Raw genomic sequence first — 72,089 nt, forward strand, 5'->3', positions numbered from 1 at the left:
AGTACTCAGCCAAGAGTTCAATCCCAAGTAATCGAAAATACATGCATGTATACATACATACATAAGAAATGCCTGAAAGCAATGACTACGCAGTAGCAAGAAATGTCCCTTGATTCCAGCCTATAGTTTCTTTACTTTTTCTCCCAGGCATGGTTTCTGTTTTGGCCCTTCAGTTGATTCCATATCTAGGACTGGAAGTGTCATTATCACTTCAGATTTCTGGGTTCTACCTTCACAGATTCAACAAACCATTAAACAAAAATAATTTTAATACTCTTTTTATTATAATTAAGAGAAGGGTTACATTCGCAAGATAGAAGGTGCATTACTTCACAAACATTGATACCCTTTCTCATGTTTTGGTCCCCATTTCCCTCCCCCCATCCCCTCCCCTCATCTTGTTTTCCCCCTTCATTATCCTACTTCAAATAAACAAATAAACATATATACAATATACCAGATAACAAGGTGAAATACTGTAATAGATGAAAGCTAACATAGTACATTTAGGACAACAATCACTCATTAAATGGCTTTTGTTTCTATATCCTGGAGGCCCTTTCATTTAGCCTCATTCTATATGGCCTTATATATCTAGGTTTTGCCCTATTGTAAGCCTCTTCTAGGAGAGTCCAAGGTTTATACTAATTCTGACAAATGAGGGAAGCCATTGAGCCTATGTTCTTTGAGTCCAGCTTACTTCACTTAGTATGATTTAAGAAAAATAGTTTATGAATGAGTCTATAATGAACATATGCAAACATTTTGTCTTATCTTCTTTTCCTCAATAATAGAATATAGCGACTATTTACATAGCACTCACATTGTACTAGATATTATAAATAATGTAGATGGATCACCTAGGTTACATGTATATTTTGCACTCTCTTAACATAAAAACTTGGGCATCTGTGGATGTGAGCATCTGTAGACAATCCTGGCAGCTACTTTCCCACAAATATTAAAAGAGTGTTGTAACAAGGGGGGGGTTGCATCCAGTTTCACTGCCAGAAAAATAAAAAGCTATCCAAGATTAATAGTGTCAATATCTAAGGAATCAGGAGTTAGCACCCCCAAAAACTCTTCTACCTTTAAAACACAACAAATTAACTATCAAAAACAATATTGGGGCCGGGAGTTTGGCCTAGTGGTAGAGTGCTTGCCTAGCATGCACGAAGACCCGGGTTCAATTTCTCGGTACCCCACATACATAGCAAAAAGCTGGAAGTGGTGATGAGGCTCAAGTGGTAGAATGCTAGCCTTGAGAAAGTACAAGGACAGAGCTCAAGCCCTGAGCCCAAGCCCAGGACTGGCCAAAAAAAAATTATAAAAAAAAAAACAATATTGATGACAGTGAGTTAAAACACATCATATATAAAAGGAAAATTCCATTAATAAAATAAAATAAGAGCAAGCTGAAGAGATAGAAGACAAGCTCAGGGGTAAAACATTTGTCTCACGTGTGTGAAGCACTAAATGCAATCCCTACTATACCAAAACACTGCAACAAAACCAAGAAAGATACCTTAAACGAATGACTCATCTTGAATATCAGATTTTTAAAGTTGTGGATTTCGTTGAAGTGGAGAGTACCTGTCAAGCAAGCACCCTGATTATGATCAAAAAGCATTCTATAAGTAAATGGAAATGTAAAAATGAAATCCCCTTGTACAATTAATTGTTGTCAATTTTTTAAATTTTCCATATAAGTCTGTAAACTAAAGTTTTATATCCTTAAATGTATATTAGAAGTGGAAGAAAGACATATTCCCTTTGAGCCTGGGGAGAGGGAAATACAGAAAAATATTCAGAAAAAGTATTTTAGGGCTTAGTATGTGTTGCCCAAATATTGAATTTCCTATGGCTTCACTAGAAACAAGATCTTTCTTTTTCAGTTTTTAGTTTTTGATGATTCTGCCTTCTTTACCTTATACATACCTTATGTGTAGTGTATTCACATGTATGTCTTTGGAGGGTAGGCACTAAGACTCAAGGGAAAACCTGAATGAGAGGTCACATGCCTATAATCCTAGCTACATGGGCAGTAAACAATGGGTGCACTGTCATTTGGTGGTAACCCAGGCCAAAAAGTAATTAATGCCTTTGCAGGAAAAAAAATTTAAAAAGGCGGGGAGGAAAAGGCCATATAGAATAGGAACAAATTAATGGACCTCCGAGGACACGAAAACTTAATTATAAGTGACGGTTAGTCTTTATGTATTAAGTTTTTCTCCCTTCTCTTGTGTTGCCCTTTGGTTAATCTCATATTGTTATTGTATCCCACTTTGTTACCTGGTACATTATATAGGTGTTTCCCTGTTTATTTGAAATAGGAGGGGAAAAAATGAGGGAAGGGGTGGAGGAAGGGAAATGGGGACAAAATCATAAGAAGGGATATCAAGGTGTGAGCAGTAATGCACCTTCAATCTGGCGTATATAACTATAACCCCTCTATACACTGAAATAAAAAAAATAAAAACATCGACATCTCTGTCCATAAAAGAAATGCAAATCAAAACAACTCTGAGATTCCACCTCACTCCAGTTAGAATGGCCAGGATCAAAAAATCTAATAACAAATACTGGAGGGGATGTGACCAGGAGGGATCACTACTACACTGTTGATGGAAGTGTAAACTCATTCAACCACTCTGGAAAGCAGCATGGTGGTTCCCCAAAAGACTAAACATAGAGCTCCCCTATGACCCAGCAATTCCATTTCTTGGCATTTACCCAATCGTCCAGAAACAAGGACATACTAAATCCACTAGCACAACGATGTTCATTGCAGCACTATTTACCATATCTAAGATATGGAACCAACCCAGATGACCATCAGTTGATGAGTGGATCAACAAGATGTGGTATTTATACACAATGGAATCCTATGCTGCTGTCGGAATGACATCACCCCATTTGTAAGGAAATGGAAAGACTTAGAAAAAAATCATATTATGTGAAATAAGCCAGACTCAAAGGAACATAGGCTCAATGGTTTCCCTCATTTATCATAATCAGTAGAAACCTTGGGCTCTCCTAGCAGAGATTTACAGTTAGATACATAAGGCCTTATAGGATGAGGCTAAATGAAAGAACCTCCAGGATATAGAAACAAAAGCCATATAATGATATAATGAGTGACTGCTGTCCTTAAGGTACTCTGTTATCTCTCATCTCTTTTTTTTTTTTTTTTTTTTTGCCAGTCCTGGGCTTGAGCTCAGAGCCTGAGCACTGTCCTTGGACTTTGTCAAATCTAGAGCTCTACCACTTGAGCCTCAGCACCATTTCTGGCTTTTTTTTTTCTATGTATGTGGTACCAAGGAATCGAACCCGGGTCTTCATGCATGCTAGGCAAGCACTCTACCACTAGGCCAAACTCCCGGCCCATCTCTCATCTCTTTTGCTGTCCCTTGGTTATCTTATATTGTCACAGTATTTCACCTTGTTATCTGATATATTGTATATATGCATATTTGGTTATTTGTAGTTGGATAGGAAAGGGAGGAAAACAAGATGAGGAGCTGGGGTGGGGGGAGGGAATTGGGGACCAAGACATGAGAAAGGGTATCAATGTATGTGAAGTAATGCACCTTCTAACTGGTGAATATAAATATAACCCTTCTATTAATTACAATTAAAAATATATGGGAAAAAAGGCAGTTTGGGTGTCTGCACTCTCAATTATTTAAGAAGCAAAGTGAAGAAGATCATCGTCCAAGACCACCTCTGGATAAAGCAGGAGATCCTATCTGAAAAATAATTAAAACACAAAGGGCATGGCTGAGGTGCAGGGCTCTTGTCTAGCTAGCAAAGACCTTGTGTTCAAATCTCATTATAATACCTGCCTCCCCAAAAAGTCAATAAACCAAAACTTCATTGAGAATCAGTTAAGCAAATTGATTTTACTCCAATTACAAAAAAAAATTCACAATGTTACTTGGAGAACATTTTCTATATGGTAAACTCCCAATAACTTTTTTAAATAACTAAAAAAGTATAAAAACAATAGTCTGAAAGCACGTCATAACCCATTCATATTTTTTAATCATTTTTATTGCAGTTAATAGAAGGGTTACATTATATTCACCAGATAGAAGGTGTATTACTTCACAAACATTGATACCCTTTCTCATGTTTTTGTCCCCATTTTCCTCCCCTACGCTCTCCCCTCATCTTGTTTCCCCACCTTCCCTATCCAATTTCAAATAAACAAAAAAGCATATATACAATATATCAGATAACAAGGTGAAATACTGTAATAATATGAGAAAACCAAGGGACAACAAAAGAGATGAGCGATAACATAGTACATTAAGGAAAACAATCACTCATTACATGACTTTTGTTTCTATATCCTGGAGGTCCTTTCATTTAGCCTCATCCTATATAGCCTTATGTATCTAGGTTTTGCCCTATTGTAAACCTTTGCTGGAAGAGCCCAAGGTTTCTACTGATTATGACAAATGAGGGAATCCATGGAGCCTATGTTCCTTTGGGTCTGGCTTACTTCACTTAATATGATTTTTTCCAGGTTTTTCCATTTCCTTACACCCATTCATATTTTCTATATAAAGCAGCTACACAAAAAAATCCTTGAACCTTTTCACCAGCAATGAACAGGGATCAGGATGTCTAATCTAGGCAGCCAAATCTGCAAACGAAAGGGTTTAATGAAGTTTACCCCAAACCACACAACTATGATAGAGGAAGAGTACAATGAAGGCTTCAAAATAAAAGTCCCAGCAGCCCTCCTGTTAGTTTCTATTGCCAACTCTCATTGTCCTCCTTAAGTTTCTATTTCTTTTTATTTCCTTTTTTCTCTTAAATGTCTATGTAGGGGAATAAAAGTAATCTTTGGAGTTGAGGTAGATGGACGGTGCAATTCAAAGCAAGTATATAGTGGATTGAGCTTCCTGCAGAGAAAGACATATTACTGAGCTATCGCTGTGCATGAAATGAATCTTCTGGGCTCACTATTTTGTGTTAACTTTTTTTTTCTGCTGGAATTCATTTTAGAAATCTCAAGCTAAAACATTCTCTTTGGATCTAGTTATATCCTTTACCTTTGTCCTCAATAGGAGTTCTACAGATATGGAAGTAGAAATTGACTTTTTATAGTAGGTCAATAAAAGCTCTCTAGGAGTGAGCAGTATGACTCCAAAAACATTTCTGTCTTTACATCTCATAAAATGACTTCAACATCTGAAAAAAATATTCCCTCTATTCTTCCATCCACATCCATTCCCTCTTGTAAGTGCAAATACATCATGACAGCTAGGAGAAGGTTTTATTACATTGGGGAACAGCTCATTCGAGACAGGCTTTCTACTATTCCATTTCACTTGCATTCATAAGGAATAGAGTAATGGTCTCAACTCTTCAATAAAACTGAATGTTTCGACAAATCAGTAAGAATGTCCATAGTCCTATTTTTCCTACATCTTGCCTTTCTCAATTTCCAGCTCTCTCACATACATGTACAAAATTAAATGCACAGATTCCTTACTCAGTACTACTATATTGTACTACTATATTGTTTCAGAATTATGTTAAGTACTTACTACTGATACTTCTAATTATAAATGAAATCTACATCTCTTTCAGAAAAATGACACAACCTTCAAACAAATTATACCCAGAAAAGAGAAAGAATTTTAGTTTCTAGTTTCACATCTACCAGTTTTATAGAAAATAATCAATGTAAAAGAAAGTTGAGAGTTAGCACATAATAGCATTTTCTAAAATAAACAACTATAACTTCATCCGGGCACAGTGACTCATGCCTGTAATCCTAGCTACTTGGGAGGCTGAGATTTGAGGATCAAAGTTCAAACCCGGGCACTAAAGACTGTGAGACCCTTATCTCCAATTAATCACTAGAAAATGGGAAGTGGGGCTGTGGCTCAAGGGGTAGAGCAGTAGTCTTGAGCTGAAGAGCTCAGAGACAGTACCCACGCTCAGAATTCAAGCCCCATGACCAACAAAAAAATTTATAAATAAATAACTTTAAGAAAAATCCTGTGATTATAATGTATATACTTTAGCAAACACTATCTCAGATTTTTATTTTTGAATTTCCATTATTTTTATTAAAGAGGTTATATAGAGAGAGGTGACATTTACTTGGATCAGGTAATGAGTATATTTCCTTTTGTTCAATGTCTTCTGTTGCCAGTGTCTCTCTCCTGTCTCTACCCAGGAGCTGTGTAGTTCACTTTCATCAGTGTCCAGTACGTTCCACTTTTTCACCCTTTTAACCTCAAGTTCTGTGTCCTCCCTTCCATATATATTAAGTGGACAGAATCTTCAAAAGCTAAAAACTAAAAAAAAAAAAAAAAAAGACAAAGTCTTTTGTTTCTGGCAAAGCAATAGGGAATCACCATAGCTCTCTAACGTTTCGATTTTTACAAAGCAAATTATTTGTGTTAAAAATAAGAGAAAACACAGACTTTAGTTTAAAAAAGAAAAACAAAACTAATTTGCTCCCTCTGGTTTTTTTCAATGTCTTTAACAAACTTTCATTTCAAGGTTGTGTGTGTGTGTGTGTTTATGTGTATTTGTGTGTGTTACACCTGAACCAGTACTTTGACAAGTCTAATGCACGGGTACTGTTTTCTTTCTTTTTTTTCTTTTTCTTTTTTTTTTTTTTTAGCAGTCGTGGGACTTCAATTCTGGGCCTGGGCTCAGCAGTCCCTGAGCTCCTCAGTTCAAGTCTACCACCCCACCCTTTGAGCCATAGCGCCACTTCCTTCTGGTTCTCTGAAATATGAGCCTCACAGACTTTAGTGTCAGGGCTGGCTTTGAACCACAATCCTCAAATCTCAGACCCCTGAGTAACTACGATTACAGGCATGAGCCACCACACCTGGCAGGACTCAACTTCTTGAACCATGCCTCCAGCCCCATTTGCAGATACTTTTTATATTAATGAACAATTAGGGAAAGTAACATCCCTACATACTATATGTTAAGTTGCAGATTGAGCTCTTTCCATGAAACAGAACATTTAGTCATTAAAAGTAAGGTAAGCTAGTTATAGTAAATTAGGTACTGTAAAGGTATTGTTTTAAAAAAAAGTGAGAAAATGATTTATATAACTACTGTCATGTGACTATCTCAAAAGCATTCAAGCTTTCTAGCCTAGTTGTGACCCACAAGTCTTAGAGATCCCTCTCATTTGGGGTTTCACCACACCCCTAAGATGTATTTTCATCTATATAATTGAAGCTGAATCACAGGCACATTATATTCTTGATCACAAGCAGGAGAAAAGAGAAGACATTTGGAATCTTTAAATTTTTTAGCAAATAAGGTATTAAGTATCCAATTTCCCTTTCCACAGGTAATAACTTAGACCAGACTCCTTAGACCTGAGATTCCGGCAAATATCTTCACTATCATGATAGCTACGATCCCAGAGAAAGAGAAATTGAAATGATTAGAAAGAAAGGGAGACAATAAACAGGCTTCCAGACATATTACTTCAGCTCTGCTACCTGGATAACCTGGTGCCCTAGGAAATTATTTCTTTTATACTACAGGAATTGTGATTCTAAACATGTGCCTGCTGAAGAAAGTACTATCACATTCTGTTCAAAATATGTATTGTCATTTGCCAAATATTTACATATGCCCAGGAACAAGGCTGATCAAAGGAATGGTTATCAGTTGACATTAGATAATCATGCACGTTGCCAAATCATTCACTGTATATCACAATTTTGTTAAATATATATGACATATGGAACTACCTCAAAGAACAGAAGACTTCAAAGAGACAAGCAAGTGCAGTATACTTAGAATTTTAAGTACAAAATGCATTAAGCAACAGAGTGGATGAAATTGCAAAAGAGACAGTATATTTTCTCTCTATTTTCTCTATGTTTGAGTGCTCAATATCATTCCTGAAAAAATATGAACTCTCTTTAAAGGATCCTCTCCCTTTATAAAAATCATTATATCTGGAATTTCCTACTACTGCAGGATAAATTTTATCCAAGTAATGTTCTCCCGAGGAATATTTACTAATATTTTAACAGACTTTATTAGAATTTCAGGGTTCAGACCCCCATATGAAGGAAATACTTAAAGGAATCTGATATTTGTTTGATCTTCAAAGTCATATAGGAATCATCTATCTGGTTATGAGCCCAGACATACCTACATTAACATTACTTGACTGACATTGCTTTTATTTTGTATTTCTTGCTCAGCTACAAATGTGCTATTTTCCCTAAACACAGAGCTTCCTCATCAACTATTATTGGGCATTGCCATCAAAAATAAATGATTAAATCTGTCATTTCCTTTGATGCTCTTAGAGTTTTAATTTATGATAATTACTAAAAAAAACCTATGAAGATGTTTCATATTCCTAACCTTTAAACACATATTCCATTGAATTCTATTATTGACATTTCTCAGATATAAATATTAATCACTCATTTGTCCACCTAAGGTAACTTGGTTGAAGCTAAAAAGCATAGATACATACATACATACATGCATGCATGCATGCATGCATACAAACACATATAGAAATCAAGATATACTTAGGATATTCTATAATAACTTATAATGAGCTTAAGATGAAAATTTTATGTAACAAGGAGTGTGGCCTAGTGGTAGAATGCTTGCCTTGTGTGCAAGAAGCCCTGGGTTCAACTCCTTGGTACCACATTCTCAGAAAAAGCCAGAGAGGTGCTGTGGCTCAAGTAGTAGAACTCTAGCCTTGGGAAAGCTAAGAACAGTGCCCAGGCCCTAAATTCAAGCTGTAGGACTGGCAAAAAAAAAATTTATACAGTTGTATATACAACAAAAATGTAAAACAGAAATGGAATTCATATTCATTACTCTAAATCCCTAGAATATCCAAAGGCTGGTAAAACACATTCAAAGTTTTGTAAAAATAAATAAATAAATAAATAAAAAGAATAGTGTTGCCAGGATTCAAACTAAAATCCTAACAAATAAAACTATGGTGCTCCAGGATTTTACTATTACATTTTTGGTGTGACTGTGATAGCCAGACAATTTTACTTAAATAACCCTTCTGCTTACTCTCTTTGAAAAGGAACTGGTGCCAAAATCACTGAAAGATTCTCTTGGATTGATGCTGAAGATGGAACATCAAGCGGATGCTCAAATGGATGACAACAGATACTGCCCACAGGATAGGATCTCCCTGGAGTATTCTCCGAGGCTTTTGTGCATGTCTTGTACACATGACTTTACACTTTACACACCAACACGTCTTTTCCTAGAGGCCAGACATGGACATGGCCATTCTTGTAAGCTATGAGCCTGCAAACAGCATCATTTCTCAGTGCTGTACTGTCAAAACAATTGCCAAGCTCACCCAAAAGAGGAGCTATACAAAACCTAGATACATAAGGCCATATCGGATGAGGCTAAATAAGGATCTCCAGGATATGGAAACAAGAGCTTTATCTTGAGTGATTGTTGTTCTTAATGTACTATATCTCTTCTCTTTTGTTGCCCTTCAGTTAATCTCATATTGTTACAGAATCTGACTTTGTTACCTTGTATATTGTATATGTGTTTATTTAGTTATTTGAAATAGGAAAGGGAAGGGGGGAAACAAGATGATTGGGAGGGATGGGGGGAAGGCAATGGGGACAAAAACATGAGAAGGGGTATCTATGTGTGAGAAGTAATGCACCTACTACCTAACAAATGTAACTGTAACCCCTCTATACATTACAATTAAAAAAAGAGCTATAGCCTCCACTTACCAATGGAAAAGTGTCAAAAAATTTATTGACACATTTAAATGATCACATATGGCTATGTAATCTCTCCAGATAGATACAGAGAGACAAACTGGCAGATACAAAGACAGAGAAAAAGAGAGAGGGATAATGAGAGGGTGGGAGGGAGGGAAGGAGAAAGGAAGGAAGGAAAGAATGAAGGAAGGAATCATCAAGAATATTTTAATGTTGTGTAATTAAACTAAAACTGACACTCAGAATAAAATAATTGACTTTAAATTACATCAAATGCAGTTTACCTGGCCAAGGTATTACAGATGTCCAGTAATGATTATTTCTTTGCAAGTTATAGAGTTCTCATCAACATAGGCAAAAGGCTTGGTATTTAAAGTGAGATCCTGAGGTCGTAATAAATATTAAAAAAAAACTTAATGGTTAAATTCAAAATATCCAACATTGTAGAGAAAGAATAGTGAACAAGTCTTTCTTGAAAAGGAAACAAGGATAAATTCAAATTAATATACCAACTACCACCTGTTCATCATTCAAAGTGAATTTTAAGTAGATCTAATTTCCCCCAAGACATTCCAATTAAACATGAAACATGTGTAAACAAAATATCCTGGACCTCAAGAATCCATATCCCTGCTTCCCCTGCAGTTAGTCATTGTTACATGATTGGTTTCTGAAATGGATACAATATCCATGTGTGCCACACCAGGCAGCAAGCAGTCTGAGTGATGAATAGCTTCATGTTTGATGCCCAGTAGTCTTTAAGAGGCAAGTCACCTTCTGGTAGAGAGCAGCCTGTTCACATCTGACACCATCAAGGGGAGCTTATCCTTTACTGTGCAAAGGCATCAATACCTAGAAACTGATTATTATAGCCATGAGCATTCAATGTACTTGCTTTTTTTTTCCATTGCTAAGGATTGAACCCATGACTTTGCACTTGCTAGGCAAGCACTCTTCCACCTGAAAACTGTTGCTAGTCATTTCCGTTCTACATTATGAGACTTTTGCCTAAACTGTCCTCAACTTGTGACTCTCTTTCCTCTGCCTTGCAAGTAGCTGGGATTACTGGGGTGCCTCACCACACCCAGAAAATACACCAACCTTATAGAATGTAGAAAGTTAGCATTTTATTTCCACCCTCAAATATCTATTATGGTACTTTCTTGAGAACATTTGGTGTTTTCAAAATTCAAAACTCATAGTCACCAGAGATGCCACCGGAATGATCAATAACCACATACTATTATCAATGCACAGAACACTTTTTAAACAACTTGCCCCAAAGAACTATACATCGCAAAAGCCAATGGTGTGGGCTCCTGTGTTGCCATGACAACAAGGACCTAACTCCATCTTTTAAAAAGCACTATAAGCTCCCTTATCAAAAATGAGCTTCCCTTTTTGTTTTCCAACTATAAACAGATACTTTAATTAAACTTTGAGGAGAGGGAAATCGCTTTGGAAAGCATAGAGAAAAAAGAGAATTAAGGTTGAATCACGTACATAGCAGAAGCTCGGGGCGTGTTAATGAAAGGCACTTTCGGTTAACCTCTGCTTCCCAAACTCCTGGTGAACTTCGGGTCCTGGTGCACTGGGAATGACAGCTGTGGCGAAGGAGGGCAGCCTGGCCCCGGAGTGGGCGGGCTGTCCTCCACAGCCTCTTCTTCTTTCCCTTCTCTGTTTCCATGTCGATCCTGGTGATCACCCAGAACAGCACCTGCTCTGGGAAGTCCCCCTGCCCAGCCTTCCATGGCCATCAAAGCCCCAGGAGAAGATGCGTTCCTGGGAGGCTGGAACCACCATGTGGTTCGCACCACAGGCCACATCCGTGCTGCCACACTGGGCACCCGTCACTCGTGCCTCAGTGAAGATCCACGCTGCCCTGGCGCTGCCCTCCCCTCTGACCTTTGTCACACTCGCCCACTCTGGGTGCAGGAAGGAATGGGGGTTCCTTCTAAGCAAGGTTTGTAACATGGTTCACAATGCACTTCCTTTCTTTTCTTCCTTTTCTTTCCCTCTTTCCTTCCCTCTTTCTTCCTTTCCCTCTTCCTTCTTCCTTCCTTCCTTTCTTTCTTTCTTTCTCAGTTTTCAAAGGACTGTCTTTGTCCCCTCTCTAAGCATAGCGCATTCTTTCTTCCTTGGTTTTCAGAGTGCCAAGCACATTACTTCCTTTCCTAGCAAGTCAAAGCGTTTTCTAATCACTGCACTTTCTGTCTTTCCAAAGAGTTTTTCAAATGAAGCACTTCATTTCCCTGTCTTCCTTCCCTTCTTTCACACAGCACTTTGGTCTCAACAAAGCCCTTTCTTTCTACATCATCAAAGTGCTTTCTTTATCTCCTTTCTTTTATTTTATAGTGGATGTAGTTATTTTTGCCAGTCCTGAACTTGAACCCAGGTCTTGGGCGCTGTCTCTGAGCCTTTTAACAAGACAAATGCTCTATCAACAGAGCCACAGCTCCACTTTCAGCCTTTTTTGTGATTAATTGGATTCACTGGCTCCCACTACCCCACCCCCACCCCCCACCCCGGCTTGGAACAATGATCCCACAATGCCAGGACTACAGGCATGAGCCACTAGAGCTTCCTTCTTTCCTTGTTAGGCTTTCAAGATATCCAAACCCCTCTGGTTTTTCCTAGTAAGCCTAGCAATTCTTTCTTTCTTTTTAATAAAGTACTCTCTTTTTCTTCCTCCCCTCTATTCATAGAGTAATTTGATTTTCAACAAAACCCTTTTCTTTGTTTCTAGATTTTCAAATGACTTTCTTGATCCTCAAGCAGAGTGCTTCCTTTTCTTTCTGAAGTTGAAAATAGGTTGCTCCTTCTCCCAACAAGTCAAAGCGCTTTCTATACCCAGCACATTTTCCTTCTAAACAAGGCAGTTTCCAAATGAAGCATTCTTCCTCATTCTTAGAGCACTTTGGTTCTCCACAAAGTGCTTTCTTCCTTGTATTTCAAATCGCTTCTCTTGTTGCCTTTGGAATCTGCTACTAAGTTCAAATGGTTTCTAAATGAAGTGCTTTTACCACAAATAAAGTGCTTCTAAAATAAATTACCTTATTCTATAAACAAATCACTTTTCCTCTAAACAAAATGGTTTCTAAATGAAGCGCTTTTTCTTTCTTCTTTGTCATTTCTACTTAGGTTTTCATAGTTCAAGTGAAGTACATTGTTGTTTTGCTGCTAAGTCTAAGAAGTTTCTAAATGAAGCATTTTTTCTTCCAAAACAAAGTACTATCTAAACAAAGCTCTTTTTTCTCCTGCACTCATAGCTTTCTAAATGAAGCGCTTTTTTTCTTCCTGTTTGTTTCCTCTTAGAGTGTGTGTGTGTGTGTGTGTGTGTGTGTGTGTGTGTGTGTGTGTGTTCCTGTATGAGGGCTGGAACTCAAGGCCTAGGCACTATCATACAGCTTTGTTGTACTGGAAGCTAATGCTCTACCACTTTGAGCCACAAGTGCCATCTCTTAGTAAATCAATGCACTTTCTAAATAAAGCACTTTTTTCTCCCTTCCTTTCTTTCATAGAGCATTTAAGGTGACAACAAAGCACTTGCTCCCTTTCTTCTTAAGCTTCCAAAGTTCAAAACATCCTTGATTAGTAAGTCAATATACTTTCTAAATGAAGTGATTTTTCCTCTTCCGTTCCTTCAGGGAATTATCCTTCTCCACAAAGCACTTTCTTTTTAGATTTTCAAAACTCTCTTATTGTCTTTTTTTCTTCCTAAGCAGAATTATTCCTTTCCTCTTAGATTTTCAAAGTCCAAAGTGTCTTTCCTTTCTTAGTAAATCAAAGCACTTTCTAAACATAGCGCTTTCTCAAGGACGTTCTTTTTCCTCCTTCCCTTCTTTCACAGAGTAAGGACTCAAGAAATGGTTCCTTTCTTTTCAAAGCAGTTTTTTGTCTCTTTTTTAAGCAGGGTGCTTCCTTCTTAGGTTTTCATAGCTCATAATATGCGTTCTTTCCTAGTAAGTCAATGTGCTCTCTAAATAAAGTACGTTTTCTTGTTCTTCCCTTCTTTCTTAGCGCACTTGCCAACAAAGCTCCTTCTCTCTGACTCCTTTTTAAGCACTTCCTTTTTTCTTCAGTTTTCATAATTCAAAATGTATTTTCTTTTCTAGTAAGTCAAAGTGCTCTCTAAACAAAGCACCCTTTCCTCCTTTCTAACTAAAGCACTTGTTTTTCCTATTTCTTCTCTACTTTCATAGAGCATTTTGAGACTCAACAAAGCGTTTTCTTTCTACAGTTCCAAAGCACTTGGTCTCCTTTCTAAGTAGAGTGCTTCCTTTCTTTATAGGTTTTCAAATTTTAGAACACCTTTTCTTTCTTAGTAAGTCAAATGCTTTCTAAACATACCACTTCTCTTTTTCTTCAAGATCTTCTTCATTTATTTCTACTTTCTTTCATAGAGCACTTTGTTTCTCAAGAGAACTCTTTCTTCCTTAATATTTCTCGAGAGAACTCTTTCTTCCTTAATTTTCAAAGTCAAAAGCGTTTTCTTTTCTGAAAAGTCAAAGCTTTTCCTGAACAGCACTTTTTGTTCTTTCTTCCTAAACAAAGAGCTTACTTTCTTTTTTTTTGTTTACTTTCATTTTTCTTTCTTTTATACAGTATTTGGCTTCTCAACAAGCACTTTCTTCCTTGTTTTTTTCTAAGTATAGACATTTATTTTCTTTTTTGGTAAGTGAAAATGCTTTCAAAACCTAGCATTTCTTGTTTTATCTTTTCTTTTACAAAGCATTTTGCTTCTCAACAAAGCTTTTTCTTTCTCTCTTGGTTTCGAAAACACTTTATTTTTTCTGTTGCTAAACAAAGCACTTTTTTTTCCTTTTACAAAGCATTTTATCATCTTGCTTTTCTTTCTTTACCAACATGCTTCATATTGTCTCCTCATAAGTCAAAAGACTTTCTTAACATCTTCCTTTTCCTTCTTTCTCTGACCTATGAACTTTTAGCATCCTCATATTCAGTATTTTTCCTTCACTTTCTTCTTCTCATCATGAAATTAAGATACATGTTTTCAGGGCCAGGAGTTTGGCCTAGTGGTAGAGTGCTTGCCTAGCTTGCACAAAGACCTAATCAATTCCTCCCTACCACATACATAGAAAAAAGCCGGAAATGGTGTTGAGGCTCAAGTGGTAGAGCTCTAACCTTGAGAAAGTCCAAGGACAGGGCTTAGGCCCTGAGCTCAAGCACAGGACTGGAGGGGGGAATAAAAAGTTTTCTCCAATACAAAAAAAAAAAAAACCACCTATATCAACCCTTCATGAATGCATTTAAATCTCTGATGATTTAGATTAGACATCCTGGTCGCCATCCTATCAATAGCACTAAGCTAATCCCATTATATAAAGAGGTTTTTAGGTTGGTTGGTTGGTTGTAAAACCATGTTCCATATTCAAGTCACTCTGACTCTAAATTATCATTAGATATGCCTGTGTAAATAGAACCAAAGACTATGTGCCTTAATTCCTGGCATCCTTACTTCCAAGGGATTTCAGTGAAAATTATCCCTTTTGAAGTGAACCAGCGACTCTTTCTTTTCCTTTCATGTGCAAAAACATTCTATGAGAATACTACAAATTATTTAACCACTCTTTTGCTAATGGAAATTGAAGGTACTTGGAGTTTCTCGGCTATTTAAGAGAAAATTACTATTAATATTCTTGTGCATGTATTTTATGAGCATGGCAGAACATTAAAAGACACGGCTGAATATTTAGAAAAATATGTTCTCTGAAACTTTATCTGTGACTATTTAGAGCTGAATTCCTTTATTTTCAAATGAGTGATCTTAGGAAAGGCATCTACACTCTTGCTTTCATTTCTTTATCTATAACTCTGTAATTAATATAATGATTAACCCACAGAATGATTTGATACAAAATACATATGAGTTTTTCATTGTAATAAATATTTCAGGGAAATTTGGGGTGATAGTATCAGAAAAACAAATGTCAAAATGAGCTGACTTTAGCAAAAACACCTAATGACCCTCCAGGATTTTAAAATTGTTTTTATTGTATTTTATTGTCGGAGTAATGTGTTGAGGGATTATAATTATTCTTCGGCTAATGGATATATTACTTCTCCAACCTTCATACCCCTTCTTGTGTTTTTGTCCCTCTTTTCCTCCCCCTCCCCCTTAAATTGTTATATTACTATAAAAATTGCTGTTTCATTCATTATTGATACTTCTTCCAGTAGAATGCACATAAAGTGAAATTCTAAATGATTACTGTTATTTAAGAATAACATAAAACCAAAATATATTCCATTGGTGCCTATTTCTGTGATTATATCTATTGTGAAATTTCATTTCTCAAGAAAGCATCAAACCAATCTCTCCAAAGAGCTCATTGCATCCTTAGGTATCATCAGTAGGAACTGTGACCTTTTACAAAAAGCCACATGGACGCCTTCAAACTCTGTAAAGCGTGAGTATTGACAGAATGAAACTTCTAAGTCACATTTTATTTTCTCTGCCAGAATATTAAGTAGTTTTTCCTGAATGGTGACAAATATGCAAGTCTAATAGCTCTGGAATGAAAGGCTTAGATCTAGAAAACTAATCTTTAAAATAAATTGACATTTCAAAAGTCTTTCTGTTTTAAATAAACACATTTCAAGATTGAAGGATACTGGAGTTCTTTGAAGATATCTGACAGTAATGTTGTAGTTATAAATTATTTTAGTTGTAAGGAACCCTATAGATCATTTATTCCAAATTCTTCCTAATACAGACTAGGAAACTGAGATACTGAAAGATGATAACTAACTCATTCAAAGCCACAATTTTAACTAAGATTAGTTAACTTTAGATTTATTTTGTACTAACATACTACTTTATACTAGTACACAGTTTACATGTTAATACTGTATAATGGTTATTTTTCTTTAAACCAACTACTTTTAATTCCAGTAATACCTTTGGAATTCTTACGTGGTCATTACTCTAATATCTAGGGAGCTTTTAGTGTTTTGCAAATATTATACTTTAGCAGGTAAGAGTAACTTCCAAAGTAATCTTTCTAACTCAAGGAGTTTTAAAAAATGAAGGAATAAGTTGGACTCTTAAGGGGTTTAAATTGTCCCTGCCCTCATCTTTGAAAAACTGATTCCATAAAACTTTATCTTTTGATTAACTATAAAACTTAACTGTATTTCTCATAAAAAAATGTTCATGGTATGGGCCAGGAGTTTGGCTTAGTGGTAGAGTGCTTGCCTAGCAAGCACGAGACCCAGGTTCCATTCCTTGGTACCACATACTTAGAAAAAGCCAGAAGTGGTGCTGAGGCTGAAGTGGTAGAGCTCTAGCCTTGAGAAAAACCCAAGGACAGTCCTCAAGCCCTGAGCTTAAGCCCAGGACTGGCAAAAAAAAAAAAGAAATGTTCGTGGTCATCCATAAGATTTCATATATATCATAATATTAAGTAAGCCATTTTATTATACCAGTTATGTATATTAACTGAACCACTTGACATTAAAATCTTGCTTTAATGAATACACAAAAATGACTTTCAATTAAACCATTGACATATATGAAATGTAATTTATGTATTTAAAAGCAGCAATTATATCATATTTAATCTTTCTAAGTTGGCTGAAAACAATTCATTTACAGACTTAGGTAGATATGCCATTGAAATTTCACCTGTTACTTTCTTGCTAAACTTTTTTAAACTGAAAATGTAAAGTTTAGTCAGACCTTTATTCAAACTAATTTAAATCTATAATTAATGATATCCTAAAGAAAATATTTTTGTGTATTAATAGTGAGAACATTTAAATAACAAGAAAAATTGAACATGGGAAAACAGTTATCTGGATACTTTCTAAAATGTAAAGAATAGGATGTTTTCTAAAAAAAAAACAGCACATAAATAAATATGAATGTTTCCACTAAACCTAGGTAAATTCTATTTATTCTTGAAAAGTGATCAATGTAATGGAAGAAAGACAGCCTCTTCAACAAGTGGTGCTGGCAGAACTGGTTAAACACCTGCAGAAAACTAAAGTTCGATCCTTCTATGTCACCCTGCACCAGGATTAATTCCAATTGGATCCAAAACCTCGAGGTAAAATCAGATACCCTGAAATTTTACAAGAAGGAATAGGAGATACTCTAGGCCTCCTTGGCACGGGTCAAAACTGTCTTAATAAAGATCCAGAAATACAACAAATTAAAATTTGAACAAATGGGACTGCATTAAATTGCAGAGCTTCTGTATGGCAAAGGACATAGCTAGCAAGTTAAATAGAAACCCAGCAGAGTGGGAGAAGATCTTCACTAACCAAATAACAGACAAAGGCCTCATATCTAAAATCTATGTACAGCTAAAAAAATTGAATCTCTCCAAAACAAATCGTCAAACAAACAGCCAAAACATGGGCCAAAGATTTAAAGAGAGACCTCTCTGAAGAAGAAATGAGAATGGCCTATAGACATATGAAGAAATGCTCCATATCTCTGGCCATAAAAGAAATGCAAATCAAAACAACTCTGAGATTCCACCTCACTCCAGTCAGAATGGCCAGGATCAAGAAATCCAGTAACAACAGATGCTGGGGGGATGTGGCCAGGAGGGATCACTACTACACTGTTGGGGGGAGTGTAAATTTGCTCAACCACTATGGAAAGTAATATGGCAGTTCCTCACTGACACTGAGCCCAGGACTACACCCTTCTGTAAGAGTGCCTGGTTCCTAGGGAGAGATGGACTTGGAGAGGAACTCAATGCAGGAACAACTGAGCCTTCACTCCTGGTCTCCACCTCATCTCCAACTGTGAATTACACTAGTAGCACATTGTAGGAAAATTGCCATGGGGAGAAAAGTGGAGCCCCCAACTACAGCAGTTCCAAACATCTAAGACAATGTTTGTTAAGGTGCAGTTATTTAGATAAAATATAAATATACATGATATACAGTCAACTCAAATATTCTACAATTCACCTCTTACTTAAAAAACCACCCCCCAATATAAAACCCCTCAAATAAAATGAAAAGTATTGAGGTTTATCTGACAGAAAACATTACTTTGGAAATAGGCTATGCGGAGAAGGGACATGAAAGAGTAAGGGGCTGGCCTCACCCCCTTCAGTGCTGCCAGAGTGTAAGGAATGCTCCATTTCCCCTGTCACCTCCATCCCCAGTGGAACATTTCTTGGATGCTTCAGCTCTTTGCTTAGGCCAGCCAGCAACCACCTCCCCAGTGCACATGCCCTTAAACTCTAGTAGGAGGGGCTCTGCTGAGTGAGAAAGCAGGGGTCTCTCTCTGAGGTCAGTCAACTGCTACTTGGTTTCCACTTGGGCACCACAACTCAGCAGTAGTTGTCCCTATCAAGATGTAGACTGGAGAAGGAGGCTGGAAGGCCTAGGGTGCCTGCCTATCCTCTCCCCAGCTGTGAAAGGCTGGAAACAGCATGTGAAGATGATGCAGCATTTTAGAGAGATAGTTATTGGCATTTTTTATTGTAATTAATAGAAGGGTTACATTATATTCACCAGATAGAAGGTGTATTACTTCACAAATATTGATACCCTTTCTCATGACATGGTCCCCATTTCCCTTCCCTCTCCCCTCACTCTTTTTGAATTCCCCCCTTCCCTATCCAATTTCACATAACCAATTAAGCACATACAAAATATATCAGATAACAAGGTGAAATATTGTAACAATATGACATAACCAAGGGATGGCAAAAGATATGAGATAACATAGTACAATAAGGAAAACAATCACTCATTATATGGCTTTTGTTTCTTTATCCTGGAGGTCCTTACATTTAGTGTCATACTATTAGGCCTTATGTCTCTAGATTTTGTTCTATTGTAAATCTCTGCTAGGAGAGCCCAAGGTTTCCACTGAATTTGATAAATGAGGGAGACTCTTGGGCCTATGTTCCTTTGAGACTGGCTTACTTCACTTAATATGATTTTTTCTAAGTCTTTGCATTTCCTAACAAATGGGGCGATGTCATTCCTTCTGATGGCAGCATAGAATTTCATTGTGTACAAATACCACATCTTGTTGGTCCACTCATCAACTGAGGGACATCTAGGTTGGTTCTATATCTTTGCTATGGTAAATAGTGCTGCAGTGAGCATCGTTGTGCTAGTGGTATTAGTATGTCCTTGTTTCTGGATGATTGGGTAAATGCCAAGTATTGCTGGGTCATAGGGGAGTTCTATGTTTAGTCTTCTGAGGAACTGCCATACTGCTTTCCATAATGGTTGAAAGAGATTTAGCACTCTCACCAACAGTGTAGTAGTGATCCCTCCTGGCCACATCCCCTCCAGCATCTGTTGTTATTAGTTTTCTTGATCCTGGCCATTCAAACTAGAGTGAAGTGGAGTCTTTAGAGTTGTTTTGATTTAAAAGGAAATTAAAGCAGAACTGAGGAAATGGAAAAACCTCCCATGCTCTTGGATTGGAAGAATCAACAGCGTGAAAATGACAGTCTTGATAAGGGCTATCTACAAATTCAACGCAATACCCATCAATATCCCAATGTCATTCTTTAAAGAAATAGAAGATGCAATCCAAAATTTCATATGGAATAATAAAAGACCCTGTATAACAAAAACATTTAGCAGGAAGAACAGCGCTGGAGGAATTTCAATTCCAAACTTTAGACTCTATTACAGAGCTTGGTACTGGCACAAGAACAGTCCTGAAAACCAATGGAATAGAACTGAGGACCCAGATATTAAACCACAGACCTATGGCCACCTAATCTTTGATAAGGAAGCCAAAACAATAGAATGGAAGAAAGACAGCCTCTTCAACAAATGGTGCTGGCAGAACTGGCTAAGCACCTGTAGAAAACTAAAGTTGGATCCTTCTTTGTCACCCAGCACTAGAATTAACTCCAAATGGATCAAAGACCTCGAGGTAAAAGCCAACACACTGAAAATTTTACAAGAAGGAATAGGAGATACACTAGGCCTCCTTGGCACAGGTCGAAACTTTCCTAATAAGGACCAAAATCACAACAAATCAGAGAAAGGCTGGGTAAGTGGGACTGCATTAAACTGCAGAGCTTTTGTATGGCCAAGGACATAGCTAGTAAATTAATTAGGAAGCCTACAGAATGGGAGAAGATCTTCACCAACCATACAATGGACAAAGGCCTCATATCTAAAATGTATCAACAACTCAAAAAATTGAATCACTCCAAAACTAATCTCCAAAGAAACAACTATCCCATTAAAAAATGGGCCAAAGACTTAAAGAGAGTCTTCTCTGAAAAAGAAACAAAAATGGCCTATAGACACATGTAGAAATGCTCAACATCTCTGGTCATAAAAGAAATGCAAATCAAAACAACTCTAAAGACTCCACCTCACTCCAGTTCGAATGGCCAGGATCAAGAAAACTAGTAACAACAGATGCTGGAGGGGATGTGGCCAGGAGGGATCACTACTACACTGTTGGTGAGAGTGCTAAATCTCTTTCAACCACTATGGGAAGCAGTATGGCAGTTCCTCAAAAGACTAAACATAGAACTCCCCTATGACCCAGCAATACTTGACATTTACCCAATCATCCAGAAACAAGGATATACTAAAGCCATTATCTCAATTATGTTCGTTGCAGCACTATTTACCATAGTGAAGATATGGAATCAACTTAGATGCCCCTCAGTTGATGATTGAATCCTGAAGATGTGGTATTTATACACAATGGAATTCTGTGCTGCCATCAGAAAGAATGGCATCTCCCCATTTGTAAGGAAATGGAAAGACTTGGAGTAAAAAAACATAGGCTCAATAATTTCCCTCATTTGTAATAATTAGTACAAACTTAGGACTCTCCTAGCAGAGGATTACAATAACTCAAACCCTAGATACATAAAGCCTTACAGGGTGAGGCTAAATTGATGGATTTCCACGACATGGGATTAGTAGTGATTGTTGTTCTTAATGCACTATGTTTTTTCTCTTCTCTTTTGTTGCCCTTTGGTTAATCTCATATTATTACAGCATCTGACTTTGTTACCTGGTGTGTTACACATACGTTCATTTGTTTATTTGAAATAGGAAAAGAAATGGGGAAAAAAGATAAGCGCAGAGGGTGGGGTGAGGGAAATGGGAACAAAAACATGAGAAGGGGTATCTATGTGTGAGAAATAATGCATCTTCTGTCTGTCGAATATAACTGTAAACCCCCTTACATTAAAATAAAAATTAAAAATTAGAAAAAAAGAAAAGAAAACAAATTACCAAAATTATAAGGTAATTTCCTCATATATTTTAAATGAAGGTAAAGCAGCAAATTTCCTATCCTTTTCTCACAAGTGTGTTTACTTTGCCTGGAAGTTTTCTTTTCTCCATCTCTACTCGCTGATATTGCAGCTTAGAAAAAGCATACCAGCCGGGCGCGGTGGCGCGCGTCTGTAATCCCAGCTACTCGGAAGGCTGAGCCCGGAGGATCGCTTGAGTCCAGGAGTTCTGGGCTGCAGTGCGCTATGCCGATCGGGTGTCCGCACTAAGTTCGGCATCAATATGGTGACCTCCCGGGAGCGGGGGAACACCAGGTTGCCTAAGGAGGGTGAACCGGCCCAGGTCGAAAAAGCAGACCAGTTCCCTCCCAGTTTTCCACACCTACAACCACACCCAAAAATTAATTGCTAAAAAAAAATATTCTGTCATGATTTGCCATATATTGGGAACAAAATAAGGGAAATAATGAATATATTCCTAGTGAAAACAAGAGCTAAACCAAGTCATCTTCCTAACCATATATAATCTGATGTTTGCCTTTTATATTTCTTATTTGATTCAATCCTTTTTCCTCTCTGGCTAAGGTTGTACACATTTAAGACTCTCCTAGCAGAGGATTACAATAGCTCAAAACCTAGGTACATAAGGCCAAATAGGATGAGACTAAATGAAAGGATCTCTAGGATATGGAAACAAGAGGTTTAACTTTATGATTATTGTTCTTAATGTACTTGTGAAGCCATTTCTTTTCTCTTGTTTCCCTTATGGTTATCTCATATTGTTACTGTATCTGACTTTGATACCTGGTAAGTTGTAAATACATTAATTTGTTTATTTGAAATGGAGAACGTAAGTGCAAAAACAAGATGATTGGGGGGGAAGGAAAGTGGGGAAAAACATGGGAAGGGATATCAATGTTCTAGCATATGTGCTAGCTTTGGCATCACATATACTAAAATGGGAACAATACAGATAAGATTAGCTTGTCCCCTACACAAGGGTGACATGCAAATTCGTGAAGCGTTCCATATTTTTATGTACTATGTTATTTCTCATCTCTCTTTTTGTCCCTTGGTTAGCTCATATTTTTACACAGTATCTTACCTTGTTATCTGGTGTATTGAATATATGTTTATTTGTTTATTTGAAATAAGAAAGGGAAGGAGGGAAACAAGATGAGGGGAGGGGGTGGGAGAAGGAAATGGGCACAAAAAAACATGAGACGGGATATCAATGCTTGTGAAGTAATGCACCTTCTATCTCGTGAATAAAATGTAACCCTTCTATTAATTACAATAAAAAAGAATATTAAAAAAAGATGCAATGTGCTGGGCCAGGAATTTGGCCTAGTGGTCAAGTGGTTACGTAACATGCACCGAGACCTGGGTTTGATTCCTCAGTACCACATACATAGAAAAAAGCAGGGAGTGGTGCAATGGCTCAAGTGATAGAGCTCTAGCCTTGAGAAAGCCCAAGGACAGTGCTCAGGCCTGAGTATAAGCCCCAGAATGGCAAAGCAGAAGAAGAAGAAGAAGAAGAAGAAGAAGAAGAAGAAGAAGAAGAAGAAGAAGAAGAAGAAGAAGAAGAAGAAGAAGAAGAAGAAGAAGAAGAAGAAGGAGGAGAACAACAACAACAACAAGAGGAACAAGAAGAACAAGAAGAACAAGAAGAAGGAGGAGGAGGAGGAGAAGGAGAAGGAGAAGGAGAAGAAGAAGAAGGAGAAGAACAACAAGAACAAGAAGAAGAACAAGAAGAACAAGAAGAAGAAGAAATGTACCCAATTCCTGACAAATGTAATTGTAACCCCTCTATACATCACTCCAACAATAAAGTACAATAAAAAGATACTTCTCTTGTTTATATATAGAAATAGGAGAACAAGCATATCTACTCTCAACCTTACCAAAGCACACACACTCACACAGAAAAGAAAAAAAAACACCAAACCAGACTAAGACAGCAATAAAGTATGTAAGTATGAGCCCCAAGTGAATTGTGACATTTATAGATTCATTTCCTCTATGGAGAAAACTTAAGGATATGTGTGACTTAATTGCACAAGGGCAAAAAAAGAAAAGAGAAATAACATGGTACATTAAGAACAATAATCACACAAGATAAACCTAGGTCCATAAGGTCATATAGAATGAGACTAAATGAAATAAACTCTGGGATATGAAATCAAGAGGTTTATCCAGAGTGGTTGAACGAGTTAACACTCCCATTAACAGACAATCACTCACCTTTTATCTGCAGAAACTATTTGTAAAAGTCTTTAAACCTACTTACTTTTCCTAGATTTTCAAAGCAGCATAGACCAACTTTTGACAAAGGCCAGCTATGTCCCCCAGATGTCCATTAATGGTTTGCCACTGACCTCTAAAAGTCTTTAGAGTAATAACACAGCCACTGGCTAAAAAGAAATGCAGCAGACAATACCAGAATAAAGCAAGGCATCAGCAAACAACATTAAGTATAGATTAGGAGAAGCCACTGTCTTCAAGTTTAATCTCCTTTTTATCAACTGTTGGTTGTTTTAAGATATCTTGTTCATCATTTATCCCATGCCCAGAACCACAAAACTAGTAAGTTCTATCAAGAGAAAGGTCCATAATTCTACATGGTCACCCTATTCAACAATTCTAATTAAGAAAAAAAAAAAAGCAGAAGTGGAACTTTGGCTCAAAGAGCAAAAAAGCTCAGGTACAGAACCCAGGCTCTCAGTTCAAGCCCCACAAGCAATGAGGAATAGAGGAGGGACTCAAAATACCTCAGAGTTAAAATAGAAGGGAAAAAATGAGTGACGAGATAAAACAAGCTAAAAGTATTGCCTAGTTATTTCAAATAGCAATATACACTTATTAGTTATTTGTATTTCTGGGCTTTTTCTCTATTTTACCAAAAAAATATTTTTCTTTTTTTCTTTTCTTTTTTTTTAATGCTTTTTTCTTTTGTTTTTCTACCAGAAATCAAATAGTTCAAAGCAAGTAATGAGCAAAGGTGCAATGATCAAAACTTAGGCTTATGCATAATGGCTGTGTTACTCCCGCATTCTTCACTTTCATCTAGTAAATTTCTCTAAAAGAAGCTAACTAAAAAGTATTTATTGTGATTTGGTATCTGAAATAAGCAGGTGAGTCTCAAGAGCCAGCTGCTGCACACTCAGATGCTTCAGCAGTAGCTGATACTCTGTGGGGCTGAGGACCTCTGCTGGGAACAGGGAAAACTGCTTCTGTTTTCTTGCTTCTGGGTTTTTTGTTTGGGGGCTTAATTATCTTTAGTTGTACCAAAGAGTTGCCATTTAACAGCACATTTTATGAATACAATGACTCTAAATCAACGTTAGCCCTCATTCTGACCCCCCATCCCTCCAGATGACTCTTCTTCAGTTTTTTGTTTTGTTTTGTTGGGTTTTTGCTATTGTTGGATTTGCTTGTTTGTTTGTTCCGGTCACGCACACATGAGCACACACACACATGCTTTCAAATACATGATTCAGTGTTTATTTTGTTAGACTCCTTTCTAAGGAGTTACACCATTTGATTTCTCTCCTGAAGCTACCATATTTCAGTTAACACACATATTTGCACTTGGATTCGCCCCTGAATTATTTATTTATGAAAGTAAACATGCATCCTTTGCCTGTCTGGGCCTGACTTACTTCACTTAACATGATTTTTTTCCAGGTCCTTCCATTTATTTCAAATAATGCAGTATCAGTTTTTTAATGCCTGAGTGTAATTCCATTGCATATACATACCACATTTTCTTGACTCTCAGCCACAGAGGGTCTTCTGTGCTGACTGCATATCTTGGCTATGGTGAACAGTGCTGCAATGGACATGTGGCTCTCTGTATCTTAGTTTGAAATCTTTTGGATAAATGTCCACTAGTGGGATTGCTGGATCACAGGGCAGTTCTGTGTTTAATTTCCTCAAGAAAGTTCCATAGCGCTTTTCAGAGTATTTGAACAAGTTTACATTCCCTTCAACATTGTACTTTTCTCACCCTCCCACACCAGCATCTGTTAACGATTGTATTCTTTTTTTTTTTTTTTTGCCAGTCCTGTGGCTTGAGCTCAGGGCCTGAGCACTGTCCTTGGGCTTTCTCAAGGCTAGCACTCTACCTCTTGAGCCACAGCACCACTTCTGGCTTTTTCTATGTATGTGGGGTGCTGAAGAATCGAACCCAGGTCTTCATGCACTCTTACCACTAGGCCAAACTCCCAGCCCCAACAATTGTATTCTTGATGATGGCCATTCTAACTGAGAATCGTTTTGATTAGCATTTCCTTTAAGGACAATGTTGAGCATTTATTCATGCCTGTTGTCCATTTTTCACTTTTTCTGAGAAGTCTCTGTTTAGCTCCTTAGCCCATTTATTAATTGGGTTCTTGATTCTTTTAGGGTTTAGTTCCTTAAGTTTTCAGTATAATCTAGATTAGGTGTATAGCTGGCAGAGATTTCCTATTCTGTAAGCTGTCTTTTCAGCTTGTTAACTGTGTCCTTTGCTATGCAGAAACTTTTTATGTTGATAGAACCCAATTTCTTCATTTTTTCTTTGATCTACTGTGTTTCTAGGATCTTTACTCAGAAAGTCCCTGACAGTGTGAAGATCTATGTTTTTTTCTACACTTTCCTGTAATCATTTCATGCTTTCTAGTCTTTCATTAAGGTCTTTGACTCATTTAAATTGACACTGGTACAAGGCGATAGAAAAGGATCCAGTTCCACTCTTCATTTTTTTATTCAGAACAACCTGAAGTATTCCTTTTTATTAAGAAGCCTTTGAGTTCCTTCCTATATTAAATGTATGGTTTGTGTAAATTTTTCAATAACATGAGTCTTTCAATTGCACAACAGTTGTTTTACTGACATGAAAAGTAATATTATTACCTGAAATACATTTTCAATAGGATTAATATTTTAAAGCAAATCAATTCAATCAAAAATAATAACTCACTTTATTGTCACATGGATCAAACTCAGGGATAAAGTGGAAAGGAACTTTACACAGGTGTAAATACCAGGAGATGGAGCCAGTGGGTTCATATCAGAGGTGGCACTCCACTCTAGGGTTTAGAGAGTGTCTATTTTACAGGCATCTGGTGGGAATATGACGAGATTATAGCAAAGCCTGAAATAGGTTTCACCATTTTGGCTGAATATTCTAAGACCAAGGGTGGTTAACTACCCAAGGTTGCTCTGATTCTAATAGCAGAAGGGAAGTAAAAACAAGGCCTATTTGTCTTCAAGACATCACATGTTCTGCTTCCATGCTGAGATGCCCTTCTGGAACTTCAGCTTTTCTTAGATCCTAAATCTCACATACAAACCCTTCTCATTGCCGTCTCAGTTCTGTCGATCTTCCTGTAGTTTATCCATTCTTACTGCCAATGTCAAACTCTCATCTTACACATGCCACTATAACATGAGACTCTGTCTTTAATATATATGAGATATTTTAAATAAAATTTTTTGATCTAGTATTCTAATTCTTTTGAAATGAAGAGTGTGCTAGAAAGGAATTTAATAAATGGAGAGATATATATATAGAGAGAGAGAAGATATATATATATATATAGAGAGAGAGAGAGAGAGAGAAAGAGAGAGAGAGAGAGAGAGAGAGAGAGAGAAATGAAGACTTCAAGTAGGGCATGGTGGCTCATGCCTGTAATCTTAACTACTCAGGAGGCTGAGATTTGAGGATTGCTATTCAGAGACAGCCCAGGCACTAAAGACCATGAGACTCTTATCTCCAATTAACCATTAGAAAACTGAAAATGGCACTGTAACTCCAGGGATAGGGCAGTAGCCTGAAGCTGAAGAGCTCAGGGACAACACCCAGGACCAGAGTGAAGAAGAAGAAGAAGAAGAAGAAGAAGAAGAAGAAGAAGAAGAAGAAGAAGAAGAAGAAGAAGAAGAAGAAGAGGAAGAAGAAGAAGGAGGGGGAGGGGGAGGGGGAGGGGGAGGAGGACTCAAAGAAATAAACCTTCAAAGAAATAAGTTGTTGAAGATTTTGTAAGAGCAGTAATCCTTTTGATTTACAGAATCTCATTAAGGTTAGGTCAATAAAACTCATTAATTAAATTTTATTGACATTGGGTGAGGGGAAACATTTCTATGTCCTGAGATTGAGTCACTGCTGTCCTTCTTGCCCCTAACTAGATTTAGGTCGAGAATAAACATAAGGAAAGTAAGACTGAAGCCAGAAAGGCTCTTGTTAATGCCTTGACCTCTTGGATTTATGGAGCTCTGTAGAACATGGCCATGAAACTTTCATTTAGGGGAGCCAAAATAAGAAGAGGAGGAAGAGGAGAAGAAGAGAATGAAGGGAAGGGAAGGCAAGGGAAGGGAACGAATTGGGAGGGAGGGTAGGAAGGAAGGAGGGAAGGAAGAAGGAAAGAAGGAAGGAAGGAAGGAAGGAAGGAAGGAAGGAAGGAAGGAAGGAAGGAAGGAAGGAAGGAAGGAAGGAGACAACACTTCTACAAACAGCTTTGAAGTCATTAAGTAACCACCAAGTCTTTGCTAATCTGTGTAGAATTTGTGTAGAATTCTAATTTGTGTAGAATTCCTTTCCATTTTAGTTGTGTTAATCAAACGCTTTCATTTGCAAGTGTTACCCCCAAAACAATTTAGTCCATGCAAAAAAAAAATTCGTTCTCCGAAAGACCCAGAAATCAACCCACAAGCCTATGGCCACCTAATCTTTGATAAGGGAGCCACAAAACAGAATGGAAGAAAGACAGCCTCTTAACAAGTGGTGCTGGCAGAACTGGCTAAGCACCTGCAGAAAACTAAAGTTGGATCCTTCTCTGTCACCCTGAACTAGAATTAACTCCAAATGGATCAAAGACCTCGAGGTAAAAGCCAACACACTGAAAACTTTACAAGAAGGAATAGGAGATACACTAGATCTCATTGGCACAGGTAGAAACTTTCTTAATAACAAAACAAATCAAAGGAAGTCTGGATAAGTATGACTGCATTAAATTGCAGAGCTTCTGTATGGCAAAGAACATAGCTAGCAAACTAACTAGAAAGCCTACAGAGTGGGAGAAGATCTTCACTAACCATACAACAAACAAAGGCCTCATATCTAAAATATATCAACAGCTCAAAAAATTGAATCACTCCAAAACTACTCTCCAAATAAATAACCATCCCATTAAAAGATGGGCTAAAGACTTAAAGTCTTCTCTGAAGAAATAAGAATGGCCTATACACACATGAAGAAATGCTCGACATCTCTGGCCATAAAAGAAATGCAAATCAAAACAACTCTAAGATTCCACCTCACTCCAGTTAGAATGGACAGGATCAAGAAATCTAATAACAACAAATGCTGGAGGGCATGTGGCCAGGAGGGATCACTACTACACTGTTGGTGGGAGTGCAAACTCATTCAACAACTATGGAAAGCAGTATGGCAGTTCCTCAAAAGACTAAACATAGAGCTCCCCTATGACCCAGCAATTCCACCACTTGGCATTTACCCAATCATCCAGAAACAAAGACATAATAAATCCACTAGCACATCAATATTCATTGCAGCACTATTTACCATAGCAAAGATATGGAATCAACCTAGATGCCTCTCAGTTGATGAGTGGATCAACAAGATGTGGTATTTATACACAACGGAATTCTATGCTGCCCTCAGAAAGACATCGACCCATTTGTAAGGAAATAGAAAGACTTAGAAAAAATCATATTAAGCGAAGTAAGCCAGACTCAAAGAAACATAGGTCAATGGTTTCCCTCATTTGTCATAATCAGTAGAAACCTTGGGCTCTCCTAGCAGAGAGCTACAATAGAACAAAACCTAGATATATAAGGCCATAAAAGATTACGCAAAATGAAAGTACCTCCAGGGTATAGAAACAAAAGCCATATAATGAGTGTTTATTGTCCTTAATGTACTATGTTACCTCTCATCTCTTTTGTTGGGCCTTGGTTAACTCATATTGTTACATTATTTTACCCTGTTATCTGATATATTGTATATATGCTTATTTGGTTATTCGAATAGGATAGGGAAGGAGAGAAAACAAGATGAGGGGCGGGGATGGGGGGAGGAAAATGGGGACCAAGACATGAGAAATGTATCAGTGTTTGTGAAGTAATGCATCTTCTATCTGGTGAACATAATGTAACCCCTCTATTAATTACAATAAAATTATATGAAAAAATGGTTCTCTATTATTTTCCACAGTCAGTGGGAGTTTGGTAGTATAATAAGATTTTTCTGCATTATCTGACCACTATCATAACACGGATCTCTGTTACATCGTGGGTTCAAGTGAGGAGTGAGGTGGTCATAAGGACACTGTGAGAGAAACAAGGATAAAATGATCAACTTTGAAGATGGAGCAACAGGACAAAGCAACAAAATTCAAGGTGAATTCTTTTCTTTTTTTCTTTTTATTTTTTTTGCCAGACATGGGCCTTGAATTCAGAGCCTGAGCAATATCCTTTGGCCTTCTCAAAGCTAGCACTCTACCACTTGAGCCACAGCCACCACCTTTGGCTTTTTCGGTGTATTTGGTACCAGGGAATTGAACCCAGGACTACGTGCATGCTAGGCAAGCACTCCACCACTAGGGTATGCTCCCAGCCTCCAAAGCCATCATACCTAAGTGCCTCTTCATATTAACATAAACTTATATGTGTGTATGTGTATATATATACATATATATATATATATATATATTTCTCAAAATGAACTCCAAGATATGGAAACAAGAGATCTCTCTTCTTTTTTGTTTTTTATTTTTTTATTTTTTAGATTTTTATTTTTTTGATGATTTTGTCTTCTTTTCCTTATGTATGTTGTATTCAAGTGTATGTATTCAGGAGGGTGGGGGAGGGTACGAAACTTGAGGGGAAAAGGGTGGAAAAGTGCAGCAGTAGAGCTCACAGGACACTGATAAACATGAACTATACACCTTGTTCATAGAGATGGGAGGGAGGGACTAGGAGAGAATGAGGGAACAGAAGACTATACAAAAGGAAATGTACTCATTACCTGACTCATGTCATTGCAATCCCTTTGTATGTCACCTCTATAATAAGAATAAAGTACACAAATAATTTTAAAAAAGTGTTTAGAGTATTGAGCAGTAAATTTGAACTATAACTGCAACCCAAAGCACAGTTTTCTCTTTTGAGCAGGGCATTTGATAACTGTTTATCCCACTCTTCCAAACTGACGCCTAAGCTTCAGTCCCCATACACACCTTCTTGGAAGGGAAGGAGAAGAACAATATTCATCAGCTAAAGATAGCACTTCCTATATAACTTGAGGAAACTAGCCTGTTTCTTCTGGAACAAAGGTTCTTTAAATTTCCCCCTTTTGTAGCTATCTGGTATTTAAAAAAAAATAAAAGAGTATATACAGACTAGACGAGCCCTAAAGATACAAACCAAGATGGATAAGGAGGAAACTCTCTTCCATCTACCAAGATTGAAGTACTTAATCAGGTTTTAAATATTTAAATGGTATGCTATTTAATTTTTTAAGAGACAAACATAAATTTAAGCAGACAGTACTGGTAACAACATCATTTAAAGTACTTTTGCTTGCTGCAAAGAAGATGAATGTAAATCAGTCAAACCCCTGGACAGATTTTAAATGGCCTGTGTTATTCTGGTTCCCAAAGGCAACTAAGTTTTCATAGTTAGCATTTTCACCTAGCTTTGCTAACTTTGCTTTACTTTTTCAATTTTGTTCCCAGATGTCAAAAAATAGGTCTTTATATTTGCATTCACTGCAGTACACAGAACATTGAGCCATTCAAAAAATACATTTAAATAAATAAATTAAAATTAGAATACCCCTGAGTCTTCATAAATACCAAGAAAATGCTTTGCCAGTTCTCTATAGCACTTACTCAAAAAGCCTTATTTTGGGGCTGGGAGTTTGGCCTAGTAGTAGAATGCTTGCCTAGCCTGCACTAAGATTCAGGTTTGATTCCTCCGTACCACATACATAGAAAAAGCTGGAAGTGGTACTGTAGCTCAAGTGGCAGAGCTCGAGGCTTAAGCAAAAAGTGTCCAAGGACAGTGCCCAGAACCTGAGTTCAAGCCCCAGGACTGTCAAAAAAAAAAAAAAAAGCCTTATTGTTGATCGTATGTGGGTTTATTTTTTGTTTCGTATTTTCTTTTTGTTCTCATACGCTGATAGTGCTAGAGATCAAGCACCAAGCTCCAGCTTCCACTCTGGCTCATCATTAATCATCGCTTTAATCTTATGCTCTCTGTCATAACTGTGACTTATTGGCTGGTAACTAACTTAGCAGGAACACTATCTCAATTATAGATTCCTATGGAAAATACAATGTGTTCACAGTCCATTTTTCAGAAATAACTTGAAAACTTTGAGAAAAATGCTCTGACTTATTAGATTCTAAAGCCACCTACTCTGTAAATTAGAGTTAGCTTTCTTGACATATTGTTGATTAATTAGAAATTAGATTATAGCAAAGACTGATAATATTTGTTTAAAATTAAATCACAATAGAAGATGTAAAGCTAAATTTTATATCAGGGTCAATCAAATTTGAATGTTTTTCTCTAAGCTGCTTATCTTTTATTTAAGAAATAAAGCAAAATAAAGAGCAAAGTCAAAAATCTTAGGAATGCCTCCAAAACATCTGAAATGAAATTTCAAATGTTAATCAAATGAATTAGGAAAAAAGAAACATGCATCTAAAGGAGTAGTGCAGTTATGTAAAAATGCTACTAGGGCATTTTATTTAAAATCTATTTTATCGTTTAACATTTGTCTAGCTATGACCAGAAGAAGATTTCTATAATATAATTGTTTACTGACTGCATACTTTGATCTATATGAGACCTTGCAGTAAATAAATTGCAAATACATACATACATACATACATATAAATAGAAATATAGATATTTGTGATTAATATGATAATGTACGGACTGACCTTTTGAGATGACCAGTTCAAATAATGTCATTTGAAATAAAATCAAATGATCTGCCATCATCATCCAGAAAACCATTACTCTGAAGTTTGCTGTTACTATACTAGTGAATAGGATTCAGATGTGAGCCACCAGTGCCAAGCAGTTCTCCCATTTTCTAAGTAATTCTGCCAACTTTGGAAGTTGTTAGCCTCCATAATATCATAATATCTTCTGCTCAGCACATATTTTCTGCTTTAGAGATGGCTACATGAATCTCTAGTCTTGAAGACATAATGCCTTAGCAAAATCCTACCAGAAAGAATAAAATACATAAAAACTAAAAGGTTATTTAAGGTAAGTTCTAATTCAGTGGTATCACTAGAAGTTAGGAGTAGAGGTTGAGCCAATGGGAGGGGTAAAGTTGAAGATTGAAGCACTGATAGTTTAAGGCACCTGCCCAAAAACACAACGCCAATATGAAGGAACTAAAATATTACCAAAGGGAAAAAAAAACACTCACTCATCTTCGGACTCCCAGGCCACCAAAAGTTTCCACGTGATGCACTTAGTAAGAAGCTAATTTTTGTTGTAGGGAGGCAGGAGTCTGGCCTAGTGATAAAATGCTTGCCTACCATGCATGAAGACCAGGGTTCGATTCTTCCATACCTCATATACAGAAAAAGCCAGAAGTGGTGCTGTAGCTGAGGGCTAGAGCTCTCTCTGCACTCTAGCCTTAACAAAGCCCAAGGGTAGTGTTCAAGCCGTGAGTTCAAGCCCCACGCCTGGCAAAAAAAAAAAATCTGTTGTAGTACTTGGAACTACATAGGAAACCAGAGATCAGATGACTAACAGAGCTCCCCGGGACCCGGGAGTATTTTAGGGAGTGAAGAGGGAACCATCACGAATGGGTGCAAGGGTGGGTGTGGGCCTTTGAAGCAGATTGAGAAGCAGAAGAAGAGATTTAGAGTTAGGTTAATCAGAATTCTTTTCACTTCTGTGGGGAAATTTGCTATATTCACTGAGCTTAGGAAATGAATGCAGTCTGCCCAGATGTGTAGGTATTATATGAACATACTTTGAATAGCAGTTCAGTCAGTGTGAAGTCAAAGCTGTTGAAATTACTACAACAGGTCAAAATAGCACACAGGATTCTTAATGGAGTGATTGGTACAGCTTTTTCACAGATTTGATTTAGAAGCAAGTGCCTGCTCTGTCAACTCTCATTTATAATCTTGTTCTTTATGTATTCACAGTTGTCTATATATGGTAATAGTTACAGAATTTCTATTGATTTGGAAAATTTCTATGAGACCTTGTTCCTACTCTATCCAGTTTGTGTGTGTGTGTGTTTTGTTTGTTTTGTTTTGTTTGGTTTTTTTTGCCAGTCCTGGGCTTGAGCTCCAGGCCTGAGCACTGTCCTTGGACTTTCTCAAGGCTAGAGCTCTACCACTTGAGCCTCAGCACCACTTCCAGCTTTTTTCTATGTATGTGGTACCGAGAAATCGAACCCAGGCCTCTATCCAGTTTTGTGCTTATAATTCTGAAAATTAGCAGGAATTTACTGTGTATCAAATTTCATTGTTGTCCCAGTGGTTTCTACACTCAATTATTATATATATTTATATTTATGTATATAGCATATAAACCTGTCTTTTGAAGTATTTGAAGTTAGTATATTTCTCTAAAAGGAAAAAAAGTAGGAACATTTATATAGCGTTTTCTTCTTCATAGTATACAGCCAGTTCCAACCACTGTTCAAATTGTTCTCTCAACCACGTACATGAGAGGATTCATGTATTATCATACATGGAAAACTGTGTTAATATTTAATTTTACATGTTTAACTTTGAAAAATACATCACAAGACCAGAATCAATCATATGTATTGATAGATAATAAATGAATAAATGTGTGCATACATATATACACACTTACCTGCATATATTTTATATTTGTAGCAAAATCAATCATTTCTATAGCTTATTAAATAAATCACACATAAATATTAGAATATCATTGATAGGCAAAAATTATTTCAGTTGTATTTTCTGTTTGACTACTTTTATTCACAATATATAAAAAAATTAGGATATAGATGTATAGTCAACTTCCCAATTACTCTCTAAACAAGTTCTAATTGAGTTATCATTGTATGAATAAGGAGCAACCAAAAACCTACTTTTACCTTTTACTTCTTTGGAAACAAAGAGCATATCAATTGCTTTCAAGCAGACATGACACCTTCTGTACACTGATAGATAAAATACTGATGCACATAGTCTTGATGTGACAACAATCTCTTTTATCTCTGACTGAAATGAATCACCACATCGCAACAGCAACTCTTTCAGCTTCAGTTGCACAGGTTTCTGGATAGTCATTCACTCTAACGCTTCAGTTTTAGAAAGCAAGGCTCATTTCAGGCAAGCATTCATCTTTCTAGATGCAACCCACTTTCTTTTCTCCTCATATCCAAAACATATAAACTTCCCCTAACCTGTAGTAGAAACTCTGCTTTAACATATCTTCTTCTAGTTCTACTGAGCTTCTAAGTGTGTTCACATCTGGATTCCAATCAATATGGATCCTGAATCTATTCAAGGTCAACATTAATCCAGGTGATTCTAAATAAGGCCATGGAGACTTACTTAGAGAGATGCTTAGAAGAAACTAGTTACAAAAATCTGAGCTAATTGTGAAAGAATTATTTTTTAATTCTCCAGAAACAGCCAGGCACCAGTGTCTACAATCCGAGCTACCCGAGAAGCTGAGTAAGACTGAAGGAATACGGTTTGTGGCTAATCTAAGCAAAAAAAAAAAAAAGTTCACAAAATTCTTCTCAAGTGACAGCTGGGCATGGCACTGACCTGTTGTAATAACATCAATGGAAAGCCTAAAATAGACAGATGACAGCCCAAACACATGCCCAGGCAGGAGTCAAGTCCCTACCTCAAAGGTGACCAATGCAATAAAAGGACTAGAGGCATGACTCAGAGCTAAGCACTGGTCTGCAAGCACAAGGTCCAGAGTTTTAGCCCTGGTAAGAAAGAAAGAAAGAAAGAAAGAAAGAAAGAAAGAAAGAAAGAAAGAAAGAAAGAAAGAAAGAAAGAAAGAAAGAAAGAAAGGAAGGAAGGAAGGAAGGAAGGAAGGAAGGAAGGAAGGAAGAAAGAGAAGAAAGAAAGAAAGAAAGAAAGAAAGAAAGAAAGAAAGAAAGAAAGAAAGAGGGAGGGAGGGAGGAGGACGAGGAGGAGGAAGGAAGGAAGGAAGGAAGGAAGGAAGGAAGGAAGGAAGGAAGGAAGGAAGGAAGGAAGGAAGGGAGAAAATCTTCAGAATTAATCCATCCTAAAACTGATGAAGTGATATTGTGGTAGTGTGTTTACCTAGCATGCACGAAGTCCTGGATTCTATTCCTCCATATCCCATACATAGAAAGCTGGAAGCTGTGGTGTGACTAAAGTGGCAGAGTGCTTGCCTTGAGAAAGCTCAAGGACAGTGCCCAGGCCCTGGGTTCAAACCTCACAACTGGCAAAAAAAAATTAATGAAGTATTAGTTTCAGTGATGCAAGTAATGCAAAAATTATAAAATTAATCCTACCAAGTTGTTTCCAACATCTTCACATACTACCATATTTATTATCATTATTTTCAAAAATATTAATGTCAAGTGAATAATTAGACAAGCAAAATGGAACTCGTATGTATCCAGCTCTCCTTTTCTCAAGTCTTTACACAACAGTTCCATGTAGCCTTTAGATTGACACCAGAGAAAGAATGTGGTTAAGGAAAATCGCTTTTTAATTCTTTCAGAATAAACAAAAACAGAGTAGACAGCAGCAAGTCAATGATTAATGGCTTCATTATTTTAAACCCCAATTTCAGAAGACAATAGCAGAAACAAACCGAAGCAATATAATCAAGTAAACAATAATAACTTTGCATTTATTTTAAATGTTCAAAACAAAAGCACCAACAGTTCAGTTAAATGTAGACAGCAAGCATAATTATGATGTGGCTATAATTAATCCTCTTTATTTGGGACAGTCATGACCAAATCTCCAGGATTTCCTTCAGATTTCACAGCAAGCAAGAATTTCCCCTGGCACTATTAAATGATGCAATAAAAATCATTAGTAACATACCTACTGGCACATTGCATTAACCTACAACCAAACTGTACAACTAAATAAAACTTGTCCTGGGGATTGAACTCAGAGCCTGGACATTGTCCTTGGGCTTTTTTGGTAAAGGCTAGTACTCTAGTTTCCCCCCTCAGAATCCTATGACAGGGCTGTGATTGTAGTTCAGTGGTAGAGGGCCTGCCTAGCATGCCTGCTGCCCTGGGTTCAATCCCTAGTATCACAAAAAATTATACGAAATCTTCTGGCAGTTTCCTAGCACTTACAAAGTACATTCATTCTCTCTCTCTCTCTCTCTCTCTCTCTCTCTCTCTCTCTCTCTCTCTCTCTCTCTCTCTCTCTCTCTCTCTCTCTCTCTCTCTCTCTTTCTCTCTCTCTCTCTCGCTCTCTCTCCCCCGCCCCCCTCCACCATCCTTCCAATGTGACACTGAACAGCACTGAACAGCCCCTGAGAGTACTGTCTGTCCCTTTTGGGGCCAGATTCTAAGCCTGAATTTGTCATTCTACCCACTAGAAGACTCTAGATAAGCAAGCTCTAATGTTGTCATGAAATAAATGCCACCTCTGAGGCTGATTTTGAGATACAAATGTGGTATCTCTCACCCAATATTGGGAAGAGAACAGATAACTAGAATACATACAAAATGGCCCTAACAAACCAATGCCCAGGTTATAATTTCAACAAACGTAGAGGAGAGGTGCTTCAATATCGATATCTGTCTTAAAGCAAACGAAACCAAGGCTTGGAGAATTGATATCAGCCTTTTGTGACTCTTTAAGATCACAAAGCTATTGTCAGAGCCACAATTTGAATCTGGGTCTCTGATTCAAGGCACCATGATCTTGAGCACTACATGGTTTAATGTCATAATGTAATCATCTATTCTTATTATATTTTCTGCTTACAGATCTTTTTTAAGGTGTGCATTCCCTTGTGCATCTAGTGTGTTTTGTAATGTCCTATGTTCCCACAAACTGTAGCATTGGAAAAAAATGGCAAACATCTTTACTTTCAACTGCTGCCTCTGTAAATTTTTGTACAAGTACAACAATCATCACAGAGGATGGCCATACAGATGCTTTAAATTAATGAATCTAAACAACTAAACACTTAGTATCTAACTTTAGTTTTAAATTATACTGCATTTGTATATGTAAAACTAATTAACATTAGTTTTTAAATTATAATGCTGTGCACAAAATAATGGAGAAATATTTGCCATTGTATAGCCATTTGACTTAATAAAGTAGTCTAATTCTTGTTTATATTATTTTCAGATTTTCATATACACTATGATTTTTTCCCATCTTTTACCACTGGGGTTAAAGTGGTATTTGGTGTGAAGCCCTGAGTTAAGTCCATATTACTGGATGGGGTGCGTGTCTTTCTGCATTCTTATATTCTATTTCCATTATCTACTGCTATTCTTTACAAAGAATTTGCTGCACTGAAAACCACACTGGTGTATGATTTCCCCATTTCTATAGGTTGACTGGGTTATCTGTGGACTATCTTTTCTGTGCAGTCTACCTCCAACTGGAAACTTGATGAGTGATCTGCATTTCTTTCAAATGATGTCCCTTTCCATGAGGCACGTCATCCCCCAGACAATTCTACATCATTTCTTTCTAACCACACAGAAAGAAATATTTTCAATCTCTTATCTGAATTCCAAGAAAGGTATTCAACAAAGTGCCTTGGGTGTGGCAGCCCCTAACTTACTTTGTTTGTGTCCTACTAAGGTTCACAGACCATAGCAAATTCCGAAGCCTATCCCAGAATCCTTGTGAATGGAGTACTGACAGGCAGTTCTGGTGAAGCCTGCTGCAGACTCTTATTCATATTCATGCACAGTCCACTCTCAGGATCAATATGAAAATGCCTTTAGTCCTGTGAATAATGAAAGGAGTATTGAAACTGACTTGAAGTTCCTGTCAGTCTGATTGTCTCTGTCAGATGTCAGGACACTATCATACAAAGAGAAGTTAGAAACAATCACGAAAGTCATTTTTGATGAGCTAGGGAAGAGGAATGTACCATGATCCCCTAAGTACCAATTTCAGCCCACCTTACTGCATTTAAAAAATAGATGTCACAGCTTATGATAATCATTTGTATAACGGCACACCTACCTTATCATCATCATTAGAGTTTCCCTCACACTCATCGGAGCTTCATTAACATTTTCTCCCCAGAGTGTTCATGTGAAAGCCAATGGCATTTTCATTTTGAAGTATGTTCCGTGTATGTCTCCACTTTATATTTTGTTCCTGCAGTCAACTCCCCTGACAGAAGCTTCTTGGAGTTAAAAACAAAACTGAAAAGGCTATTTCAAAAAAAAAAGAGCCATTATTGTAGTTTTACCATAATTATAAGCAAGATTCAATTACACTGATTTAAAATATTCATTGCAAATGCATGATTCAAAGATATTTCATTTGCTATTCAGGTGTCATTTCCATACTCACAGCATAAATATTTACAGCTAATTATGAGAAATTTCATACATTAATTCTGTTAGCATGAAAATATATTAATACATTTACATTCATAACTAGTTTTTTAAAGAATCAATTTTTTGTTGCTGTTGTTGGTCATGGGGCTTGAACTCTGGGCCTGGGCGCTGTCCCTGAGCTCTTCAGCTCAAGGATATGGCTAGCCCTAGAGCCACAGCACTACTTCCGGTTTTCTGGTGGGTAATAGGAGATGAGCTATCCTCAGATCTCAGCCTCCTGAGTAGCTGGATTACAGGCATGAGACAAGGAGCCCGGCAAGAATTAGATGATGAGATAGATGCTATAACTATGGGAGCATGGAGCTTAAGTTTACAGGTTTTTTTCCTGTACCCTGGGCCTTTCCAGATCCCTGTTCACATAATCATATGCTTTTGTAATGTAAAAATCTGATATTTTATCTTGTCTCAGCATCCCTCTCCATTCTGAACTTTTCTCTATTGCATGTCCCCTTTAGGAGTACAGTATCACCGGAGAAACTGACATTTTTTTTTAATCTGGTATGGAAGAGTTAAGTAAGAGCGACTATAGACTATATTTGGTAAGGGGTTAGTGGGAATATTTATGTGGATTGCAGCAACTCCAATGTACAATGAAGTGACTCCAGTCACCTCAGTAGAAGAAAAGCTTTCAGAACAGCATTTTTGATAGATGTTTGGGGCATATCTATAATTCCAGCACTCAAGGCAGAGAACCTAAATTTGAAGTCCGCCTAGGCTAATAGTTAAATTTTGCCTCAAAAAAAAAAAATCTTTTAGCCAGGTGTGGTGGCTACATACTCAAGAGGCTGAGATCTGAGGATCAGGGTTCAAAGTCAGCCAGGGCACTAAAAAGTCCGTGAGATTCTTCTTATCTCCAATTAATCACCAGAAAACTGAAAGTGGTGCGGGGGTTCAAGTGGTAGGCGGTAGCCTTGAGCTGAAGAGCTCAGGGACAACGCCCAGGCCCAGAGTTCAAGTCCCACGACCGACAACAACAAAAAAAATCTTTCCTATAAATATGTTAGCCAATTCCTCACACACTGTGATGACATAACTCCCGTTTGGGCCAAAAGGACCCAACCTTCTAGTGTAAACTCTTGCGGTTCCAGGGACTGGATCCTTTACACTGCAGCTGGAGGAAAATGCTAAAGGGGGTCTTCACTTTGGAGGGAAAAAAAAGAAGAGCAATAGCATGGTTCTTCTATTATTATCAATGTTCCCATTTAACAAGTCAAAATGCCGGTAAGAATTTCATTTGCTTTATCAAGCAAGAGCTTTTGTTCTTGAGCTTTCACATTTGCCCAAATAGGAATTCACCAGTAAATAAAATCCATCAGTACTGGGAGGAAGTAAGGAGAGAGTCACACTGTTTCATTACTTGAATCCCTTTTGCATAAATATATGGGAAAATGATTCATTGTTTCACATTTCCCTAAACAAGCTGCAACTTGAAAGGCCAGTAAGACTAACACCAAGATCATTTATCCACAAGAGGGCGCCAGAAGCTGACATTCTTTAACAATGACAAAAGTTCAGCTGAAGTTGTACCTGATTCACGCCCTGGATTTAAGCTAATGCTTATAGGACTGAAGTCTCCGCAGTGATTATGAATGTTAAATATGTAAATAGCCACATCGGAGCAAGAGAGACTATTCTATTTTAAATTGGCTTGCTGCATACAGTGTATTCTTAAATTAAATAATTTTCATAGTCTTTTTTCTACCTAAAAGGAGTTTAGAATGCTGATTCAACGATTAGAACCATTGGCATGTGCTATTTCCTGCATTTGCCAAAGCGTTACAATGAAGGGGGAAAAAGGATAGAAAGCATGACTGTATCTGCTCTGATGTGTCACTGTAAATGGTCTGAGCAACCAAACAGAATTTCAGCTTGAAATGCTGTACAAGGAAACTGTGAGAATAGATTGTGGAAGAATTGACCTAACTGAGATTTTTGTAATTTTTTAAAAGAAAGAAAAGAAAAGCAACATGAAACACCTGCCCCTATTTTGTTTTAAATTACAGACTAATGTTCTCAGAACTGGATTTTCATTCTCTCAAAATTAAAACCTTTTGGTATTATTTTGGATTTAATGAAGTATTGCTAGCTGAAGCCCGTCTCACATGGAGAGAGATGTCAAACTGATGAGATGTGTGCAGCCTGATTAAAACCAAGCCCTGAACCCTTTTAAAGAAAAATAAAACATATTTTACATGCAAAAAAAAGGAAGAAAAGATAAAAGGTGAATGACAATAAGGAACTAAGAGCCCAGCTATATGTGGCAGGAAAATGAAAATTGAAGACCATAGGGCAAGTGTACACAGTATAATTCTCAGTCTCTTGTGCCTTTATTTAGTTATTCTCACTTACGAGTAGTACCAAGGTTAATGAGTTACAGACTTTCATTGTACCTTGTATTTCTTTTTCAACCTTGAAATTGTAACCTGAACACCACACCTTTGATTGTGAGGTAGTAAAGTTCATAGTCCAAAAGTCTTGTGAACAAGTCAAGCAGATGCCAGAATTTAAAAAATAAATATCTGGGTGTGGTGGGTCATAACCATGTTTCCAGCTACATGGGAAGTAGCAATGGCATTTGAGGTTTGAGGCCAGCCTAGAGAAGTGAGTGAGACCCTATGTCAATGAACACGCTGGACATGGTGGATGTGATGCCAGCTATATGAAACGTTGTACCTCTCGTGAGAGGATGCAGGCCCAAGGCCAGATTGGAAAAAAACATGAAACCTGACTAGAAAAAGAACTAAAGCAGAAAAAAAGGAAATGAAAAAAAAAAAAGGCGAGGAATGTGGCTAACATGAGAGTCAAGTTCAACGCTTAAAACTGCAAATAAAAAAATAAACACACAATATAGAACATGGCTCTCCGAGCAGAGTTCTTGCCTAGCAAGCATGAAGCCCTAAGTTGCATTCCTAATGCTGTAGAGAGGGGGGGGGGGGAGGATAAGCAAATGGCTCAGGTGAGAGTAACATTTTCAACCACTACAGAATCCACATCCAGTGTAATTCAATCTTGGGCAAATTCTCAGAAAAAAAATATCTCTGCCAGAGAGAGGCTCTTCTTATCTCCCCGCTCATACAACTGAAATGTCTTTCTTCCTCCCTCCCTCCCTCCCTCCCTCCCTCCCTCCCTCCCTCCCTCCCTCCCTTCCTTCCTTCCTTCCTTCTGTCCTTCTTTCCCTTTTCTGTGCCAATATTTGCTGGCTTCACAGTCTCAATTGCTTTTTTCTGCCCAGGCTAACTTAAAAACCCTATCATCTTATCTCAGCCTCCTTTGTAGCTAGAATTACATTACAGGTGTGGGCCATTGACACCTGACTGCACCCTCTGTATACCTGTCTTTTCTCACATTTGTCCATTTAAGCAACTCCTCCCCACCCCCCAGCCTGAGGCTGATATGTCCTCAGTTAACTCCTTCACATTCCATTGCCAAATTATTCCAGAAATTTTTAGTCCTGAAGGATACAGAAGAGAAAGAAAATTCTCACTGTTATCAGTCTTTTCGGTCTCAGTACAAAGCCATTGCTGTTTCATCCAAACAAGATTAACATTTTGGAGTCTGCTTCTTACATACAAGTATTCTGAAGAATGTCTATCTCCTCTAGGAGTTAAATTTCTCAAAGCCCTGCTTTCTTGGTCTCAGTATTGAGTCCAGCTCATACTGGAGGAGAGGGGAGAGAAGTGGAGAAGAGCAAAAGTCCATACCATCGCACAATAGTTGCATTCCATAAATTTTGTATGTATTATTCTTTTGCTACATGCCTTCTTTCATAAACATAAGCTCTATACATGTAGGTAATGACCACTTAGAGACGAAGAACAGAGACTCCCAAAGAAGGGAAGTCTTTGCAATGACTTAAAAGGACGCAGTGAAATCTCCCTTCACATTTTGTTTGAGGGGAAGACAGGAGTGTGCCACCCCCAAAATCTAGTCAAGAGCAAGGAGTTCCAGAGGATATATATATATATATATATATATGTATATATATGCATATATATACATATATATATAGCCAGGAAGTCAAGGTTTCTGCAATCCATGGTTCACCCCTCTGATGGAAGTTGGAGGGAAGGGGGAAGCAGGTAGGGAGTCTTGAGAGTATTTGGGGAGGATGTAATATCTGGCTCCAGGTGTTTGGAATCATACATAAAGATACACTGGGACCAGATTGGAGACCCTTTAAAAAAAAATTGTAAGCACAGAAAAACCTAGATACACAAAGCCATATAGGATGAGGCTAAGTGAAAGGACCTCCAGGATATGGAAACAAGAGCCATAACAAGAGAGTTATTTCTCATCTCTTTTCTTGTCCCTTGTTTATTCTCATATTGTTATAGTATCTTACCTTGTTATCTGGTATACTGTATATATGTTTGTGTATTTGAAATAGGATAGGGAAGGGGAAAACAAGATGAGGGGAGGGGTGGGAGGAGAGAAGTGGGGACAAACCATGAGAAGGGGTATCAATATTTGTGAAGTAATACACCTTCTATCTGGCAAATGTAATGTAATCCTTCTATTAATTACAATTTAGAAAAAGAAATGAAAAAATTGTAAGCACGGGACAGTCAGAAAAACTCAAAATGGCAGGACAATAGATGGATTGAAGGACGGATTTTTTTTTTTTTTGCCAGTGCTCAGGGCCTGAGCACTGACCCTGAGCTTTCTCATGGCTAGAGCTCTACCACTTGAGCCTCAGCACCACTTCCAGCTTTTTTTTTTTCTATGTATGTGGTACCTAGGAATCAAACCGGGATCTTTGCGCATTCTAGGTAAGCGCTCTACCACTAGGCCAAACTCCCAGCCCAGGACAGATATTTTAAAAAGAAGCTGTCAAAGCCCAGCGCCTATGGCTCATATCTGTTCTCCTAGCTACTGTACTTGGGAGGCTGAGGTCTAAGGATCATGTTCAAAACCAGTCAGGGCAGGAAAGTGTGAGACTCTTACCTCCAATAAACTGCTCAGAAGTAGCACTGTGACTCAATGTAGTAGAGCAGTAGCCTTGAATGAAAGGAGCTCAGAGATAGAACCCAAGCCCTGAGTTCAAATCCTATGACCGAAAGGGAGGGAAGGGAGGAGAAAAGTGGGAAGGAGAGGAGTGGGAAGGAGAGAATGGAAAGAGGAAGGCCAGAGGGGGAAAGGGAGAACAGAGGAAAGAAGAAAGGAGGGAAGAAGAGAAAAAAGGGGAAATCAGTCAAAATTAACTTATGGGCCTTTAGATGATAATTTGAATGAATTTAATTGGAGAGTTTGAACTACACATTCAATGATAGCAGGAATTACTGTATTGTGGTAATATTTTCCAATTTTAGAAATCACATAAAAAGCAGTTTAGAGCATCTAATCTTCATAAAGCATTTCCCATATTCTGAAGACTGCTCTTCAAGGATCTTACATTATCTCCTTTACAACCTCTATCTTAGCCACGTGCCTCTGGCTCAGGCCTGTAATCCTAGCTACTCAGAAGGCTGAGATCTGGGGGGTTGCAGCATGCGGCCAGCCAAGCAGGAAAGGTCTCAGAGACTCCAATCTCTTTTTAACCACAAAAAGCTGGGAGTGGAACTACGGATCTGATTGAGTGATGGAGTGGGACCAGTCCAGTCCCTAGTACCTCACACAAATAAAAACCTGTAACACTAAACTCTAGGGTTCATTTAATGGGTGAAACCTGAAAGTTGTGTTCTTTAAGGGAGCTACCCAAAGTCACTCAGCTAGCAAATGTCTGAGCTGATATTTGAAGGCAGATCTGATCTATTTCATGACAAATCTCATGCTGGGATCATCTGCTTGTCATTAATTTTGTTTTCAATCTAATGAAGAATCCTAAAGTATGCCTTTAAAGGTAAAGAAAATTAGGACATTTTTCATTTTCCTTTTGAGCCCTGCATACTCAAACTTTTCCTCCTAAGCATGTAAAAACTGTCTCACAAGGAGCAATTCGGGTTTTCCTTTGATTGTCACTGTAAAGAATTTGAGGAATTTCTTAGGGGGAGGTAGAAACATTGTTCTTCTTCCAAATTGGTTCTATAAATCCAGCCAGTGAGTGAACACATTCAGGAATACGACCCAGGGCAGAATCCGCATTTAAATCACTTCAACTACGAAACGCTTTGTGCTCCCCAAACCCTTTTGAACATCAAGCCAGCAGCAAATGGATGTCTAAGTTAGAACATTTTGAAAGAATATTTTTTTCTAGAAAGTATGTAAGAAATACTGCCACTTTGAACTGAATGCATGTCTTGCAATCATTTATTTGAAGGAAGATGGACCAGTGTTCCAAGGAGGTGGCCTATGGTCGTGAATGGAGTGAATCAATTCCGAGGTTTAGCAAATAATTGGGAGTGGTAAAAATCTGAGGAAGGGAGGTGGGACTTAGAATTCAGAAGGAACAATATTTCTTAGATGAACTTCCCTTGTGATGCTTCTCAATAGGACAGGGGTAGGAGCCAGTCTGGATGCATATTCAGAAATCAGAAGGGGAAAAAGAACGCTTTCCTGAGCTTCTATCCTCCCCTTTGTATTTATTCCACAGTGTGTGCTATTCAGCAGAACATGGCATGTAAATGCAAGTTGTTACATTTGCAAAATGCAAGAAAAGAGCTGTCAGAAGTTCATCATATCTGTACAGTGGTCCTAGCAACTGGTTCTTACCTGTATTTTGAGGGGAAAAAAGAAAATGTGTTTGCAGGTGTTCTTCCACTTCGGTCACTCTTCAGATAATGAAATTTTAGAGATGAATGTGATTCGAATGAATTTGAACCAAGTTAGAACAACACAGCAACCCCATGTAATGTTAGCTCAGTTATTGTTAGGAAAATGGAGAACCATTTGTAATAATTAGTACACATCGAGGATTCTCCTAGCCGAGAATCACAATAGCTCAAAAGCTGTGTTCATGAGGCCATAGAGGGTGAGACTAAGTGAAATGAACTCTAGGACATGGAAACAAGAGGTTTATCTTTGTGATTGTTGTTCTTAATGTAGTAGGTGAAGTTATTTCTTGTCTCTTCTTTTTCCCTTATGGTTTATCTCATTTTGCTACTGTATCTGACTTTGGTACCTGGTATATTGTATATACATTTATTTGTTTATTTGAAGTAGGGAAGGGAAGGAGAAAAACAAGATGATTGGAAAGGGTGGGGGGAGAGAAAGTTGGGGAAAACATAGAAGTAGCAGTGTTTAGGAAGTAAGGTACTCATTGCCTGACAAATGTAGCTGTAACCCCTTCATACCGTACCCTGACAATAAAATGCAATTTAACAAAGGAAGACAGAAAGAAAGAAAGACAGAAAGAAAGAAAGAAAGAAAGAAAGAAAGAAAGAAAGAAAGAAAGAGAGAGAAAGAGAGAAAGAAAGAAAGAGAGAGAGAAAGAAAGAGTGAGAGAGAGAGAAAGAAAGAAAGAAAGAAAGAAAGAAAGAAAGAAAGAGAGAGAGAAAGAAAGAAAGAAAATGGAGGTGAATGAAAAAGGAATAGTCCAGACTGGATCTTCAGCAGGTGAGGACTGTTTATTGAGGAAGAGGGAGGACATGGACCTTCCCATGGGACGGGAGGTTGTGCCAAGGATTGGATTTGGGGTAGGCTTATAAAGGGCTTAACAAGGAAGAAGAAAATTGAAAATGGGTTACGGACTCTTGGGAGCCCAGGGCCATGTTCTTGGTCCCGGGCCCATAATGGAATGCTCCAGCTGGTTTGAGGGACTATTGTTCCCCACACACACACACCCAGGGACCAAGGATGGTGTCGGCTCACACTGAAATAACCTGCTGGACAGGCAAGTGGTCAAGCCTGTTCATGTTCACCTGGTGTCTTGCTTGACCTGAGGGAAGAAGGAAGGAATCCGTCCTTCAGTTATCATTCATTGAAATTCAAAATTTGTAACGATTTAAAAATCTCACAGTCAAAATGGGGACAAAAACATGAGAGAATGTAACTGTAACGCCTCTATACATTACCCTGACCATAAAAATTTAAGTTAAAAAAATAAAAATCACACAGCATGGCGCCTGTGGCTCACGACTGTAATCCTAGCTACTCAGGAAGCTGAATCGAGGACTATCTTTCAAAGCCAGCCAGTCTCAGTCCTGTGAGACTTATCCCCAATTAACCCCTGGAAGACCAAAAGTGGTGCTATGACTCAAGGGGTAAGGCCCTAGCCTTGAGCTGAATTGCTTAGGGACAGGTCCCAAGCCCAGATCTCAAGCCCCACAACTGAAAAAGAAGAAAGAGCTTAGATTATAAATAGAACATCCTTATCCCTCTCCTCGAGGCCATTTTGACATGTGACTATGTGGATATATTGGGAATTTATAGCTAACTTTTAGGGTAATTGTGCACCTTATAATGAAATCTTGCTTTGTGAGTTAACATCCATGGGACAAATGTCTTCAAAATCTCATTTTTTATCATAAGAATATCCTAGTTTAGGAAATAGAGTATTTTCTGTATTGTAAAATGAAAACAGTGATATAGACAGAATTCCTTTTCTTTTTTTTTTTTTAATCAGTCATGGGACTTGGGCCTGGACACTGTCTGAGTTCTTCAGCTCAAAGCTAGTGCTCTATTGCTTTTGAGCCACAGTGCCACTTCCAGAAAACATTTTGAAATCACTACAAAGAAGTAATAGCTTCCTTAAGAAGGAACGTATATCATACGCCACATATACTCTGGGCATTGTGTGTACTTTAAAGTATATTTTTGGCAGGAAACTGTTAGAAGAGCATTTGTATGTCAACATTTCTCAACAATATTGTATTGTTCATATGAAAATTTCTGTGGTATTTTGATTTCTTTTAACCTCAAATAGATTCAGAATGCTAAAGTATATGTAATTTACCCAATTTCTAAAAACCCGCAAGGTATAAATTTATAAGCCCTTCAACACTAATAAAGTAGTATTGAGCCAATAAAGTTAAACCAAGAAACAAAACCCAATTTAAAATCTATTACTAGCATTTCCACTATTCACCTTTGAACTGAACAGAAGCAATTTTTCTAGAAAATACTAGGTAATTATTTCAAATAAAAAATTACTTCTATCTGACCAGGCACTGATGGCTCAAGCCTGTAATACTAGCTACTCATGACGCAGACATCTGAGCATGGTTTGAGCCTCGTGGGGCAGCAAAGTCCAGGAGACTTTTCTTTCCAACTAATTACCAAAAAGCCAAAGTGTAACTGTGGCTCAAGTGGTAGAGCACTAGCCTTGAGATAAAAAGGAATGGGGAAAAGAAAGAGGGGTAGGGAGGGAAGGAGGGGAGAAAGGGAGGAAGGGAGGAAGGAAGGAAGGAAGGAAGGGAGGAAGGGAGGAAGGGAGGAAGGGAGGAAGGGAGGGAGGGAGGGCGGGAGAGAGGGAGGGAGGGAGGAAGGAAGGAAAAGGAAAAGAAGAAAGGAGTCAGGCATCAGGCATCAGTGGCTGATCAACAGAAAACCAGAAGCAGAGCTATGGCTCAAAGTGGTAGAGCCTTGAACACAAAAGGGACAGTGCCCAGATCCTGAGTTCAAGCCTGCCAGGACTGGTACCTAAACAATCAAATAAAACTGTATGTGATGTGTGTTAAAAATGGAAAAATAATACGAGCTCTTCCAGGCTTGGTGAATGCCTGTAGTTCCAGCACTTGGGATGATAAGGAAGCTCATCAGTCAAAGACTAGCCAGGGGATGAACTCATGGAGCAGTGATACTTGCTAGACACTATTGAAAATGAACTGCACACATTGTAGGAAGGGGCACAAACAAATTTTTTTGAAAATTAGACCAGTCTGAAAAAAAAAATATATATATAGCAAGACCCTATCTTAAAATAAAATAGCAAATCTCCAAAGGATAAAAAGTTTCATCTTTTTTTGTCCAAGAAAAATGCTCTAAATACTATTTTTATTGATGTTCTGTTGTTACATCCACCACTCTAGTTTTACTGAGTGTACATGCTTAAATATGTCTAGGTAATTAGGACAAATTTGTGGTTTTGAATTTGCAGAAATGCAAACATGGGCAGCTGCACAAAGGCAAGAGAGATACCAGAATGTTTTCTTCAATTAGTGCCTTTACTTCGCTGCCAAGTATTTCTCTAATGACTTTGAAGTTCAGTAATAACATCAATAAGAAACTGTAGGGCAATAAACGATATTTTAGTGTTATAAATATACATTCGGAAAAGGCAAAAGAACTTAAACATCCTTTCCATATGCAAGAAAATATAAATTCTCAGTCACTAGAGAAGCTCTCCACAAGCTTCCTGCAACTTTCCTCTGTGTTGCTTTAGTGACTTCTTAATTCTAACACAAATAAGTGAATTAAAACTCTTAAAAATTTATAGATGTGGCTCAAGTATTAGAGCACCTGTCTCATAAACACAAGGCTTTGACTTTAAGCCCCAGTATTATAAAAGCAATAGGATAAAAAGAAAGAGATAAAGAAAGAAAGGAAGGAGGGTTGGATTCTATCAACTGCAGAGCTGGAGATTATATTGTTGACAAGTTCAAGAACTGTCAAATCTAAGTCAGTCTTAACACTAATAAAAATTTCTAGACATAATTCCCTCTCAAATCTGCTAAATTCTTGATACTTTTCTTCTAATAAATATTTACTATGTTCATTCCTCCTGAAATCACCTTAAAGACAGTTCCATGCTTTCGTCCTGCTACTCCAGGAAAGAGCAAGTAGTGGCAAAGGAGTAAGTCACAGAACATTGCATTGGAATATAACTAAGTTATATGAAGCACCTCAACATGAAATGACTGGTGCAAATAAAATCATGAATGGGGAACAGAAATTGTGGAATACCATGGGAATTATCTAGCAGAAAAAAAAAGATTACAGCAAATGAATCTAATACAACCTTATTAGGAAATCAAATGAATAGAATAAGAATGATGATTGGCATATTTCCAGAAATGAAGCAGTTGATATAATAATATGAAACAAATAAGGAATAGAATAAGCCATAATAATTGTTCCCAGACAGCCACATGGGTCCAAGCTAAAGGGGAAACCACACAAAAAAAAAATATTAGAATATGTAGCCACATTGGGTAGGGTCAATTAAAGCTCTATAGACAGATTTCTGCCCAGTAAATGATCCGAAAATAGTAAAGACAAAAGAAACAATTAACATTTACCCTGCTCTGCTAGCTGGAACTGTGTTCTAAAGTAATTAAACTGCCCCATTGAAGAGTATATAATATACTTGACAGAAGAAAGTCAGCTTACTATGAAAGAAATGTTGGTTCTAAACATAACTCTTGCAAGCCATAACAAGATTATTGATTTAGCTATTAATTATCAATCATTACTTTAGTACATTAGGTCAATGGGTATTAGTGATTCCAAAATTCACCTAGTCCTTAAAAACAATATTGACCTCATACTGAGCATTCCTATACAATGAAAGAATTTTCAGTCTCTTAACCTCATGGCCAAATTTAATATCAACACAGGATAGGACAACCAGAGACTTAGGATTTACAGTGTTAAGAAATGTAAAGTACATATTATCTATGATTTTAATTTTGACAATTATGTTCAATTTTTATTCAACAAAGCATTTAGACTTAACCACTACATCACAGAGATGACTGAGGATAACAGAATGTAAAAAATAAACAGCCGGCTGAGTTTGGCCTAGTGGTAGAGTGCTTACCTAGCATGCACAAAGACCTGGGTTTGATTCCTTGGTACCACATATGTAGAAAAAAGTCAGAAGTGGTGCTGTGTCTCAAGTGGCAGAGCTCTAGCCTTGAGAAAGTCCAAGGACAGTACTCAGGCCCTGAGCTCAAGCCCAAGACTGGCCAAAAAATAAAAAGTATAAAAATAAACAGCCAGGTGCGGTGGCTCATGCCTGTAATCTTAGCTACTCAGGAGGCTGAGATCTGAAGATAAAGGTTCAAAGCCAGCCCCGGCACAAAAGGACTTGAGACTCCAATTAACCTCTAGAAAAGGGAAGTGGGGCTTGCTCAAGGGTAGGCAGTTGCCTTGAGCTGAAGAGCTCAGGGAGGGACAGTGCCCAGGCTGAGTTCAAGCCCCATGACCCACAATAAATAAATAAACAGCCCAGCATCAGGGCTCACCCTTGGAACCCTAGCTGCTAGGGAGGCAGAGATCTGAAGACTGCAGTTTGAAGCCAGCTCCAGCAGAAAAGTCCCTGTGGGACTCTTATCTCCAATTAACCACTGAAAAACTGGAAGTGTCACTGTGGCTCAAGTAATAGAGCACTACCTTTGAGCACAAAGACTCAGGGACAACATCCAGGCCCTGAGGTCAAGCCCCACAACTGACAAAAAATATATATACATATATCATTACAAGAAATGGATTAAACAACAGAAGACATTCCACAGAACAACTTGACAGATTTCCACAATTCAGAATGTCATCAGAAAAGGTGAGTTTTGAGGAATAGAAGAAACCCCCAAAAAGTTAAAGAAGATAATTTTAGATTGGGTCTTAGTTCAGATAGTCTACCTATAAAGAAACCCTAGGAGAAATTTAAATATTTAAGTACATGTTAAGTATTCCAGAATACTACAAAAGTAATCATTTCATTAGGCATGAAAATGCAACTTCAGCTACATAAAATGCTTTCTACAGCAGCATATAAAGTGTTACAATGAAATATTTTGCATAAAATATACCACCATAGCAAATGTGACATACAGGTAAGAATTGCTTTTAACTATAAACTGTAAGCAGAGTTAGCATTTGAAAGACTTTTAAACAACCCTTCAAATATAGCTACTTGTTAATCAGATAGCTCTATAGACATTGAGAAGATATTAATTAACATAGTAGTGTTAGGAATTATTTGGGATTGGTGAAATGACTCAGACTCAAGATATGTGAATTGATTAGAAATATTTTACAAGCACATCCATTCTGAATTCTGCTTCTTATGATATTGTATCTACCTTATATAAATCTTTGTGAAAGTTGTTTGTCAGAGAATTCAAAAAGGAAAATAACTAGACTTCACAGAGAATATATGCAAATAGTATGATTATGTTGATATCTGTATGTTAATAAAAGCTTGAGTTTTTCAGAATTCAGATTCAGGCTTACTTCTTTTCTCACAGGTTAATATTATCACCTGATACTTAACTTATGGAGAAAGAGGCACGAACTTTCCACTTCTAGCTCCCTATTGGAAACTAGTCACTATCTCAGTTGCAGATGAACCAATTTGAATGAGCAATGTATGTCAGATCGGTGTTCAGTACTTTAATGGTCTGAAATAGCAAGTAACTTCAGGCACTTGTATGCTTAAACATGATACAGAATGCAAAAACTCAAGACAATAAAACTTCCACTGCTCTCTAACTTAAATTAAAGGAAGGTCAGAAAATGCTTCACTATTATTTTCTTTGATATTGTATAGAAAAATCACATGAATATCTGTTTTGAAGTCAAAATATCATACTTTTGAGTTAATCCCCAACCTCTTGCCTTTTTCTTTTCCATAAAAGAACATCATAATCCTTAAAACAAATTCTTAGTATCTTTTTCTACAGCTGAAGTATATTTTTGTTTGTTCTTTGAAGCTATTCATAAAACAGACTAAACCCGTAATTCCCACTAAAAGTGAAAAAAAAATAAAGAATGTTTTATAGAACTTCAGGTTCCATCTTATTAATTGATCATAAATCATTGCTTGCTGTTTTTATGCTAATTTGAATGAGGCCAAGGGGAAAAAATCTCAGGTCTTTTGTTCCAAAAAATAAAAAGCATTCCTGATACTGACTCTTGTCAAAATAACTCCCAGCTTTGTGAAAGCATAAAAGGAAAGAGAAGCTGATAATATTAGATAATTCAGGACCTGACACTCTTGCCGAGTAAGCAACATATTTTTAAAACTCAGAGGTCATATGTCAAAACTTTCAGAGCAAGCAACAATTTAAGATTTCTTTGTCACAATTGTTAAGACTATCAGAACTTCCAGTATTTTCTGTTATTAACCCTTTATACATGAAGTGATTTAAACATATGTGCAGAATCTATTTTATCCTTTTCTAATTTGGAAAGAATATCAAGATATTTAAATACAAATATATCCATCTTACATAATATATCCATTCCTGCCAAAAATGGCTCCAAATAACAAATATTTCCAGGGTGTATATTTTAACTTCCGTCCTTACTTAAAATAAATGGCATCTCAAAAATATAATGTGGAAGTTCACACATCAGGAAAAAAAGAGTGGATAAAAAGTTTTTGAATGGAAGTGGTGCTATGGCTCAAGTGGTAGAGCACTAGCCTTGAGCTGAAGAGCTGAAGGGCAGTGCCCAGACCCAAAGTTCAAGCCCCATTACCAACTCCCACCCCGAAAAAATGTTTTCAAATATACTTATCACTTTATTTATTTTTTATTTTTATTCTGTGGGTCATGGGGTTTGCTCTGGCCTGGGTATTGTCCCTGAGCTGTTCAGCTCAAGGATACCATGCTACCCCTGCACCTGGACATTGTCCCTGAACTCTTCAGCTCAAGGCTACCACCCTACCATTGAGCCAAGTCCCACTTCCCATTTTCTAGAGGTTAATTGGAGATAAGAGTCTCAGGTCCTTTTGTGCCTGGGTTGGCTTTGAACCTTGATCCTTAGATCTCAGCCTCCTGAGTAGATAGGATTACAGATTTGAGCCTCCTCACCCTGCCCTTTTTTTTTTAAGAATTTTATTATTATTATTATTTTTGCCATTCCGAGGGCTTATACTCAGGGCCTGAGCACTGTCCTTGGGCTTTCTCAAGGCTAGAGCTCTACCACTTGAGCCACAGCCCCACTTCCAGGTTTTTTCTACATAGTGGTACTTAGGAATCGCACCCAGGTCTTTGTGCTTGCAAGGCAAGCATTCTACCACTTGGCCAAATTCCCAGCCCCTAAATTAATATATATGAGTTGTACAAAGGGGGTTTATTTTGACTTTCCAGGTATGCTTACATAATCAAATTCCTCTCTCTCTTTCCCTTATCCTTCTTTCCTACTTCTTAATTTAATAGGTTTCACTGCTCTGTTTTCTTATATGCATATAAACTACTAAGCTCATAGTCATCCTCCTTTACTCTCCACATTGGCCTTTCCTCCTTCCATTGGTATCCCTCCATCTACCCTGTTCTAAGTTCCTGTCATTCATTTTTCTTAGGTGTTAACTATACAAGGGGATTTCACCATAGTTATGTAATGTCTATATATTATAATTTAGTCATTAACTTCATCTATTGCTCTTTCTTAGTTCCTTTACCTTGCTATTGTTCAATAGCTTTCAGTGAGCTTCCTTATGTTACCTTCATACATAAATATCCCATAATCAGTATCATTTGTCCTCCACCATCTTTTCCCCTCTCCTCTCCTCCCAAACATCTTACATAAATACAAAGACACATACATACATACATACTTACATACTTACTTATATACATATATACACAGATAAATACATAGATACAGAGATATACATGTTTAATTTTAAAGTCTAGATTCTGCAAAAGAGCAAAATATTTCACTTTTTGAATTTACACCTGATCATCTCCAGCTACATCCACTTCCTTGCAAATCACTTAGTTTCATTTTTCTGTATGACTTTGGAATATTCCATGATATGTTCCATATTTTCTTTATTCATTCATCACTTGTTAGACATCTTAGCTGATTCTACTGCATTTGTGTTATGTGTTATGCAGTAAGCATGGAGATGCAGGTATCTCTTGTATTGATTTAGAGTTCTTCTGTTAAATGCTTAAAAATAATATGGTAGGGGGCCGGGAGTTTGGCCTAGTGGTTAAAGTGCTTGCCTAGCATGCATGAAGACCTGGGTTCGATTCCTCGGTACCACATACATAGAAAAAAGCCTGAAGTGGTGCTGAGGCTCAAGTGGTAGAGCTCTAGCCTTGAGAAAGTCCAAGGACAGTGTTCAGGCCCTGAGCTCAAGCCCATGACTGGCAAAAAAAAAAAAATAATATGGTAGGGTCATAGCATAGTGTCGGGGTTTTTAGCGCTTCTTGCCTCCTGACCGCAGGAGAGGCAAGGAGAACACGCGCCGATTAAGACAAGACCTAGAAAGGTTAGGGCCGCCGACTGGCGGCCTTCACCCAGCCCTCCCTCTCCAGAGGGAAGACACAGACGTGCCAGGGAGACTGTCACAGCAAGACTGGTTTATTCTGGAAGTACATTGGGCTAAAATAGGATGCAGGAGCCTATCAGCATACAGGTGGGCAGGGCAGGTAGGATGCGTGTGCTGTCAGAGAAGGCAGAAGTGTATGGGGCCAATAGCCAAGCCTCCCAACAGGTGACAGGCAGGTGATCTCCAAAACCAGGAAGTGAGCACTGGACCACGAGGTAGACCTTCTACAGCATTTCATTTCCTTGATGTGACATGCCCCACAGCATAGATATAGTTTTAGTTTATGAGGAAGCTTCAGGTTGATTTCTGTAGTCCTTTTTTTAATTTAATAGAGAATTACCTTTAACATAACTACGTATTCACTCTGTTTCTGCCTCATCCTTTTAAGTTCAGTTCTATGTTTTTACTACATTATTTCTGTCTTTTCATATGGTACCACATACTCAGAAAAAGCTGAAAGTGGTGCTGTGGCTCAAGTGATAGAGTGCTAGCTTTGAGAAAGCCCAAGGACAGTGCCTAGGCCCTGAGTTTAGGCCCCAGGACTGGCAAAAATAAATTCACATAGTTCCAATTGGAGCAGATTTAAAATTTCATTATTTTATAATAGAATAGTAAAATTATTTTGTATATCATCCTACTATGTTCTAACAATCATTTGTTTTTGTTCACAAAATGCATCTATTTTCTTAGCCAATATACTAGCCAATATAATCTATTCTCACAACAGAAAAATACTCTTCTACAAATGACTTTGAAGGAATCATAAAATGTTGTAAGTAGAAGAATAGTATTCATCTAATGTGTCTATTTAGAGGATAAAAAAATCCATAAGACCAAAGAGCATATTGAAATTATTACTTCTTTTTACATAAAAGCAAATCATTTTTTTTTTGCCAGTCCTGGGCTTGAGCTCAGGGTCTGAGCACTGTCCTTGGACTTTCTCAAGGTTAGAGCTCTACCACTTCAGCCTCAGCACCACTTCAGGCTTTTTTCTATGTATGTGGTACCGAGGAATCAAACTTCGGTCTTTGTGTATGCTAGGCCAGCACTCTATCACTAGGCCAAACTCCTGGCCCAAAGCAAATCTTATCTAATGTATATTTATCTCTGTAAAAGCAATGATTTAAGAACCTTTGTAAAACATATTAGTCAATTAAAATTTGTTTTCTATGTTCTGGGTAATGACAGAGATAGGCCTAAGGGTATAGCCACACAGAGAAAGAGTAGCTAAGTAAGAATGAAGGTTACCTATTCAGTGACTAACAAATTCTGATGGACAAGTAGAAGTTGCGTAGAAACAGTCAAAAGCAGTATTGCATAAATTGCCCTGATCATAAAAAAAAAAAATCAATAGGCTTGAAACTCTGCTCCTGAAGATTCCAACCCATTAAATTTAGGGCCAGACCATACATCTACACATTTAACAATGCCCCCAAGATATTCTTACATTTCTTACAACCTTCTAAAACAATTCTAGTCCCTGCAAATGGAAGCACCATCTTTAATAACTTAGCAGTAAGGCCATTAGCACAACATTCTTAGGCCCAAAACCAAATGTGTGGGTGCAACTTTGAAGTTAGTCTAAAAAACAAGAAACAAAATTTCAAATTTACAGACAAGATTAACATTTTTAAAAGGTCACTCATAGAGGGGCCAGGAGTTTGGCCTAGTGGTTAAAGTGCTTGCCTAGCATGCATGAAGACCAAGGTTAGATTCCTTGGTACCACATACATAGAAAAAAGCCAGAAGTGGTGCTGAGGCTCAAGTGGTAGAGCTCTAGCCTTGAGAAAGTCCGAAGACAGTGCTCAGGCCCTGAGCTCAAGCCCAGGACTGGCAAAAAAAAAAAAAAAGGTCACTCATAGAAACTGGGGTGTGATGTGTAAGAAAAGCTGGTTTGAGGAAGTTAATGTAAGCTATCTTGTAGAGAACTTAACAAGGCCTTAATCAAAGGCTTAGTTGTCAGCCAGGAGTGATGGCTCACATCTGTAATTTCAGCCACTCAGGAGGCCAAACAGAATTGAAAGTTCAAGGCTGGGCAATTCAGGAAGATCTTGTTTCAAACTGAAATGAAAAAGGACTGGGGAGATTAGCTCAGTGGCAGAACTTTGTCAGGGCCTTCAGTTCAATAGTTCCAAAAAAAAAAAAATTGAAGGCAAGAATATGAGTATAGGAAAAAGGACAATAAAAAATATAAGAAGTACAGCCAGGAGTTTGGCCTACTGGTAGAGTGCTTGCCTAGCATGCACAAAGACCCAGGTTCGATTCCTGGGTACCACATACATAGAAAAAAGCCAAAAGTAGTGCTGAGGCTCAAGTGGTAGAGTTCTAGTCTTGAGGAACTCCAAGGACAGTGCTCGGGCCCTGAGTTTCAAGCTCTGAGACTGGCAAAACAAAACAAAAACCTGAAAGAAAGGCATCAGGGTGTACAGCTTGTGATACTTATGGGTAACAGAAGCGGAAGTTGAAGCTACGCATCTGAGAAGACATCTACGACAGATACAGAGAGTAAATGTTTCTTCTTTTGTTCTGTTTTGCTGAGAAGGAACCATGTCACAGAAAATATAAGAGAATAACTCAGAAGGACAAACTACAAAAAATCAAACAATCTAAGTGTTCTAAGGGATAAGACAACTCTTCTACATGGATTTCTAGTGGGCTACTCCAATTAAATACTTCCTTCCTAGGAGCTGATAGAAATACTTCCTTCCTAGGAGCTGATAGAAAAGAGGATTATTGAATCTGAGTTTATAAGTGTACAAGATCATAAATGTTGAGTTTCATTTTTCCATGATCCTGTGCTTTCAGGTAGTTTCATTACCACTGATTTTCCAGGCTGATTTATACCAGTGTCTTCTAATAAGTTACCTGAACTGGTTTCATTTCCTTGTAAGAGGAGCCTCCAAACTGATATTACTGTATGCACGATTAATAAAAGGAAACCTGGTTTATTTTTTTAATTATTTTTTGAACTCTGATGACTGAGACAATAGAGTCATTGAGTAGACAGAAAGAAATAACATCCATCAACAAGCTGAGGAATTAGCCTTGAGCTTAGTACTTCTTCCATCAAGAAGCAGATGTGTAATTGCTAACAAATACATGTATAAGTAAGAAACAATCATGCATGTTCTCCTCTGTGTCGTTGGCTTCTCTTAGGGAAATGAGCATAATTATCATTTGCAGTGTGTAGGAAGGATTTGGGAGGGGAAGAGGCTCTGAAAGGAGAGGGAACAGTTTGAAACCACCCCTATCCGCTGATGAACACACACACCACCACACACAAGGCAGGGAGCAGCTCTGTGGTTTTTCTCAAGAAACTCTCAGCTGTTCCAATGAAGGGTCAGAGAATCAGCAAGGTTAGGCCACGCATTTAAATTAATTTTGGAAACATGATTTAAGTAATGGATCTCAGTGTCTTGGAGGGCGGGGCGGGGGAAAATGAAAGATGGAAAGAGACTGATTGATTAGGAGAAAATGGAGGGCTCAAAGCATATGGGGTCATGAGGTCGAAGAGCAAGCACAGTTCAAGTAAAGACCAGAAAGTTACGGAAAACAAATGGTCGAGAAAGAATAGATGTGTACTGTAAGAATGAAGCCTAAGTTTGAATCCCCAAGCATGAAGTATGAACTTTTCTATATGCTCTTCTATCAGTCTTCCTCGGGATTTTTAAACTGCTTTTCAGTGACTTTCCACTCAGAAACGAATTGACCACGTGGCGGAGCTCTTGCAAAAAGAATACAAATCCAATCACTAAGAAATGGCCACGGAGGTTCTATGTAAAATTCAGTTGTTTATTTTAGCCTTGTCTAAAATAATGCCCCGCTGCACACATGTTCCAATTTTTTATGAGCTGTTTATTCCTTTTGCTTCCAATAGAAACAGCTGACCTCTGGTACTCTGAAAAACCACAATTTTGGAACATTCTTTGATCTTATAATTACTGTTCCCTCTACTACTTGCCTGATTCTAATCCTTATTCACTGAGCTCTCCACTAGCAGTAGAAATATCTTTAAGAGAGGATCAAGGAAGGACCATAATTAAGACATAACCTCTTTTACGTTGAGTCTATGAATAATACCTTTAATCTATTTTATTTTGCATGTTAAAAAAATTCCACTGCTTAGTTATACTCCTCATCACTGCTGACTATGAAATGATGATCTCTTGCATAAATTGCCACCCAGCTTTTATTCTGTGGCAGCCATGTATTAAATGCGTAAGACCAGTAATTACCAATGGTGAGAGTGGCATTATCTGCTGGGACTTCCTGCCCAGTTTTACTTTGCAAGTGTCCTAGCTGGTTACCTTATTTCACCAACGTTTATTGTTCTATTCCCATACACTGCAGATTCTCTTTTGCTCGGGTACAGCTTCCCCTGATGAGACATTATTCTTCAAGAAATGAGTATGGCTAAAGTGCCACCACCTATGCATCTCTACAACTGGTCAGACAACTCAAACCACAAGGTCTCATTACATCAATGGTATTTATGTTTTGTCGTGGTTTATGACCAAATATAGTATGAGTGATAGAGGAATATTTAGATTAATTACCTTGAAGGAAAACACTACCTTGGGCATTAGGAAAATTGTCAAGTATGTTGTCTGTGTCATGATGACATTTTTCAATTCCATAAGCAGTTTCCCACTTCCTTTCTCTCTCTCTCTCTCTCTCTCTCTCTCTCTCTCTCTCTCTCTCTCTCTCTCTCTCTCTCTCTCTCTCTCTCGCTCTCTCTCTCGCTCTCTCTCTCGCTCTCTGTCTCTGCCTCTCACTCTCTTAATTTTTTTTTTGTTAAGATTTTACTATATAGCCCAGATTGGCCATGAACTCTGTCCTCCTGCCTCAACTTCCTTAGTGCCAAAAATTACCAATGTGCACCAACCCACCCATGGTCTCCTTGTTTACTTAAAGACACAGTAGTTATCTCTATCTATCATAGAGTTAGACAGAACTCTAACAATTTGACATGTTCTTAGGCAGCAAGAATAGTTCCTATTATCTTTAAGTAGTTGGACAAAGGGACTTCAATTTAGCATGTCAGTTTATACATGCAATGTATCTTGTTAACTTAAGAATAATTTTCAATTTTATAGAATCAATTTTATCTTGTCTGTGTAATTGCATGGCCTGCTTACTTTTCACATTGATAGGATTATGTTGCCCTCTGTCCAATACTATTGGATTCTAGGTCAGTAGAAGTCAATGAAACCCACTTTTCACCAAGCTAATACTGCTTACCTTAATGGTGTCTGGAATAAAGTCCAGGAAGCCAGGCACCAGTAGCTCATGACTGTAATCTTAGCTACGCAGGGTGCTAAGAGCTGAGACTCACAGTTCGAAGCCAGCCTAGGCAAGAAAGTCTACACGACTCTTATCTCCAATTAACTACTCAAAAAAGTAGGAAGCGGGGCTGTGGCTCAAGTGGCAAAGTGCTCACCTTGAGCACAAACAGGCTCAGGGACAGCATCCAGTAACTGAGTTCAACACCATGACTAGGGAAAAAAAAAAAAACAGATCCAGAAGGCTGTGAGTTGGAAAATACAGATACCTAACAAGCCCTGTGTATAAATAAACTAGTAGAAAAGTAACTTTAAAGTGAAGATATCACCAATAATATAGGACAAGCCAGCATCATGAGCTCCTGCAAGGGTGCAGTAGGAATAATATTATCAAACAGAATTCTTCCAAAAGGCTTACCCTCATCTTCATGAGAACCCATCAGAAAAATCCAAATGAAGGTGCCTAACACTAAACAAATGCCCTGAACAAGAAAGAAAGAAAGAAAGAAAGAAAGAAAGAAAGAAAGAAAGAAAGAAAGAAAGAAAGAAAGAAAGAAAGAAAGAAAGAAAGGAAGGAAGAAAGAAAGGAAGGAGAAAGAAAGGAAAGAAAGAAGGAAGGAAGGAAGGAAGGAAGGAAGGAAGGAAGGAAGGAAGGAAGGAAGGAAGGAAGGAAGCCAGGTGCCAGTGCTCACATCTGTATTCCTAGCTACTCAGGAGACTGAGATTTGAAGCCAGTCCTGGCAGGCAAGCCCAGGATATCCTTATCTCCAGTTTACCACAGAAAGCTAAAAGTGAGCTGTGGCTTAAGTAGTAAGAACACTAGCTTTGGGCCGGGAGTTTGGCCTAGTGGTTAAAGTGCTTGCCTAGCATGCATGAAGACCCGGGTTCGATTCCTCGGTACCCCACATACATAGAAAAAAGCCGGAAGTGGTGCTGAGGCTCAAGTGGTAGAGCTCTAGCCTTGAGAAAGTCCAAGGACAGTGCTCAGGCCCTGAGCTCAAGCCCAGGACTGGCAAAAAAAAAAAAAGAACACTAGCTTTGAGCAAAACAGCTCAGGGATAGCACCTAGACCCTGAGTTAAAGCCCCATGACTGACAAAATAATAATAATAATAATAATAATAATAATAACAATAATAAATATAAGGGGCCGGGAGTTTGGCTTAGTGGTAGAGTGCTTGCCTAGCATGCATGAAGACCCGGGTTCGATTCCTTGGTACCACATACTTAAAAAAAGCCAGAAGTGGTGCTGAGGCTCAAGTGGTAGAGTTCTAGGCCTTGAGCAAAAGAAGCTCAAGGATAGTGCACAGGCCCTGAGCTTAAGCCCAGGACTGGCAAAAAACAAAACAAAACAAAATAATAATAAATATAAAGAAAAAGTTAAGAGCTTGGAATATGGATTAGTGGTAAAGTGCTTGCCTGGCATGCATAAAGTCCTAGGTTTGATTCCTCAGTACCACCTAAAGCCAAAATTGTGGCTCAAATGATAGAGTGCTAACCTTGAGCAAAAGAAGCTCAGGGACAGTACCTAAGCCCTGTGTTCAAGCTCTAGGACTGGCAAAAAAAAAGAAAGAGACGGAGACAGAGAGAGAGAAAGTATGGACACAGAGAAGCTCACACCTTTAATCCTAGGTATTCAGGAGGTAAGATGTGGAGGACTGCAACTCAAAGCCAAATTTAGAAAAATTTGCTAAACTCATCTCCCACATAACCAGCAAGACACAAAGCTGGTGACATATCTCAAGTGGTAGAATGCCATTTTAAAAGGCATGAGGTTCTACATTCAAACTCAATGGCTAAATAATTAAATAATCATAAAATAAATAAACTCTGGATCAAATATAAAATTACACTGGGGGCTAATGAACTTAAGTATTAACCCATAGAAACTAATACTAGACAAGTTCCTGTTTTGTCATCTAGGATCATAGGACTGTTTTTAAAACTAACTTACTTGGAAAATATAAACAGGTTTTGAAAAGTTTAAACTAACATATGGTTGTGTATTTTTATTAAAAAGGAGAATCTGACATTTGAAGGTGGTTTAATAGATAGATGTCAGATCAGGCATTATCTAAGCAAGGAGGAGAGAAGGGGGAGGGGAGGGGAGAGGAAAGGGAGGAGATGAGAAGGGAGAGGAAGAGAGGAGAGAAGAGTTTTAAAGCATATTAAAATACAGGATGTCCTCCACAGGATAAAGTATGAATGGAGACTCCTGGTAAATGCTTCAATGTTAATAAAATTTTTTTAATTTTCTTAAATTTGCTCCTGGATCTCAAGAAGATTATGGATATAATCAGATTTTAGAAAGGAGCAAGTTGGGCACTGGTGACTTACACTCTATAATCCCAGCTACTCAAGAGATTGAGCTCTGAGGATCACTATTCAAATCCACCCCAGGTAGGAAACTTTGTGAGACTCTTATCTCCAATTAAGTACACACACACACACACACACACACACACACACACAAAAGGTGGAAGTGGAGCTGAGGCTCAAGTACTAGAGTCTAGTATTGAGCAAAGAAAGCTCAAGGACAGCACTCAGGCCCTGAGTTTAAGCCTCAGGACCTGCACCAAAAAAGCTGGTAGGGCCCAGGGAAGCTAACATCTGCATACCATACAGCTCCATTTTTGGCATTGAAGGAGGGGTAGTTTCAAAGAGTATCTTGATTAATAGTGGAAATTAGTCTCACTGCCAAATCAGACTGAAAGCTCTGAGAGCTGATGTCAGTGGATGCAAGTGCACCAGAAAGGCCAAACGACTCACAAAGGTGTTGAGAACTATTTTCTGTACTCTAAGAGGACTTGGTAAGAAAAGCAGCAAGCAATATCCTGATTTAAGACAGTGAAGGATAATCTGTGGTTAATGTCACTTGTGCAAAATAAAAATAATTTTTGGAGATAAAATAATTTTAAAAAAGAATTCACTTGCAATAAGGGAATAAAAAACACCTAATAAATGCATACCACTGCTTCTACGATAGGTAAAAGTAGAGTTTCAGTTCTAATTTTGCACTTTCTTTCTTTGAAATGATTTTAACTTCTGCTTTTGAACAACCAGTAAAAGTTTCTGATTCCTGTTTTACCATCATTGAAGACCAAATAGAGAACTTGTTTGTGCGACAGGAAGTGTTGAAACTCCTAGCTCTGTCAGCACTTTCTAAGCAAATTTACTCACTGTGCTTCCATTCACTGTACACTTTGCAGTCTTTGTCTTTCTCTCCGAAAGATGTTTCTTAGAATCCAGAAGTCAGAATTTTCCATATACTGGGAATGAATAGTCGAATTTTCAGATTTTATGTCTGGAAACCTGACAACAGTATATGAGTACTACCAATTTCTTTCGTTTTAAAAATAATTTTATTCTAAACATGATGTACAGAGGTGTTATTTCACAACTAAGGTAATGAGTACACTTCTTTTTGAACAATGTTACTCTTCCCTCATTTTCTCCCACTTCTCTCTCATTCCCCTCCCCCCAATTTCTTCTTAAATACTCAGAGGCTTGTTAGAAGAAAATTATGTGCTTTAAAACCACATACTTGGAAGATATTGCAAGCACTAACCTGTTTGAACTCTACAATAACCAGGAATTGTTTTGAAAACAGTGCATTGAGATCACCATACTGGGCCTTTCTTTTTTTTATGAAAATGTAACTCATTAAACTAGCAGTGGCCTTTCATTGTCAATTTATGCTAACTTGACTCTTTTTAATATGTCCTAACCAGTAGCCTCTCTTGGGCCCTTCATCAAAGCAATCATTATATTCATACAAATTTCCTCTATCGCATAAATGCATCTCTGCCTCTTCTGGACTATGTAATTTGTTTCAGAGTTGTTCTTGATATACATTTTAAAGATATTTTCTTATAATTGAAATGACAGTTCACAGAAGACGCAGTAAAGGAAATTCCTCAAAATATTTAGTTGCAAGCTTCTGTCTCTCAAGGGTTTCTGAAATCCTCAGAGAATTTCCGAAATTCTCTAGGGATAATTTTGCTAGCACACAGTCACATTTTAGTCCATATTGGTTTTTCTCCCTAGGGATACAAGGCTTTAATTAACAGTATTTAACCAGAACAGTCCCACAGAGCCATAACCCAAGGGACTCCCTGAACTAGTTCCTGTTTCCAAGCCCCAAACTAAGGATTCTTCAAGCTATTCCCCCTCACAAATGCAATTGTTCAGTTAACACCCATGTGGGCTTTATTCCTTTAAATTTAACATTTTAATCTTTTCAGAAATTAACATTTTTTCCTCCTTTTTCTATTAAAGAATTTATTAACATTGATTTTTACATCATATTTCAAATGACATGTTTAACAAACAAGTGTTCAAGAAGGGAATCTCTATATACAATCACTGGCACTTAGTTTTTAGAACAATCAAAGTTAGGCTAAGGGTTTGTATATCATAGATACATATTAATTTATGAAATAAAACATTATATCTATAGAGTCATAAGTTTTTATGTCTATGTAGTTGTGTTTATATTTCCAATACCATGTCCATAGCATTGGGTATGCAAATAATGAGTCCTCACTCTTGTACTGTTTGGATCTAATAGCCACATATTAAGGATACCATGCACTTTCTGTTTCTTTGATCTTGACTTGTCTCACTCAATATGATTCACTCTAGATTCATCTACTTCCCTGCAAATGCCATTATTTTATCTTGTCTGTTGGCTATGTAGAATTCCATTGTATATATACTACATTTTCTGTATCCATTCATCTGCAGTAGGGCATCTGGACGGTTTCCATCGCCTGGCTATTGTGAATAGTGCAGAGATGAACATAGCTGAGCAGGTGTCCTTATTATATCTTGGGTTATGATGTTCAGGGTAGATGCCCAGAAGTGGTATTGCGGGATCGTAGGGAAGGTCAATTTTCAGTTCTTTAAGAAACCTCCACACTGTTTTCCAGAGTGGCTGAACTAGTTTACAATCCCACCAGCAGTATAGTAGGGTTCCTTTTAGAAATTAAAATTTTTTGCACTATTATTTATTAATGCTGTACTATAATGGGGAAAGATAAACACTTTTGGTAGTTAAAAGACTGCTTGAGACCTTAAGAATTAATTGACTATTATTATCCATTTTGAGAATAAATTAACTGTAGTAAAATAAGATCTGGATTTAAGTACTGCCATCTTGGTATCTCAATAGAAGTTAACAGAAGATGGGGAGTTTCTGAGAACTCTAGAGGTTATAGAGGACATTCTTTGGGTTGAAAATATGTCATGAGTTGTTGGACTCCAGGAAGCTCATGCTTCCTCTAAACAATCGGGGTCCCATTGCCCCTTACTGTTCCTCTGGACAGTCTGTTCCCCTATGTATAATCCTTTTATTAGGGGCAAGTATCCTCATCTAGCTTGCTTTGTATTTTAGGGTTTTTTTGCCAGTACTGGACTTGAGCTCAGGGCCTGAGCATTGTCCTTGGACTTTCTCAAGGCCAGAGCTCTACCATTTGAGCCTCAGCACCACTTCCGGCTGTTTTCTATATATGTGGTACTAAGGAATCGAACTCTGGCCTTCGTGCATGCTAGACAAGCACTCTACCATTAGGCCAAACTCCCGGCCCCATAGCTTGCTTTGTTTATTTATAACTCTTTCATTAAGGCTTGATCTCTTTCCAACATGTGGAAAAAAGTCAGAAGTGGTGCTGGCAAGAAGAAGAAGAAGAAGAAGAAGAAGAAGAAGAAGAAGAAGAAGAAGAAGAAGAAGAAGAAGAAGAAGAAGAAGAAGAAGAAGAAGAAGAAGAGGAAGAAGAGGAAGAAGAGGAGGAAGGGGAAGGGGAAGGGGAAGGGGAAGGGGAAGGGGAAGGGGAAGGAGAAGGAGAAGGAGAAGGAGAAGGAGAAGGAGAAGGAGAAGAAAAGGCTTTGTGCTAGCTGTATTTGAGGCTGTGGTTCTTTGAGATAGGAGTCCACGTGCAGAAGCCAACTCTCCAATAAAGATTCCCAATTCGACCTCAAAATGTGATTTCTCTGATTCTTGCCATACAACAATCTGGAGGCCTCAGCAAGATCCCAGTGGCAGAGGAGAGCACTTTTGTTCCTTGAAGCCATTGGCAGATGGCTGCCAGGAAAACAGGAGACTCTGGGACAGGCACCTCTTTAGACTTTTCTAAAGGCCCATAGGCTCTTTGACAACCCATCAACTGACCCATTGATGTCTGACAGGCCATTAAAATCTTTCTTGAGTCAATCAGGACACTTGTGGGGTAACTTTCCGTTCATCTGTCTCTCTTTTCTGTTTATTCCCCCCCACACCCATGTCTGGGGATTGATCCTCTTGGAAATGGAAAGGTAAGGAGGGCAATCATGTTGAAGATTCATCTCCCTCCCTTCTGCTGCTGACAAGATCAGAGGGTGCTATGTCACTGACTGGGAAAAGACCACTCAGCAGACTATATTACTGTAGAGTTCTGCATTGATGAAGTGGGAAATCTGTGGATCAAAAACCTGCTGAGCTGGCTCTCAAGACAGTAGAGAGTTCTGGTTATGGCTGAGTGGGGGACCCACTTATGGTGAGAGAGACCCCAACTCCACCAGCTGGCTTTAGTGTTTGTTTAGTTTTTTTGTGTTTGTCTTGGTTGTGTCATTCTCTTGCTCTGTTTTCTTAAGAATTGGTACCAGTTTGTAATGTGGATTCTTGTTTTTGGACTCTTTGCTCTTCACTTAGTCTTTTCTATGGGTTGAATCAAAGCCTGCTGTGTCCCCTCCATGTAGCAGTAGTCAGAGATGGGGCACCCGCAACCAAGAACCTGGTTCCTACATCTAGCTAATCCTAGCGGTGTGAAATTCATAAAATGCTCTTGTCTAAGATTGGATAAAAGAAAGAGTCAGGCCAGTTTATGTTTAGGTGACCTCCCCACCCTTCCTCCATCTGAAAGTATTCAAAGGTCAATTGGTAAGCTGATGTTCCTTGCTAACACAAGCAAGCCTTGGAGAAACAAGGCTGGGGGTTATTAAGGTATTAGCAAAATTTTGTCTCGAATTTGATTAACTGTAAGAGTAAGATATTCTGGTTCTGATAGTTCTGTGGGCAAAACTATCACTTGCCACTGTAATTCCAGAAAATATACAGCCAGTGTTTATTTTGCACACTTTAACATATTTGTGTACAAGTGTGTGTGTGTGTGTGTGTGTAAGAGAGAGAGTGTGAACATGTTCAAGATAAAAGCTGTTAGTGCCAAGGCACTGAGTTCAAGCCCCAGGACTGGCCAAAAAAAAGGAAAAAAAAAAGAAAAAATTGGAAAGCTTTAAAGGAGGATCAAAAAGAAAAAAAGAGGTTAGTCTGTCTGTGTAATGTAATAAGTTAGCATTACAGTATTTTGCAATTGGATGCATTCTGGAAAAAGCAAGATGATCTGGGGTTCCTCAAATTTGTTAAGTCTGGATTCTTGGTACAGTGCCTGTCTACATATAATTCTTATATGTAGAAAAACTACATCATTTGAGTTCTAAAACAAAACAAAAAAATCATGGCAGAGACCAGGAGTGGCAGAGTGCTCGCCTAGCATGCATGAAGCCCTAGGTTCAATTCCTCGGTACCATATACTCAGAAAAAGCCAGAAGTGGTGCTGTGGCTCAAGTGGCAGAGCACTAGCCTTGAGAAAAAGTGTCCAAGGACAGTGCCCAGGTCCTGAGTTCAAGCCCCAAGACTGGCAAAAAAAAAAAAATCATGCAGAGCCAGGCACAGTGGCTCATGCCTGTAATCCTAGCTACTCAGGAGGCTGAGATCTGAGGACCATGGTTCAAAGCCAGCCCGGGCACAAAAGAACCTAAGACTCTTATCTCCAATTAACCTCTAGAAAATGGGAAGTGGGGCTTGGCTCAAGGGTAGGGTGGTAGCCTTGAGCTGAAGAGCTCAGGGACAGTGCCCAGGCCAAGTTCAAGCCCCATGACCCACAAAAAAAAAAAAAAAATCATGGCAGTTTTAAAACCAGGCTGCAGAAAGGTAAAGGAAGGCTACCTAGTGTTTATTGTTTCTAAATGATTATTTAAATACAAATTAAAGTGCTAAATGTTAGCAAAATGGTCTTCGGACATGGAATAAGAAATAGGTTCCTGGATAAAGAAAATTTAAAAAGTAAAAGTTGTCCTAAATGTTTGTTTCAAAGTGGATAAAGAAGAAATTCTTTTTGCTCTATAATATGTTTCTCAAGAATGCCTTTGACACAGAGCCATTTTACTTTCTTTTGACTTGGTAACAATGTTTTCAATTAGTGTCCTAAATTCAGTTAAAAATTAAGAAAATGGTTGTTTAATTGCTGTGTAAATTTTGCCTTTACAGGTCTTTTGTAACAATTACAGACAGGCCCACATAGGGATAGATGATGACTCTTATAAGTTTGTCAGATATAACTTTGATTCTTACTAAGTTCCAGGTGAACTATTCTTTAAGATTATTGATCTCCGTATTACTTCAGTTGGAGTAGGGGCTTTTGACAAAGACTCATTTGATCTAAGGATTGCAGTTTGAAGCCAATCCAGACAGAGGGTCCCAATTAGAGTCTCTTGTCTTTAATTGGCCAGCGAAGTGCTGGATTTGTGTCACTGTGGCTCAAAGTAGTAGAGCTTAGCCTTGAGTGGGAGAACTCAGGGGGACAGCACTCAGGCCCGGAGTTCAAAACCAGTGACTAAAGGAAATGCCAGGACAAAGCCTGTCCTAGCAACAACAAAGCAATCAGAGGCAGTTGAAAGACACAGCTCAGATGAGAGGAATGGTGTCAGAACCTGCAGTCAATTGTGCTTGACCCTTCCAAATTAATCAGAGCCTGGTGGTCAGAAGAAAATGGCTTATAGACATGTCTATCCAATGTCTTTGCAGGAATTTACACCTTTTCATGTCAGTCATCTTTTATAATGGGAGTATAAAACTAGAGTTATCAACTGAGGGATAGCTTAAAATTCTAGTCCCCAGCATCAGCGCAAAGCCCTAATTGGTAGTAAATTTTGATCTGACACCAGTCACATAAATTCATCTGTTTAGGAAAAGAGGTTTGTACCCAATGAGGCACAGACCTGAAATTGTGCCCTTATTGAGAGATGCCTAGAAGCCTACACAGGTAACTTGGGCATTGTGAGAGTCAGCAAAGATCAGGTTCCCAGGCAGCCAGAAAAATGCTTTTATAAGCCAGAGTCCTAAACAGGCCCAATAAGAAATCTGAGCAGCAGGGGCTGGGAGTTTGGCCTAGTGGTAGCGTGCTTGCCTAGCATGCATGAAGACCCGAGTTTGATTCCTTGGTAGTACATACATAGAAAAAAGCCGGAAATGGTGCTGAGGCTCAAGGGGTAGAGCTCTAGCCTTGAGAAAGTCCAAGGACAATGCTCAGGCCCTGAGCTCAAGCCCAGGACTGGCAAAAAAAAAAAAAAAGAAAAGAAATCTGAGCAGCAGTTGAAAGTTAAATGCTGTATGTAATTTCCAGTTTGGAGTAAAATATTGCTTCTAATGACAAGTGATCTTGGCAATCCCTTGGTTAAAAAAAAGAAACAAACAAACAAAAATGATAAGGCTTTAAGTCTCTGACAAGGCAGGGTCAGAATCCTAATTCAGCTTGAAGAAGCTACAGAAGATGGATCTTTACTCCCTATCAAGTCCTCCTTAAGATCAAGGGACCAAAGTCATTCTGGAAACAATGAGGCAGGATAGATTAAAGGGAAATGCATGGGAAGCAATGGTATGGTTACAGGCTCAAGCCTCCTATGTCTTCCCAAGAAATCCTAATCTTACGGGAGAAAATCTGGCTACCATAAGTTGTCACCCTGGTACATTGTCTCTGACACAGGAAAACAAGTTGCCTTGAAAACTAGTGAGGCCCCCGCCTATCATCTAAGCCTTGGTGAAGTTAATAATGCTCCCCTAAGTCTGTGCAGAACTTGCAGGCAACTCAGCAGGAAATGTGTGAACAGGTCCAGGACATACTGCTATGGCCCAGCCTGGATCCAGCCCATCCCTTCCAACTTGGACATTGCATTTGGGTTAAGAGCTTTGTCAAGGATGGCCTGACAACCACCTGGAAGGTACCCAACATCATCATCCAGACCACTTCCGCTGTGATGAAAATACACAGGACCCCTGCCTGGCTCCATCATACTGGCCTGATTCTAGGTGAAAGGCTGCTTTGAATCTGCTGGAACTAAGACTTTTGTTGTGTGACATTCTTTCTGTGGTGCATAGATTTGTAAACTTTATCCAGCCTAACCTGGAAAAGATTCTGGTTATGCTAATGAAAGAGGTCTAACCCCAGATAGCCTCATGTAAACCTTGTTTAATGTAACTTGGTTAGGATCAGTGTCTTAAGGGACCATTCACCTTTTTCACTGAGAAATCATGTTTCTTTTTTTTATGTACACAAAACCAGTGGGTAATGAAATAAGGACATGAGATCTCAGTAATGCCGTCTTGGCATCTCAGTAGAAGTTAACAGAAGATGGGGAGTTTCTGAGAACTCTAGAGGTTATAGAGGACATTTTTTGGATTGAAAATATGTAATGAGTTGTTGGGCTCCAGGAAGCTCATGCTTCCTCTAGATAATTGGGGTCCTCATTGCCCCTTATTGTTCCCCTGGACAGTCTGTTCCCCTATGTAGAACACTTTTATTAGGGGTAAGTATCCTCATCTAGCTTGCTTTGTTTTAAGTATAACACTTTTGTTAAGGCTTGATCTCTTTCCAACATGCAGTTTTTGCCTTTAAAAGTTTTGTTCTAGCTGTACTTGAGGCTGTGGATCTTTGAGGCCAGGAGTCTACCTGCAGATGCAAGCTCTCCAATAAAGACTCCTTATTCAACCTTTTATATTGTGGCATCCCTGTACCACACTGATCAAATTCCCATACAACAGTAGCTAACTTGCTGTGTTATAAATTCTGTTCTGGACTCTCCTTTTGGTGTGTTGACTTAGTTTGCTTGTTTTTGAATAGGTTCTTCCTAAATAGCCCAGGCTGTCCCCCAAACTCATAAGCTGCCTGCTTCAGCCCCCAAGTGCTGGCATTATGTGTGCCATCATGCTGACCTTTAGTCAGCACACACACAAATCTCACAATAATTATTCTAAATAGGCATTCTCGCATATATTTTTAAAAAGTTGAGATTTAGAAGTATGGAAAGGCTTACACCATCTGTAACTAGCAGCCAGAATCTAAAT

General features: G+C 38.1%; 1 non-coding gene and 1 pseudogene across 1 annotated transcript; both read left to right on the forward strand.

Annotated features, from left to right (window-relative positions):
* Positions 1-22,118: 22,118 nt before the first annotated feature.
* Positions 22,119-22,397, forward strand: LOC150064168 (signal recognition particle RNA; annotated as a pseudogene).
* A 499-nt stretch (positions 22,398-22,896) lies between these two features.
* On the forward strand, positions 22,897-23,003 carry LOC150064169 (U6 spliceosomal RNA). Its single transcript, XR_016535349.1, has one exon. It is a non-coding gene; the product is annotated as a U6 spliceosomal RNA (small nuclear RNA).
* The last annotated feature ends 49,086 nt before the right edge of the window (positions 23,004-72,089 follow it).

This window comes from Megascapheus bottae, chromosome 4, assembly GCF_031878675.1.
Source record: "Megascapheus bottae isolate mThoBot1 chromosome 4, mThoBot2.hap1, whole genome shotgun sequence".
Classification (NCBI taxonomy): domain Eukaryota; kingdom Metazoa; phylum Chordata; class Mammalia; order Rodentia; family Geomyidae; genus Megascapheus; species Megascapheus bottae.